Source organism: Uloborus diversus, chromosome 2 (genome assembly GCF_026930045.1).
Source record: "Uloborus diversus isolate 005 chromosome 2, Udiv.v.3.1, whole genome shotgun sequence".
Lineage (NCBI taxonomy): Eukaryota > Metazoa > Arthropoda > Arachnida > Araneae > Uloboridae > Uloborus > Uloborus diversus.
The window spans coordinates 217,533,400-217,605,488 of NC_072732.1; the positions used below are offsets into that span (position 1 = coordinate 217,533,400).

Consider the following 72,089-nt stretch of genomic DNA (forward strand, 5'->3'; position numbering starts at 1 on the left):
TTTAACGTTGTTTTATTTTTAAGTAAAGGTATGTTTATGCTTCTTATAATAATTTTGTTTGGCAAAAATCCATTTATGATATAAAAATTTCATATTTTCTATACTTACCTTTTTGTGTCCCATTTTTATAAATACATTTCATTAACTTTGGGAAATTAAAATAAAAGATTTACTCCATTGAAGCATAACAAACTTCATTATTCGCAAAATTTAAATTTGACTTCTAATGACTAGTATATTATATGCTTGCACTTTTTTATTAATTGTAAAATCTGCTTTGAACAATATTCAATTATTTGCAACTACTCGGGTATTGGCCAAGTACCTGATCAAAATTTGTCCGAGTACCGAGTAGTACCGATTACTCGGTACGTCTCTATTTCCTTTTCCCCTCCAGGAAAAGGGATTTTAATTTTTATCTCATTTTCATTTTATTTTGGTCTTCGGGCAAGAGCCATTTTCATTTTGTTTTCAAATTACACTGAGCATTGTAATTATCTTTTTTTCTTAGGTGTCATATATCGATATGTAACCAGTTAGCGGTAACCGTAACTGTTATCTTTGTGTGTGAAGTTTCAGTTCTGGTTCTGTTCGAGATGTATAGTTGTGTGTTCGTCATGTGAATAATGTGTAATAAAAGTAGTGTGCCGTATTAAATTATGCCTCGCCTCTGCTATGTGTAAATACACACATGCCCACTCCATCTCAAAGGATAAATACATCACATTAGGGTGAGGAAGATTTTGGTTTTGCTCTGGTTGCGATGCATAATGTAAGTAATTTACAAATACAAATACAAATGTGACGACCAGCAACAGGCTCTGGGCCCAGCTAGGCTGGTCCTAGTCAATTAATTAGTCCCAATGAAGATCAATGGCCCTCTTAAAGCTATCCACTCCCTTGCTCATTACCGCCTCTTCCGGTAAGCTATTCCAAGTGCCCACAACCCTGCTAAAGTAGTAGTTTTCCTGATTCCAAGTTAGCCTGAGATTTAAATAGCTTAAAACAATGACCCCTTGTTCTGCTTTTCCCGCAAAAATTTAATCCATTTACATCTTCATTGTGATAAATTTAATAACTGAATCATGTCCCCTCTGACTCTCCTTTGCTCCAGGCTATACATGTTAAGCCTATTAAGTCTGGTATCATAATCTAAATCTGAGAGTCCCCTTACTAATTTAGTTACCCTTCTTTGAACCCTTCCATACAAAAATATCTTCTTCAGATAAGGCGACCAAAACTGAACAGGCATACTCCAAATGAGGTCTTACTAAACTCCTATATAAAGGCAGAAGAACTTTCTTAGATTGTTTGAAATAGATCTATTGATAAACCCAAGCATTTGTTGGCTTTGTTACTAGCAATACTGCACTGTTGACTAAACTTGAAGGTCCTGATTAATAAGATACCCAGATCCATAACATTTTCTGCCTGATTTATGACTGAACCCTGTAAACGATCTCATACGTTTATTTCCATGACCTAAGTGTAGCACTTGACATTTCCCTACTTAACTGCCATACCCCATTTATCTGCCCACTTAGTAATATGATCTAAGTCCTCTTGCAGCTGTTTTACTTGTTCTTCATTTTCGACAATCCCCATAACTTTACATCGTCAGCAAAACAATTCATGCTTCCAGAAATATTTTCATTGATGTCATTCAAAAATATATAAACAAAAGAGGCCCTTACACTGATCCCTGAGGAACCCCACTTAAACATCACTCAATTAGACATGATTTCCTCTCACAACTACTCTTGCTTCCTACCAGTAAGCCAATTTCTAACCCAAAGTAAAGTTTTTCCTCCTATTCCTATGTCAGCTACTTGCTGAGAAGAGCAACATGCGGTACCTTGTCAAAAGCTTTTTGAAAATCAATATAAACAACATCCACACATTTGTTGTTATCTAAAGCTGAGGTAACCCTGAGTAGAAATGCAATAAATTAGTAGTACAGGACTTACCTTTCCTGAAACCATACTGCAAACTAGTCAACAGACTAGTTAGTCTCTAAGAACTTCATGATCTTAATTTTGATCAAAGTTTCGAAAATCTTACAAATCACGAAGTCAAACTACAGGTCTATAATTCCCAGCAATACCTTTAGACCCCTTCTTGAAGAGTGGCATTATGTTAGCCAGCTTCCAGTCCTCTGACACCGTCCCCGAGTTATAAGAAGCATTGAAATATTCCAAAATACATCCACTATTCCTCTGCACATTCAACTAAATTTTTGGATAAATATTATCTGGTCCCGGAGCTTTAGTGCTTTAATCTTTTTCAAATGAAATAAAACCTCCTCCCTGGAAAATACAAATCTTCAAGCTGTATAATAGCTTGTGTCGTGTTAGTGTCAATTGTTGAGATACAGTATCGTTAAACACACTGGAAAAAAAGTTATTTAGAACATTTGCAATATCCCTATCGTTTGGATTAAATTTCCATACTCATCACCAAAGGCCCAATTTGACTGTTCGAGCTTTCCCAGAATTAGCGTAAGCAAAAAACCTCTTAGGGTTCCCATCAATGTCATCTGCCAGCCTTTGCTCCATTCCCCTTTTCTGAATCCGTACCAAATACTTAAAATTTCGCCTTGCCTTACCATACTGGAGTCTCTCCGCACTCTGACCAGCATTTCTTATAAACTGACGAAAAGTGGCTTGCTTACAATTAAGAGCTTATCATCATCATTAAGAGCTTATTTCATCTCTTTCAGGGGATAGGATTTTAATTTTTTTAATAATTTTAATGTGTATGATTGCAATGTGTTGTTCTATTGAAATTTTTTTCTTTGAGCAAGGGAGATTTTCATTTTGTTCCAATTTTGGAGCACATTTCACTGGAGTTCTTTGGAGGGATTTTTTGAGTAAAAACTTTACTTTTTCAAAAATGGATTAAAAGCTGTTTTTTACTTTCACCCCTCACATTTTGTTCCTTTAAATAATAAATAATATTTTGGTCTTTGTCTAGTTAGTGGATATAATGTGAAATAGTCCCACCGATGGCTCCGCACGACGAGGACGTCCAAAAAACGGAGTTGCCGGGAGGGGCAAGCAGAAGCTGTTCCTCCTTCCGCTCCCTGCTCCGGAAGAGCCGCAGCAGCCGCTCCGCGGGAGAGGCGGCACGGGACCGACGCCACCCGCCCGACCGTGCCGGCGTCCAAATCCTGCGACGCACGTTTAACCGTCGCCGCGGAGAACTACGGACCGGCGCTCAAAGACGTACCTGCTCTGGAAGGCTGCTGCCACCCGCCCGGGAAAAAAGGGCGGTTTCCCGGTCTCCCCCGACGAGAGGATGCGGTTGAGGACGTCCTTCAGCTGCAGCGACGTGTGCGACGCCGGCACTCTAAAAGGTGCCGTGAGGGCGTCGGAGAGCACCGACGTCCTGGACCGGATCCGGGAGTGGGGGCCGGCCCGGTCGAACCGGTACCGCCTCTCCGGTCCGGGCGACCTCCTCTCGACCCCGGTGACCGAGGATTCTTGCTCGCTGCATCGGGTGATGTGCAAGTTGTGTCTGACGATGGTTCCTGCCTGCTGGATGTACACTCTCCAAGATTGTAGTTGTACTTTTTGTCTGACGGTAAGTACTGTTATCTTTTTAATAGTATCTTTACCCTATTTTTATCTTGTTGCTTACTACTTAAAGATTAGCATAAATGCTTAAGTATTAGATGATGTTAAGATATTGAGGGGAAATATTGCGATATGGTAGACTCTTGGCGACTTTTTCAACTGTCGCCAATATTTTTTGGCGCCAAAGCCTAGATGCTATTATTTTCGTTCTGCCGATGAGAAAAAAGGGAAAAGGTATATATTTTTTTTTACTAACCAACTGAAAAACGAATGAAATAGTATTTTTGAAAACAGAATACAAAAAGTAAACAGTAACTAATTTGAAAAATACTTCAATGCTCAAAAACACTAATTATCAACTGTAGAGACAGGTAATCCAGTTGTTAAAAGCGAACATTTATTGTAAATTGCAACAAAACACATTACCATTAAAAAGAAATAAATATAAATTAATCAGTTCCATCTCGGAATAATCTAACATTTACACAACACATCAATCCAGATACCGCGAGCTAGCCAACTCAGCTGGAGACTTTTAAATAAACTTTGCCAGATTTGCATGCGTTGTTTCTCTGAGTTTAGGCCGTTGCCACAGACTCCCTCACCAGTCTCACAAGACCATTGGGAGACGAAAACGTACTTTGCGGCCAAACCTTGTTGTAACTCCAGGAGTCCTTGGATTGGAATCTCCAGCAATTAAAAATGCTGGTTTTAAGCGATCGATGTGAACGATCTTTTCCTTGTCGTTCACCGAAATCAAAAAGTTCTTGTCCATTCTCTTTAGGACCTAAGGCCCTTCGTATGGCGGCTGCAATGATTTTTTTACAGCATCTAAGCGCACAAAAACATGTGTACAGTTTTGCAGATCTTTAGGGATATAAATCCGTTGTTGACCATGCCGAATAGGGGTAGATGGACTTAGCGAGCTAATCAGTCTTTGAAGACGTGCAACGTAGTCAGGCATATTAGATAAAGTTTTTTCTTCATACAACTGTCCAGGTAACCGTAGAGTTGACCCATAAGTCAGCTGTGCCGCGGACGCGCCCAAGGTCTTCACGTAACGTAGATCTTGATTAACTTACGATGTTTAAACGAAAAGCCGAAGGGCTAAATTTCGTAAGTCAGTCAACAATGTTACATGCTTATACAAGCAGAGATAATACCACACAGTGGAAGGTGCAGAAGTCAAATGTTAATGTGAAGAAATGAACATTGGAAACTTGTTAAAATCTTACCAAAAATTTATTGGTCCATAGTAACTAAAATAAATAAACTAACAAAAATAAGTTCTTAAGAATAAAACCCGGCCATAAGTGGAGGCGGAGTTCGCAACTCCCCAACACCTATCGGACCTAACTCACAAGAGGCTGACGAACACAAAAGAAGAGAGAGAGAACGATTGGAATCGTTCACTATTTATACTTGCCTCATTTGCATATGATTGGGCATCAAAGGATGCCAACCTAAAACTGAAACTTTACACGTGCCGAAAGAGTTGAGAAGTTAATCTAATTTGAATAAAGTTAATTTTTATATTACATTACATTAGGAATGAGAACGCGGATAAATATCGTTTATCCGATGTCTATCATATCCCCCCTTCTCATTCAGTAATGTTATTAAACTTTAAATTTTTATACAATTTTAATAGATTCAAAAATAACCCAAAAAAAAAATCCACAAAGGGCCAGGCTTAATCTTTTACAAAAATTTAACAATTCAACAATAAACAAATATGGATATATATATCCATCATAATACATCATCCATCAGCAGCTGCAGCTCAATACATCACCGCTTATTTGATTGAAGTCCTTTCTCAAAAAAGTCCTTCTTGCCTATTGATGATCCACAGTCCAAGGAAATAGTAAGTCCAAGATTAACATTTCCACTGCAAACTATCTTGTCAAACTGTAATTGACAAAAATACTCGAAACAGTATCTTTGAAATAGATGGGCACAATGATTTGTACAAAAAAAAAAAATTTTTTTTCTCTCACAATGACAAAATTATTTAAAACGCTTAGTTTCCAAAAATAAACTCTTGTCATTGAATCAAATTCCTCCATCTCAAAGATTAAACCAACGAGAAATTTGAAAAAGAATTTCAGTTGTTACAAAAATATTTATACTTTAATATCCCATTATATTTATTATACTAAACAATTTCATACCATTAAAAATTAACAAAATATTTGTTCCACAAAAACGATTCAGTTCAAAACGGGTCTGCGGCTTCGTAAAAATATCGGCCCTATTGGATTTACTACCTACATGTTTTACGGTAAAAATGTCCCGTTGAATCAAATCACGACACAAAAATAATTTTTACATCAATATGTTTTGTACGGTGATTTTGAAATCGGAGATTTAACAAAGTCAATGGCCGATTGATTATCAACGTACATTACCAGATTTAATTTTACTTTTTCTAAACAATTCCCCAGCGTAAACATTCGTTTAATACACGGTCAAACCACATAAGCTCTTTAGACACTTCACAAAGGGCCACAAACTCACTTTCCATAGTGGAAAGGCTAATACAACGTTCCTTGAAGGTTCGCCATTCAATCGGCGCATTATCCAACAAAATTAACTGCCCCCCCGAGTGAAGTTCGATCATCTCGATTAGCTGCATAATCGGCGTCAGAAAAAGCTATTAATTGGGTTCTATTACAATTTAATTTAAGTTTTAAATCTTTTGTTTAAAAAACATAACCCAGAAATTTTAAAAGACCGTTCCAATGAATGACACCCAGGGGTTGCTTTGAAATTGACTGAAGATATTTGACCGCATAACAAATGTCCGGTCTCGTTCTGCTCGCAATGAAAGAAAGACAAACCAACAAATTACGATAAGGAATCTTTGACATTTCAAATTTTTCATTTTCTGTATTAGGACAATTCGATTTCGAAAAAACAGTACCTTTACAAATCGGCAATGATGAAACCGGAAAATTAAAATGTTTGAACTTTTCAAAAACTTCAATGATATATTTCGTTTGGAACAAATTCAAACCATTTTCAGTTCTTTCAAATTCAACACCTAACAGTTTTTTCGTTTTTCCGAGAACTTTTAAGTCAAAATTTTTCCTAAGTAAATTTAAAACATGATTTAAATTCTTTTCTTTCCGTGCGAGCAAAACAATATCGTCAACATACAACAATAAAATAACACATGAATTATAAATATAAACACAATTACATTCTTCAAATTTCTGAAAACCAATTTTCAATAAAACAATGTTTATCTCAAAAAACCACATACGGCCACTCTGGTGCAAACCGTAAATTGCTTTATTAAGCTTACAAACTAGATTTTCTTTCCCTTCTATTGCAAAACCCGGTGGTTGTCTCATAAAGATGCATTCTTTTAGAGGTGCATATAAATAAGCATTTTTCACATCGCACTGCAAATCGAACCAACCTTCTGATATTTTCAAGGAAAAGAAAAATCGAACCAATGAAAAATGAATCGTCGGACTAAAAGTCTGATCGTACGATTCAGGGGATTGTGCATATCCCTGAGCAACAAGTCTCCCACGATACCTAACAATTTTTCCCGATTCATCTCTTTTAACATTGAAAACCCATCTTGATCCGATTGGTTTTTCATTTGCAGGCAAAGGTGTTAAATCCCACACTTTTCTAGAATGCATAACCTCTAATTCATCCCTCATTGAATCTAACCACTGGTCCTTTTGCTTAGATTTAAGAACCTGTTTGTAATTCTTAGGAATTACAATTTCATCATCTAGTCATAAGCTACATAAATTTAAATGAACAGTTTGATCAGAAATTTCACCTTGATATAAATTTTTACCATTAAAATCAAATAAATGTGGCTTAAACAAAATAGCATTTTTAGAACAATATTTTTCAACATCATTTAAAGAACGTAATCGTTTAGAAGAATGTTTCTCATAAAAATAAATATCAGTACGAGATTTATCTGACCTTGGGATTGCTTTCCTCACCCATTCTGTTTCACGCAGCTGGGCGCGTGGTGGGTTTTCCCCATTTTCACTCAAGTCAGAATTCGAATCTGATTCATCCCCGCTCGTCTCGCTTTCACTCTCATCAGAAGATAAGAATTTAGACGGCGTACTCGGGCTTTCACTTCCGTTATCCGATTCGGAATTCGATTCATTTTCTGAATTTTGAGAATCTGATTGAATATTTGACCATTTGAGACAGGGACCCAGCACAGCTCCACTAGAGTCACTCTCTGATATATTTTTAAAAGCTTCTTTGTAATAAACGTTTTCATTAAAATTTACATTTATACTTTCAAAAATTTTTCCGCTTTCGGGAATCCAGATACGAAAACCCTTAGTGTTAAATGCATAGCCCAAAAATATACCCTTTTTAGCTTTAACATCAAGTTTATGTCTTTGCTGACGGGGTGTTCCAAGATAACACAAAACACCGAAAGGTTTGACGTGCCTAGCACTTGGCTTACGTCCACCATATAACTCAAAAGGTGTTTTAGTTTGTCCTGAGTGACAAATCCTATTCCAAGTATAATTGAAATAAAGCATAGCATCCGGCCAAAATCTTTTACTTAGCCCGCTTTCTTCCAATAATACTGTTGCAGCATTAGCGGCTGAGCGATTGTACACTTCGGCCAAACCGTTCATCTCTGGACTGAAAATATTGGTTAACTCATGTTTTATACCGTTATCCAAACAATAATTGTCGAAGACTTTATTTACGAATTCTCCCCCGTTGTCAGTTCTAACAGCTTTTACTTTAAGATTTAAAAATCTTTCAGCACGCTTTATGTGCCTTATGAAAATTTCTGGTACTTTGCTCTTTTCACTAATTGGATACAAAGCAGATTTACGTGAAAAATCATCAATGATTGATAAATAAAAACGTTCCCCCTTATTTCCCTTAATATTACATGGACCCCACACATCAGCATGAAGTAATTCAAGGGGACATTTAGACCGTATTTTACCTATTGGTTTAAATGAAACACGTTTAAATTTACCAATTTTACAATTTTCACAATCTATTTTTATATTTTTGAATTTAGGCAGGCCATGGACACACTCAAATTCACCGCTCTTTCTGATACTATCGGTGTTAATATGTGCCAGCCTTCTATGCCACAATTCTAATTTTTCTACATTAGAGCATTCAATTTTCTCATTTTCGAAATGATCATTACTTTTATTTGGTTTTATACTTTCTTGATACGATTTATTATACAAAATTTGAGGTTTTACAAATAAATGCCATTTCTTAAAATTGCTCTAAATATAAATCCATTTCAACCAGATATCGCCACGGAGCCGTTTCCCCCTTCAAACTTAGCACCCCCCTTATCGAATTTAGTACCCGATAACAAGTTTTGACGCAGATTAGGAGAGTACATTACATCTTTTAAAACAATGATAGTATCATCAAACTTTAATTTCACAGTTCCCATCCCCAAAATGGGGAAAGTTTCATTTCTAACGGCTACAGCCATTTCTTTGTTTCGCAATGGTTTAAAGTCCTCAAACGCACTACGAATGTTGACGAAATGATGGGTGGAACCAGTGTCGAAAATAAATTCATCAGGGTCTTCTGATACTTCATTTAGATGTACTTCGGAAATGAAAAAGTTCTGGTACTTACATGCTTCCTTTCCCACTGATGGGGAACTGCACCTCGCAGTTTTCTTGTTCGTCTTCCTCTTATTCCGGATTGGTGATCTTGACTTTCTGTTTCGTTGTTCGAGGTCCTTGTCAAGCCTCTTATATTGACACACATTTCGCTTGTGGCCGGGTTTATTACAGTTAAAACAAATTAGTTTCCCTTTTACTCCTTTCTTGTCAAAATTACCCGGTTTCTTTACAAAGTTAGCCCTGCCGATAATTTTATCATCCTCATCTTTTAGTCGAATTCGCGATTCCTCGGCAATAAGTTCGCTGACTACTTTATTAAATGTGAATTCCTGTGCAGTAGTTCTAAGAATAACTTGACAAATATTGTCAAATTCTGAGGGCAAATGACGCAAAATTTGAAAAATCAAATAATTTTCAGAGAAATTCGCGTCTATAGCCTTAATTCTTTCGAAAATTTGCCGAGTACGGGCAGCGAAAAGATTTATCGACTCTTCCTCTTTTATACGACATTGGGATAACTCTGAAAACAATGTCATGTGCTGACAACGATTGTCAGGAAAAAAGTGATCTTTCAAAGCCTTCCAGGCATCAGCCGCGTTGACCTGATTTTCAATTATCTTTTTGAAATTTTTCTCCAAATTTAAATAAATTATGGATAGAGCCACATCCTGTCGATTTTGAAAATTACGAATCTCTTGCTCAGTAGCCTTTTTTTCATCATTAGAAAAAGGTTCCTTTTCAATGCCCCTTATAATATTCCATAGACCTCGTTCCATTAGGACAAATTTAATATCCGATGACCAACTCACATAGTTGTCAGACCTTAATTTTTCGATAGGAACACTCTGGGATGCCATGATTGATAAGAACACGAAAAACGCCAAGAAAAATAAAAAAAACCTAATTTCAAAAAAACAACCAACAAAATCTCAAAATATCCCCGAAAAAAAAAACCTAAATAGTGCAACTGTTACAGCTTCCCCCCTGGAACAAGTCCAGGTCTTCCGCTGAATTTAGCAGCCACTATTCTGCCTAACACCAAACCAACTATATCCCCCCATAAAATGCAAACGAAACGTCTGAGAAAAGTTTATACTACACATGGCTTAAAGATTCGATACAAATTTCCAAAAAGTAAAAGAAAAAACTTCTATTTTCACAGTTTTCATTCAATGCCGATGCGGGGAAAACAAATTGAAAAGATTTCCAAACACTTGTCATCTACCGATTCAGCAAAAAGACAAGTCAGTTACAACATTCCATTTCATCACAAAAACATGAAGTCTAATACTCTACTCTGCTGACAATTCGAAAACTTCTTAATACATTTATATTACTCATGATACTGAACACGTAATTATTATGATACAATTGGGTAGGGCTGGGCCCATAACCCTTATGATAACTTACGATGTTTAAACGAAAAGCCGAAGGGCTAAATTTCGTAAGTCAGTCAACAATGTTACATGCTTATACAAGCAGAGATAATACCACACAGTGGAAGGTGCAGAATCAAATGTTAATGTGAAGAAATGAACATTGGAAACTTGTTAAAATCTTACCAAAAATTTATTGGTCCATAGTAACTAAAATAAATAAACTAACAAAAATAAGTTCTTAAGAATAAAACCCGGCCATAAGTGGAGGCGGAGTTCGCAACTCCCCAACACCTATCGGACCTAACTCACAAGAGGCTGACGAACACAAAAGAAGAGAGAGAGAACGATTGGAATCGTTCACTATTTATACTTGCCTCATTTGCATATGATTGGGCATCAAAGGATGCCAACCTAAAACTGAAACTTTACACGTGCCGAAAGAGTTGAGAAATTAATCTAATTTGAATAAAGTTAATTTTATATTACATTACATTAGGAATGAGAACGCGGATAAATATCGTTTACCGATGTCTATCAGATCTGAGTCCCAACAGCACTAATGGAAGTGCTTCAATCCAATCGGATTTGTAACACATCAAAGCTTGCTTCAATGGTCGGTGCAGTCTTTCCACCAGACCGTTACTTTGGGGTCTGTACGGCGATGTCCTTGCTAATTTTATGCCAAGCATCTTTGATAGACTCGTAAAAAGTTCAGATTCAAACTGTCTGCCCCTGTCACATGTTATCCTTTGCGGAGTACCAAATCGAGAAACCCATGATTGTACGAAAGCACGAGCTACCGTTTCTGCTGTTATATCAGTAATTGGCACAACTTCAGGCCACCGCGTAAATCTATCCACTATAGTCAAGCAATACTTAAAATTTTGAACTTGTGTTAGTGGACCTATTATGTCTAAATGAATATGAGAAAATCTCTCATCCGGAACTAAAAATTGAACTAACGGGGATTTAGTATGCAAATGTACTTTAGTCTGCTGACACGGAACACAAGCTCTGCACCAAGCAGTTATATCTTTGTTTATAATTGGCCAGACATATTTGCTATCGATAAGACGTTTTGTAGCACGTATGCCGGGGTGAGACAAACCGTGCATTGTATCAAAAATTTTACGCCTTAGAATTTGCGGAACAAAGAATCTATTATAATTTCCTGATGTATCACAATATAGAGATTTATCGGTACCAGGCATAGGAACTTTAGCTAATTTACCACTGTACTTAATTCGTCCCTCTAAAACGTCCTGAAGTTCTTCATCCTCAGAGTGTGATTTTTCCCACATTTCTATATCATCTAGAGATGAAAATGTGATCTCCGATATTCGCGATAGGCTGTCCGCAACCAAATTTCCCTTACCAGGTAAATATCTGATATCCGTAGTAAATTGAGATATGAAATCCAACTGACGGATAGTTCGGGGGGAGGATTTTTCATGTTTCCGCCGAAATGCGAAAGTTAGAGGTTTGTGGTCTACATACAAAATAAATTTCCTTGCCTCTAACATGTATCGAAAATACTGAATTGCACTATATGCTGCCAACAATTCTCTATCATAAGTTGAATATTTACATTGAGTAGCCGATAGTTTCTTTGAAAAAAAACCTAAAGGCTTGGGACCTTCGGGGGATAATTCATGCAATACACCACCCATCGCAAAATCACTGCAATCAGTTGTTAAAGCAAGTTCTGCATTAGTAGAAGGGTGATAAAGCAAAGTCGCTTCCGCTAAAGCACTTTTAATTTTTTCAAAGCTTGTTTCTGAAGCAGCATCCCACGAAATTTCCCTCTTATCTCGTTTTTTTGCTTTAATTAAAAACTTATGAAGTGACGCTAAAATCACGGCGATATCTGGAATAAAGCGATGATAATAGTTTACCATACCCAAAAAACGTCTAAGTTCAGAAATAGTTTTGGGTTTAGGGAACTCTACCACTGCCTTCACCTTTTTTGGATCTGGCATACACCCCTTACTGTTTATCATATGTCCTAAAAAAATTATAGTTTCTTTCCCAAATTCACATTTTGATTCGTTTATAACGATCCCGTAGTTAAGGAAACGTTTAAAAATTTCTTCTAAATGCTTTTTATGCTGCTGGTGATTTTCACTCGCGATTAAAATGTCATCCAGGTATGGAAAACAGAAATTCAACCCTCTCAAAACCTCATCCAAAAAGCGTTGAAATGTTTGTGCTGCTGAACATAACCCGAAGTTTAGAAACGGAAATTCATATAACCCAAAAGGTGTTATTATAGCCGTTTTCGGAATATCAGGGGGGTTCACAGGAATCTGGTGATACGCCCTTATTAAGTCAACTTTCGAGAATATTTTTTTTCCGTGTAAAATGCTAACACAATCTTGAATGTGAGGAATTGGATATTTGTCCTGAACTGTTATACGATTTAGTGCTCTGTAATCGCCAGTTGGTCTCCAGTCATACTCGCCTTTTGGGACCATATGCAAAGGACTAGCCCAATTACTTTTTGACGGTCTACAAATCCCTTTGTCAAGCATATATTCAAATTCCTGTTTAGCTATTTGAAGTTGCGTTGGGTGTAACCGACGCGCTTTAGCTGAAACAGGGGGTCCCTCGGTCGGAATGAAATGAACTGTATTATGTTTCATTACCTTTCAGCGCCGATCCTAGCAGGTGTGCAGGGTGTGCGCCGCACAAGGGCGGCCAAAGCAAGGGGCGGCCGCAGGTCGCATCACATAGTTCTTATAATCAAGCAAAATTCCTCTAGAATTTCTCACAAGATAACTTATAATAAGTAGAATAAATATACTGATTTTTAAATGTTCTATTGTCAAAGTATGTGTCGATTTCCCGACAGCATAGCATAGTTTAAGAAAAATAGAAAGTTAGGGAACATTGTGTTGGTTGCAAAGTTTGTGACAGAACCGGTAATCAGGCATGGATGCAGGGGAGGGGAAAGGCCCCCTTCTGAAGCATGAAATGGTGACGTCTGAAAGGAGTTCCGAGGACGGCCACTAATGTTTACCCCCCAAGCTTTTATAGACCTAAACAATGAAGACATATTTTATTTATTAAAAAAAAGCTATACTGATTAGATACTCTCGCAAGCATTTCAAACAAACTATGTAACAAACTCTGTGGTTAACAATCGTGGATGCGTGGAGAAAAAGTGGACAATTAGGACTCCCTTGAGAATAACATATATGAATGATGAACTAAATTGTTGTACTCTTCTCCCTTTACGACAATTTTTCCGATTAAAATGTTGATTGAACTGCCAGGTTTCAGATCAGGTAGGAGGACAGCGTCCTTGCCCCGGGAAGCAAATTTAAATGTAGCTCCAAAACGAAGATCCAAAAGGATGCCACGACCTCCTTGACGAAACTAAAGAAGGCTTAAAATTGCGTTTCTAGGACTTTAATTTCGGAAAATTTCGCTGGTTGAACCATCTATCTTAAGGACCCAATTAAGTCTCTGATTCACCTCTTCCACCTTAACTTAATCAAACATAGCCTAAAATTGTTGACGCCAAAATCCAAAACGTGTTTTCAGACGACAGCCCATCCTATCATCAAACGTCATATAAAATTGCTTTGGCATTTTTCGAAATATTTGCAGTGGAGGACCCTGAAATCCATTCACAAACATTACTACCAAAGACAGTCTCAAATAACGTCTTTAGATAAGCCCCTAATTCCACCCCCTTTCACTTAACGTATTGAAAAACAAACTAAAATTGCGTTTTACAAACATCAGTTTCAAGAACTTTTGGGGAAAGACCCCGGATCCCCCTTTTCTCCAACGCAATCACTATACCTGAAAATTTCGTTTTTAGACGGTTCCGTGGAGCCACAGCTTCCTGCCTAAACTAGCCTGAAATTGACTTCAGTTTCAAAAACACAGTTCGTGAGGGCACACTGAACCCCCGCCCGCTCTTAGTCCCATCGTTATCAAACGATGCTTAAAATACGATTTTGAGACTTATATTTCTAAAGAATTCCGGAGGAGAACTGCTAGGTTTATGTAACTTTTCACGGCGCTAGGGCATATCCATCAATCGTCGAGGTGAGGTGGACAAAAGTCTATAGTTATATTTTTCAGGTATTAATGTTGAAAAATATCCGAAAGATCCGTAGAAGCTACCCAGTTTTGTTAACGTCACCAAAGATAATATAAAATTGCGATTTTAGAAATATCCGCTTAAGTGCCCCAAAATCCTTCCTCCCCAAAAATAGCCTGTAATGGATTTCAGTTCCGAAAAATACTTTGGTTCGGAATATTTTCACGTTTCCCCTATTGTTTTCAAATCTAGTCAAAAACGGGTTTTTGAAAAAATAGTGCCTGGAAATTGTCGGAGGATAGCCGCCAGATCCCCTACCGTCACCAAAGACGGCCTAAATTTGCGTTTTAAACTTATATTTCGAAATCTTCCGATGGGAGACGATTGAATCTCCCTCCCTCTTGCAACGTCAACAAAGGTAACCCAAAATTGCGGGTTTAAAATTTCAGTTTCGGAGATTTTTCGGGAAGAACGCCGATCCTTCCTAAGCTACGGTCTTAAAAAATAGCTTCAAATTGAATTCAATTTTGAAAGAATTTTAGGAAAGAACTGCAACATTACTTTCACCTAAAGTCTCGAAAAAGTTCCTAAAATTGCGATATTTGACGTCAATTTCGAAAATTTCTCCATGCACCTTGAATATACTTGACTCTTTTGTCCTAAAGATTAACTAAAAATATTTTTCATACGCCAATTTCGATAATTTTCTTGGAGGAATCCACCTCCCCTGAACCCCTGACACCTCCCCCCATGCTTCCCCTTCCTCCGTCCCTTCTCTGATGTCACCGAAGAAAGATTATAAAATGCGTTTTTACCACTAGTAAATTTTGGTATCTATTACTTTCTTCAAAGATATTAATTGTACCTAAGGAGTTTCTTACTATAAAAAATTTCTTCCTTTTTATAAGATCATTCTTCTGTTTCCCCCTCCCCCCTTTTTTAAATTCGAACTTGGCATAGAAATTTAAAGAAAGATTTATATAGACGTTAAAGATTAGTCAAAATATGCAAATTACTCTTGAGGGGCGGCACATTAGGTCTTTGCACACGGGCGGCCGACACCCTAGGATCGGCCCTGTTACCTTTTGTGAAAGAACATTAAGTTGTGTAATCTCAATATATTTCTTTAACAATTCTTGATATTCAGAATTCCCATAAATTGTTTTCACATTCGGAACCTCGCAAAATATCGATCGACCGCTTGCACTAAATTTAGTCACCGGATCTAAAATACGCCTTTTCTTTAAATCGACTAGCAATTCAAAATGCTGCAAAAAGTCCGCCCCTATTATAGGCTTTGTAACGTCAGCTATGATAAACGGCCATCTCAATCTGCGTCCTAACCCGAAATCTAAATTTAATAACTTAGTACCGTAAGTATCAATCCCAGATCCATTTGCAGCGTACAAAGTGAATTCTTTTTTTCCGCTGTCTAAATTCAAAAAGGATTTTGGGAAACAAGAAACATCACTACCTGTGTCAATTAGATAGCTCGTTTGAGTTAAAATATCAGTGATATACAGTCTGCGACTAAATCCTGTTTTAGTAAAAGTCATAGAAACTTCCGACGATTTTGAAAAATTTGAAAATTTCGCTTCAAAAGCGCATGGTTTTACACATTTGGTAGCTTTGTCTTTAAATTTAAAATGATACCAACATAACCAATTATTCCGCTTTTCAGCTCTCAAATTAAATTGTTTACGGCCCTGAGATCGATTTGGAGACCTTGAGCGACTGCGCGTTTTTACAATTTTAGTAAGTTCGTCGACTTTCAGTTGCAATTGTTCCAACTGAATTTCAGTACTAGCAGTTTGGTATTTAAAAGTTTGCTTATCAATTGAGTTTACAACCAACCCAGTATATTCGCAAATCTTGTCTGCCATTTCCGCTAACTTTTCAAAATTTTCAGAACTGACCGCTAAAATTGTTTGCACTGGTACCGGTAACCTACGAAGCCAAATATTTTTTAAAAAATCATCATCTACATGACTCTCACTTAATTCTTTCATTTTTCGTAATAACATAGATGGAGATTTGTCACCTAATTCTAAGTCTTCAATTAATGTCTTTACTTTACGACTCTGAGAAAATTCGAACTCCGCTAACAACCTTGTGTAAGTGCGGTGTATGGTTTTTCTGGCGGCTGACATAAAATATCGGTAGCATGAGACAAAGTTTCTGCATCTAGCGACGCAACCAAATGATCGAATTGCGTTTGTTCAACCGTAACGCCAGCTAACCTAAAACTAGCTTCAAGTTGTACAAAAAATAACTTCGCATTATTAGGCGAAAAATTAGGTACTTTTACAGAAACCCTATTGCAACTTAAGTTTTCAGCACTTACTTCCTTTTGAGTCAAATTTAAATTCTCTTTTGTTTCCATACTAACATGAAACAAATATTTACTGAATTTGTAACATGAACAACTAATAGCTTAGGTACAATGCTACACTCAAGAACCTCAAAGGACACATGCACAGAAAAGCAAGACAGTTGAAAAAAATTGAAGTTTTTCGTTGAAATAAATTACCTTCCGGCGAATTGCTGCGACCCATTCTTTCTTGAAATCATTTCGCTACCAACTGATAACTGCGTGTTCAGGTCACCAATGTAGAGACAGGTAATCCAGTTGTTAAAAGCGAACATTTATTGTAAATTGCAACAAAACACATTACCATTAAAAGAAATAAATATAAATTAATCAGTTCCATCTCGGAATAATCTAACATTTACACAACACATCAATCCAGATACCGCGAGCTAGCCAACTCAGCTGGAGACTTTTAAATAAACTTTGCCAGATTTGCATGCGTTGTTTCTCTGAGTTTAGGCCGTTGCCACACAACTAAGAAAATCCTCAAAATTACATTAAAATACTATCAAACTAGAACAATACTCAAAAAAACTCATTGGAACAGAGTAATTAATTTGAATAATTTAACTTTCAAAAACATTAATTATAAACAAATCTAAATAAACAAACCCTCAAAAGTACATCAAAACTACTAAAACTGGATAAATAAATTCAAAAAATCGGCATTAAAACAAATTAACGCATCATAGTAATAAATTCGAATAATTTAATACTCAAAAACACTAATTATAAACAAATCTAAATAAATAAACCTTCAAAAATACATTAGAATACTACTTAAACTAGATAAATAAAGTCTACAAAACACGATAAAATCGCAGTAAAGCAATTAATTAACTCATCAGAACAGAGTAATTATTTGAATCATTTAGTCATCAAAAACACTAATTATAAACAAATAAACCCTCAAAAATACATTTAAAAAGCTACTAAAACTAGAAGAAAAAAATACTAAAAAACACGACATGAAAGGCAATACAACAAATAATCAACCCATCAAAACGGGGTAATTAATGAAAAAATAAGCATTCAAAAACACCATTTTCAATGACACTAGGTTAGTAAAAAAGTTATTCGCTCTTTTTCATCGGTAGAACGAAAGTAATAACGTATAGGCTTTGAGGCCAAAAAATTTAGCAACAGTTGAAAAAAAGGAAAAAAAAACATAAAGTTACAATATTAAAAATATAAAACGGCATGGCTGCCAAATTACTGTCCCCGATGTGCGGAATAATCCAATAGCATCTGAGCCGCGAAAAATAAAAAAAACGATTTAAAAGCATAAATTTAGAATTCAATCAAATATTAGCCTTTATGAAATTCATTATTTTTATAAAATTATACAAAACAAGGGGCTCATGTAACATGAAAAACACTACTAACCATGCCGTTTTATGAGAAAAATTACATACAGAATGAAATAAATGAAACACTAAAAAGTGATACTCACAGCTTCCAGGGAATCCATAGATAGAGTGGGGATCTTGCGATCCCATACATTGAAATAAAATAATTAATAAAATGCATTAATGATTAAAAAGAAAATACCATGAGCGATGTTTCAACGTGGAGCGATTTCCGAGATGGGATAAGAGGGACGGAAGACCCCCGGCAGACCGGTTCGGAGAGGGTGAGTAAGGTTGCCGGTTAGAATTCCGAGGAGCAGAGCAGAGCAGGGTTGCCATCGGAAAATCTGTTATCGCCAAAACAGCTCGCGGAAGGGTTGAGTAGGGTTGCCGGTGGGAATCTGGAGGAGCAGGGTTGCAACTGAAAAATCGTTTATCGCCAAAATTTGGCAACGTCGCCAAGAGTCTATCAAATCGAAATGTTCCCATATTGAGTATTTACTTACGGCTTTCGGCCGCATATTATATCAATAGTTATCAGGTAAACATCCTCCATAAAAGTTAAAGCTTGAATACGGGCTCCCATGTTTTCGCCACTTGGTGGCGCCCTTGTCACAATCTCTCATTGGCGGGAAATTTGAAGAAGGTTCTAGAAATCGTCGCATTGCTCATGCTAGATATGCGTGGACCAATGAGCATTGAGCACGTGTCATGAACTTGTGTTCTTAAGGTGAATCGCTGTTACATTCGTGGCTATCGATCTCTCTATCCATCTGTCTAAGTATGTGATTGTGAAGCCATTGGAACAGTATGAAAACTGGTTTACTATTAATTCCGCAGTTGTATCAGCGCGAGTGCAGTATGGAAGAGTAATAGAATGATGTTACATTAAAGGGTAGTATTTTCGGCCTACTCTTGAGGTGTAGGGTATTAAGTTGAATTTCTCCATGATGGATTTCTAGAGGGTATATGATGTGGAACTTAGTCCACAGTCATTTTGCTTACTACTTGGAAAGTAGTACTCGCCATTGTATACAGGATTCGTTTTAGGTAGCTAATTGGAGGGTATAGTATAGTGCAATATTTAGACATCTTTCTTACTGTTTCTATTAGTGCAATACTTAGAATATCCAATGGCCCAGTTCATTCTTTATATTAACATGTATTTTACATAACACTTTTTGCCTCAATAAAGGCTTTTGTTATTTTATACAATCGAATCTTTCTTACAACTTTTGTCACATTTACACTCACAATTTTACATGAGTTTTCTTTCAACAATGTGACAAGTACGAGCCCAGATTTGAAATGAACTGCCGTCACTCAAAATAGTCACGTTAACACATGTATTAAACCATGGCCCCACTAAATACGCTTACAGGCCTTGACAATTTTCGACTTTTCTGTGTTAAACCGATGCAGCTCATGCATCATCCACCAATAAATGTCGACGTTTCAATGCAGCTCATGTATCCACCAATCATAATCAATGTTTCAAAGTTTTTTTATATTTTTGATTGGACGTCGCCCATTTTGACCGCAAGCAGCGCCACTGGGAACCCCTGCACCACAGGGCAAATCAATGGCAAAGTAATGGAAACAGGGGTGCCCTGTAGCGCCCTCTTTGTTGGCATGGGTTTCAGCGATTGTCATGGCCTGTAAGAATTAAGTGGCGCCATGATTGAACTAAACTCTGTGGCACAGCAAGCCCCAGGGTTGTAGTTTTGGCCGGACAAAGCCGATTTTGGTCATGCCACTGGCAAAAACCAGTTAAAACCATTCAAAATTGGATTTAACCACCATAGATCTGGACAAAACTGATTTTGTCCAAGCCAGTTTTAACCAGTTCTACCCATGGTTAAAACCACCACTGGCCAAAATTCTTACAACCCTGACAGAGGCCAGTGCCCATTTTGGTTTACGAGACGCTGGAGTGCAAAGCAGAACCCCCAGGGTTTAATTCCCAAGCACACTGAGTGCTCGTTTTATCAACCCACTCAAAACATGTATAAAGGAATCTAGTTTTAGGTATCCAGTTAGCTTAAAACCCAGAAATATCTCCTTAAATTTTTTTTGTTTTAATTTTTACAAACAAAAAATATTTTTGTAACTGAAAATATTCTTTTCAGTAAGATTGTTAGCATTCGGCTGTTATTGTTTGAAAACAGAGTTTATTTAGTTTTTTATGTTTCCTCAATGCCACTTTTCCTGCAGAATATTAGCATTTTTCTGTAATTGTGCAGCAATCTCCTAGCATGTGCTTTTGGTTTATGATGTTTCTTTTTATTTTCTTATTAGTATATAATTGAAAGCATATTGAGTGAAAACACAAAGTTATTTTTAGTACAAATATGATTCATTTATTGTATCAATCTGTATGGTAAATGGGCCATTTCACAGCATATTTTCCAAATGTAGAGTCCTCAATATGACACTTTTTTTGCCATAACCATTTAGTGTTTAGAATTAATTACGAATTTTCCCCTTAGAAATATTGTCTCTCAGTTCATATTCTCTCAATGATATTTCAGACTTGAGAGTAACCAATTAACGCTACTGTATAGGTTTCATTTTGTGATTTTTTTTTTTTTTTTTTGAATGAATAAATACTATAAGGGAAATTATGGACCTCATTTATGGAATATCCTCAGCCCAATACACACACAATTGTTTTAAAAGAACCCAGAAATTTATGTTGAAAATGATAATGGGTCATTCCGACGAAAATGGTACATTTCATGTCTGGCACTTTTGGATTTTTTACAGAAAATTTGATAGTCAATATGACTTAAACATATTTTTTTCTTTATTCTTCATGCAGTTTTGTATCATGAGGTATTTTTTGTTTTTAATATTTTGATTTAGGAATTTTTTAAAAAAAGATTATGTTAGTCAAAAGGGCAAAATCTTGATGTCCCAGCTTCAAAACAGTGACAGTTAAAAAGTGATTTAAGTAATTGCTTAGATGCAATAACAAAAAAAAAAAAAAAAAAAAAAAAAAAAATCCAATTACATTGCAACACCTTTATTGTAACAATTTAGACAATAAATTTTTTTTAGAAAAATATTTTTTTAATGAAAATGCAGGGAATTTACAATTGTCCCTACAGTTTACAAATTTTAAAATGTCCACTCTGTTACAGTCATTAAAAAATAAAAAAATATTTTTACAAAAAAACTAGCAATATTTTTGAGATGACCAGATGGTAAAAACTAAATGTTTAGCTAACCCTAGTGGATTCAACAGTCAACAAGCAAGGTACAAGATAGTAAACAAGTCTACTTATGCTATTGATGTTTTTTAAAAAGCTTAGCTTAACAAATTTATAGAAAAATTGAATGAAATACAAAATTTTATAAAATGAAACATTGTCTATATATTTTCTCTGCTTAAACATAAAGATTACTTCTATCTTCAATAATAGTGTTCACTCTGTTACACGTATGTCCACTCTGTTACAGGAATATTTTAACTGACTTGATTGTAATTTTTTTTTAAATATTTAATTTAAAGGTTATTTTGCATAGAACTACACAATTACTAACTAAAATAATCCAATTTCAATCTTTTTTCAAGTTTGTTTCATGCAGTGTTGGGCATCAACTAAAAAAATCAACTAAATTTGTAATTGATTGATTAGTTGACTAAAGTAATCTGACTCCCATTTAGTTCAGACTAATATTTTAAAAATTTAATTCAATTGCAGACGAAGATTAACGTTAGTTTAAACTAACTCGTTAGTTGACTAAAAAAACTAATTTAGTTCTGATTGATTTAGTTCAGATTAAGTTAATCAGATTGAATTTAATCAAACTAAAAGTAATCAGATTAAAAGTAATCAAATTGATTTGATTACTTTTTTAATTCAGATTAAATTCGTAAAATATAAATATCACATGAACAGAGGTACATTTGTATTTCTACGTGTATATATGAGCCGCTCAGAAGCCAATGCGGTTAAGTCCATTTTTTGATATTTTCTGATTTTTGGAAATTTTGATGAAATAAATAATAATCTTCTTAGTTAATAAAAGGATTTACTCATTGGTTACTTTTTTCTAGGTTAGACAGTCCTTTTTTTAATAGCTTCTGAATATATTGTATGATAATTTCAGAAGCCATTGTGAATAAGTCCACCTTTTATCAATATTTTTTTTTACATAAACCCTGAAATAAAAGTTAAATTATTCTTCTTCTTTCGATATTTGTTGGCAACACTGAAAAACAAGAAATTCATAGTAACTTTAATTGTCACCTTCTAATTAGAATTGTTTGAGTTTTATGCATGTGCGTCAGAACATAAAAATATTACGTTGAAGTGTTTGCGAAAATTATTGTGTTATCAAAAACATTAAATAAATTTTCTTTAATAACTGTAAAAATTCTGACTTTTTAAAATAATAAAATAGATTTATTGTAAGGGTATAAAAACTAAAAATGTCTATGGAAATAGAACACAGTGAAAGTGATGTGATATTTCATTCTAATTCAAGGAGAGTTGACCGTATTGATTCTGATACATCGTCAGATAACGAAGATACTTAAAATCATCAAAATAACAGAAAAGTTGGTAGAAAACACAGCAGAAATCCTGGGAAATGGTCGAGAAATGTTGAGAAACAAAAAAGGATACAAGGTAAACAATATAAAAATAGAAATAAAAGAAAAATTCCTGCAAAGAAATTTGATAATAAACCTTTTAACTGTTTACGACTTTGTAATCGCAAGATAACCTTTTATCAAAGAAAACAGGCGATGAAACATTTTTACAAGCTTATGATCATTATAAGCAAAATATATTTTTAAGTGGGTTAATTAGAGTCCATGTTATCAAAAGACAACGACCCAGGAATAACACCAATGGACCAAGATCTCAGTCTTTTGAATATTTTATTAGACTTAATGGCCAAGATGTTGGTGTTTGCAAAAAATATTTTATAGAAACATATCAAATAGGTAACGGGCAACTATATAATTGCTATTTAAAGGAAGATCTGAAGGCCCACCAGGAGCAACATATTCCAGGTAACAAAATAGATGATTCCCATGTCAGAAAACATATAAGTTCCTTTCCTGCTATTTCAAGCAATTATACAAGTCATAATCCCAGACGCAAATACTTAAATTCAGACCTTTCTATTGTAAAAGAAAGAACCCTTTCAGAGTTATAGAAATGAAATCCACAAGAATTTTTTCCGCAAAACCATTGGAAGAAGCTGTTACCAGCAGAAAAAAATCAACAAGTAGACGAACAGTCAATTGGCTTAATATGAGATGGATAAAATTGGAAAGGTCAAACCCAAGCAGCATTAAGTTCAAACATAATTTTGACGAGGTTGACACCTTTCATGTTATTTTATTATTTTTACATAAATTTCTTATCTTTTTCAGCTGCCAAAAGGTATAAGTCCTAAAATTTTTACGATGCTGTCATTATTTCAATAAATACTTACGTTTTTATTTATACATCCTGTACATATTTTGTTTTTTTGTAAAGTTTACACCTCGAAAAAAGACTGTATACACTTTTCCAATTAAATTAATAAACCAAGAATTTTAAAAACTAATGCATCAAAAAACATTACTTTTCTCAATTTTTGTGTTTTGGACTTGACCGCATTGGCTTCTGAGCGGCTCATATATATTTATGCAAGCATACACGAGTTAATGCGTGTACATACGACTACGTGCGGGTATATACGTATATAAACGTGTTATCCCGCGTATGTTCGTGTACGGAGGTATATTTGAAATTTTAAGTAAATATACATATTTATGTGTGCATACACCAGTAAATACGTGTATATACGAGTATGTACGTGTATATAAGAGTATGTACGTGTACACATGAGAATATGCGTCTAGATACATGTTACCTCGAGTATACTCGTGTAAAAAGGTACATTTGTATTTCTACGTCATATTCCAGCGTGCGTATACGAGAAAGTACGTGTATATACAAGTATGTTCGTGCACACACGAGAATATGCTTATAGATATGTGTTACCCCGAATATACTCGTGTAAAGAGGTACATTTCTATTTAAACGTGTATATACATATTTATGCAGGCATATACGAGAAAATACGTGTATATACGAGTAAGTACGTGCACACACGACAATAGGCTTATAGATACGTGTTTAACCCGAGTATACTCGTGTAAGATGGCACATTTGTATTTTTACGTGTATGTGCATATTTATGCGTTTATAAGCGAGTAAATACGTGTATATACGAGTATGTACGTGTACACACGATTATGCGTATAGATACGTGTTACCCCGAGTATACTCGTGTACAGAGGTAATTTTGCTTTTAATTGTGTATATACATATTTATGCGTACACACAAGCTAAGATACGTGTATATACGTGTACACATGAGAAAATGCGTATAGATACGTGTTACTCCGAGTATACTCGTGTAAAGAGGTACATTTGTATTTCTACGTTTATATACATATTTAAGCGTGCATATACGAGAAGGTACGTGTATATACAAGTATGTTCATGTACACAGGAGAATATACTTATATATACGTGTTACCCCGAGTATACTCATGTACAGAGGTAAATTTCTATTTAAACGTGTATTTACATATCGATGCATGCATATACGAGAAAACACGTGTATATACGAGTAAGTACGTGCACACATGATAATAGTCTTATAGATACTTCTTTAACCCGAGTATACTCGTGTAACATGGCACATTTGTATTTCTACGTGTATGTGCATATTTATGCGTTTATAAACGAGTAAATACGTGTATATACGAGTATGTACGTGTACACACGATTATGCGTATAGATACGTGTTACCCCGAGTATACTCGTGTATAGAGGTAAATTTGCTTTTAATTGTGTATATACATATTTATGCATGCACACAAGCGAAGATACGTGTATATACGTGTACACATGAGAATATGCGTATAGATATGTGTTACCCCCAGTATACTCGTGTAAAGAGCTACATTTGTATTTCTACGTTTATATACATATTTAAGCGTGCATATACGAGAAAGTACGTGTATATACAAGTATGTTCGAGTACACACGAGAATATGCATATAGATACGTGTTAACCCGAGTATACTCGTGCACAGAGGTGAATTCGTATTTAATCTAGTACATGCACTTTTATGCGTGCATATGCGAGAAAAGACAAGTATATACGAGTATGTTCATGTACGCACGAGAATATGCGTATAGATACGTGTTTAATCCGAGTATACTCGTGTACAGAGGTACATTTGTACTTGTATGTTAAAATGCATATTTATGCGTGCATACACGAGTTATACGTGTATATACGAGTAAGTACGTGTACATACGAGTATTTTTGTACATATACGTGTATATACGTGTTGACTCGACGATATTCGTGTATACAGGAATTTTGTATTTCTACGTGTATATACCTACAAGTACGTGTGAACACAAGTAAATATGTGTATATACGATACATATTTGTAAACACGAGTTTATACGTAAAAATACGTGTTATCCCGAGTATATTCGTTCACGGAGATATGTTTAATTTCTAAGTGTATGTACAAATTTATTTGTGCATACACGAGTAAATACATGTATACACGAGTATATACGTGTACACAAAGAAATATACGTATGGATACGTGTTAATCCGAGTATACTCGTGAACAGAGGTAAATTTGTATTTAAACGTATATATACATATTTATGCATGCATATACGAGAAAATACGTGTATAATCGAGTAAGTTCGTGTACAAGCGAGAATAGATGTCTAGGTTCTTTTTTTAGCCCGAGTATACTTGTGTACAATGGTACATTTGTATTTCTATGTGTATATGCATATTTGTGCGTTTATACATAAATAAATGCGTGTATAAACGAGTATGTACGTAAACACACGAGAGAATATGTGTATAGATACTTGTTAACCCGAATATACTCGTGTACAGAGAAATTTGCTTTGTATATACATATTTATGCGTGCATATAAGAGAATACGAGTATGCACGTATTCACACGAGTATATGCGTATAGATAAATGTTACACTGAGTATACTCGTGTGTAGAGGTCGTTGTATTTACACGAGAATATGCGTATAGATAAATGTTACACCGAGTATACTCGTGTGTAGAGGTATATTTGTATTTAAGATTGCATATACATTTTTATGCGTGCATACATGAGAAAATACAAGTATATACGAGTATGTACGTGCACACACAAGAATATGCGTATAGATACGTGTTTAACCCGAGTATACTCGAGTAGAGAGGTACATTTGTATTTTTGGTTAAAATACATATTTATGCGTGCATACACGAGTTAGTACGTGTATATACGAGTAAGTACGTGTATATACGAGTAAGTACGTGTATATACGAGTGTGTACGTGTATATACGGAGCTGTACGTGTTAACCTGAGTATATTCGTGTCTACAGGAATTTTGTATCTCTACGTGCAAACAGAAGTAAATATGTGTATATACGAGTTCGTAAGTGTAAACACGAAATTTTGCGTATAAATACGTATTTCCCGAGTCTATTAGTGCACGGATTTATATTCAAACTTCTAAGTGTACACAATGTTTATCAGTACAGCGTTTACAGATTTTCAGGGCAGATAGAGTACACCTAGACGGGGGGAAACACATAGCATTGCATGGTCGGAAACACTTTCCTGGCGCGGTAGTGACAACACCAATCACCAAAAAGACAAAACACGAATAAGAGAAGAGAACGTGGTCAGAATCTTTAGTACAGCAAAAAACTAAGGAAAAATAAAATTAAGGGGCCAACGATCATCATCAAAGAAGGTGTTCGAAATTACGACCCCGCCTGTAATATCGAAATCTAGCAAAAATACCGGGCGGGTCCCGGACTTCCTGGTGGAACAAAAACCACGTGTGCGCATGCACCGTCATCTGATGCTTCGGTTTACGTAGCAACATCTGTTGTATGCACCAGACAAATCTTAGCAGTATTTTTGCTGCATTAAAAATAATAAACATGTTTTCTCCTCTTAATCGTTCCCTGTCTCACGCTTTGTGTCGTCACTATCGCGTCTAGGTGCACTGTATCTGCCCTGAAGGTATGTAAACGCTGTACTGATACATCCTGTATACTTATTTATGTGTGCAAACACGAGTAAATACTTGTATATACGAGTATGTTCGTGTACATACTAGAATTTGTGTATGGATACGTGTTAACCCGACTAAATTCGCGTACAAAGGTAAATTTGTATTTAAACGTTTATATACATATTTATGCATGCATATACGAGAAAATACGTGTACAAACGAGTAAGTGCGATTCCACACGAAAAAAGACATAGATACGTGTTTAATCTGAGTATACTCGTGTACAATGGTACATTTGTATTTCTACGCGTATATGCATCTTTATGCATTTTTGCACGAGTAAATACGTGTATATACGAGTGTGTACTTGTACACACGAGAATATGCGTATAGATACGTGTTACCCCAAGTGTACTCGTGTACAGAGGTAAATTAGCTTTTAAACGTGTATATATATTCATGCGTGCATATAAGAAAAAATACTTGTATTTTCGAGTATGTACGTGTACAGACGAGAATATGCGTATAGATACTTGTTTGACCCGAGTATACTCGTGTACAGACGTACATTTGTATTTGTAAGTTAAAATACATATTTATGATGCATACACGAGTTAATGCGTGTATATACGAGTAAGTACGTGTATATACGAGTATGTGCGTGTATACACGTATGTAAACGTGTTAATCCGAGTAAATACGTTTACACACTAATTTTGTATTTGCCACGTGTATGTACATCAAAGTACGTCCAAACACAAGTAAATACGTGTATATACGAGTATATAAGTGTAACTTGTTATCCCGAGTATATTGGTGTACAGATGTATATTTTTATGTCCAAGTGTATGTCAATTGCAGATACAAAGAGGGGTCATGAAGGTCAGGACCCGCTACCCCCCCCCCCCCCCCCCACCCCGCGGGGAAAATTTTGAACGTTTGCTTGAAAAATACAAAAAAAAATATCGAAACCATGAGAAAATGTAATAATCTTTTTGAATTTTTTTTTTGGTGGGGGGGGGGGGGGGGGGGCATTACAGTAGAACCTCGATAATTTGAATTAATTGGAATCTGACCCAATCCGGAATATCGAAAATCCGGAGAATGAAAAAAACAAAACAAAATAAAACATACTCACTGAAAATCACCTTAAAAGGAAACACATAGAATTACAAATAAACAGTAAACATGTCTACTTTATTATTACAAAGTGTGTAATCTTCTCCTGTGACAGTTCAATTTTTCCCTGTCGAGTAAAACAAATTGATTCAAAAGTTGCATTGCGAAGAAAATGGAACTCAATCAACGACATAACACGGTCTTGCCCGTGAGAGGGTTAAATAAATATTTAATTATTATGGTATTTTGACGATCGCTCTTTAAATGTAAAGGGAAATCGGTCAAATCGATCGAGCCGGATTATCCGGTGATCCAGACTAGCGGGGTCCGTAGCGCCGACTTCAAATTTGTAAGGTTTGTTTTTGAAAAATTTTCGTGTTTTAATAGGTTTTCTGAAGGTGGGGGAGTCCCCCAGAATATGAGGGACTTTCTTATTTAAGGAGGGGTATCCCCTTACGTAAGTTACTCAGAAACAGACCATGCATCAGCCATCTGGATAAAAAAATTCAAGCATTTTATTCGAATAAGATCAGAAGTGGTGTGGCCTACAGGGGGGGGGGGGTTCGCGTTTTTAACCACCCCCCATAATTTGAGTGGAGTGAATTTCTTTTTCAGACGGGGGCATCCCTTCATATAAGTAACTGCAATAGGGAATAGGCATCGGCTATCTGGATATGAAAAAAATCAAGCCTTTCTTCCAGTACTAGTGGTACCCGCACGGCTTTGCCCGTAATAGAAAATTAAAAGGTCTTTTGGTCCGCCTGTATATTTACAAATAATGTATGGTGAATTTTATCGCCAATTGGCTTATGCCCATGTTATGGTTCCAGGTTATGGTAATCTCGTCCATCTTATGATAATTTTGTTCCTAAAATCGGAATAGAAAAAGAACTACATCGAATTTTCGAAAAATCGCTTCGAGGTGCACACCCCCATGATACAAAAACTTTGCCAAATTTCATGAAAATCGGCCGAACGGTCTAGGCGCTATGCGCGTCACAAAGATCCAGACACCCAGACATCCTCCGGACAGAGAGACTTTCAGCTTTATTATTATTAAAGATAGTGAAAAAGGGCTTAAAATTTTAATAGAAAATTAATACAATGGAATTTTCGAAAAATCGCTTCGAGGTGCACACCCCCATGCTTCAAACTAATTGTGTGTCAAATTTCATGAAAATCGGCTGAACGGTCTAGGCGCTATGCGCGTCACAGAGATCCAAACATCCATACAGAGAGACTTTCAGGTTTGTTATTTAAAAAGAAAGGAAAAGGAGAAACATAAAGAAGTAAAGAAAAGAAAGATAAAGAAAGATAATTTTCAGAACAAATTCTTTCCCATTTTATTAAATTTCTGTAAAAAATGGGCTTAAAATTGGAATAGAAAAAGAACAAAATCGAATTTTCGAAAAATCGCTTCAAGGTGCACACCACTATGCAACAAACTAACTGTGTGCCAAATTTCATGAAAATCGGCCGAACGGTCTAGGCGCTATGCGCGTCACAAAGATCCAGACACCCAGACATCCTCCGGACAGAGAGACTTTCAGCTTTATAAGATAGTGAAAAAGGGCTTAAAATTTTAATAGAAAATTAATACAATGGAATTTTCGAAAAATCGCTTCGAGGTGCACACCCCCATGCTTCAAACTAATTGTGTGTCAAATTTCATGAAAATCGGCTGAACGGTCTAGGCGCTATGCGCGTCACAGAGATCCAAACATCCATACAGAGAGACTTTCAGGTATGTTCTTTCAGAAAAGAAAGATAAAGAAAGATAATTTTCAGAACAAATTCTTTCCCATTTTATTAAATTTCTGTGAAAAATGGGCTTAAAATTGGAATAGAAAAAGAACAAAATCGAATTTTCGAAAAATCGCTTTGAGGTGCACACCACTATGCAACAAACTAACCGTGTGCCAAATTTCATGAAAATCGGCCGAACGGTCTAGGCGCTATGCGCGTCACAAAGATCCAGACATACAGATATCCTCCGGACAGAGAGACTTTCAGCTTTATTATTAGTAAAGATAAAGAAGATAAAAGATAAAGAAGACCAAAAGCAGTATTGTATACCAAATGGGGGCGGGGGGGGGGGGGTAGTGTGGGTCATGTTGCAAACTGCGTCACTCCAAAGGGGATGTTATTAAAAATTATTGATTTTTTAAGGTCTTAAATCGGTAAGGGGGGCAGCCCCCCAACCCCCAATGTCCCCCCCCCCGTAACACATTAGGAGCTACTTAATATTCATTGGGGGGTGGAGAAGAGAAAGGAACCCCTTAAAGAATCTAAACGCAATCTGTAGTTTTAACAGTGTAGATTTATTTCAATCTGATTAGATTTAGTATAAATTTTAATCTGACGAAATTTAATCTGATTACTTTAGTTGACTAAATCAATCTGATTAAATTCAATCTGATTAATTTAATCTGAACTAAATCAATCAGAACTAAATTAGTTTTTTTAGTCAACTAACGAGTTAGTTTAAACTAACGTTAATCTTCGTCGGCAATTGAATTAAATTTTTAAAATATTAGTCTGAACTAAATGGGAGTCAGATTACTTTAGTCGATAGAGGATTTAGTTGATTAATGCCCAACACTGGTTTCATGTAATAATCTAACTTTTGCAAATGATTTTTTAAAATTTTTGTATTTTTGAGTAAGATAAGTAGCAATAAAACTGAAATGTGCCTTTTACAATGACATTTTAAGCATTTGTATGAAAGATATGTTTCATTTCTTTATATTAAACAAAAAAAAATTAAAAAAAAAATTGAAAATTTTGAGTTTGTTGTTGTCTTTAAATGTGTAACAGAGTGGACAAAATCTTTCATTTCTGATAAAAGAACTGAGAAAATTGGATATTAATACCAAGTTGAGCTAATTAATTTTTATAGTTCAGCTAAATTTAAACCCTTTTGCCATTATTTGACATTAATTTTTGTTGGATTAGATGACTTCGAAAAAAAAAAAACTTTTGAAAACTGAAATGTACCATGTTCACCGGAATGACCCTAATACATTTGTGGGTTCATTTTCCTGTTGAGAATTTTTGATGTGACTTTTATTCATTTTCTCTTCCCCAGTGTCTCCAACAGTACCTGAGGATCAACATTAGGGAAGGGAACGTGACCGTCACTTGTCCCGATGCAGATTGTATCGTCACGGGAAAAATCTTAATTTCAGAAGTGAGTGTTTAATTTTTAATTCTTAAACTTATTTTCTTCTACAAATGCAAAAATATCCAGTGCTCAATGCATTAGACATAGACAACAACTAATGACTCTGTTGCAAGATTGTTGGGATTTCTAAATTGTATTATACATTCTTAAAGCCTATTTTATTAACATATGAAAAATAACATCTCGTTATTTTTGTCTTTTGTAAATTCCCGTCTTTGCCTTACAAATTCACAAATGAGGCTGTGAGAAGCAAATGAATGTTTGTGCCAAAACTGGAAATATCGAGATGTCCTAGTGCAAATGTTAGGAGAACCTGTTCTTTGTTTTGGGGCAAGAGATGGTACTAGTAGCTCTCATAGGAACTGTTATATAGCAGGATTTGGAAAAAAATGTAAGGAAAGTCTACTCAGGATCTGACGTGTTTTACTCAAAACTTAGTCTACTTACGTCCCTTTGCTTCTCACTGCCTCAAATGTTGATTTCATCATTGTGAAGTATTTCCCAATCTTCCCTGCTTCAAGTCATGTAAGTGTGAAGTTCCTTTAACATGCTATTGACTGTTGTTCTAACATAATGAAGATTTTAAAGTCTTGAATGTTGTCCCCCCCCCCCAGAGCCGGCCTTAGCGCATGCGGGGCCCGATTGGAGAATTCTAGAGGGGCCCTTTACAGAATAATTGTACAAATTGAACTGTGCCGTCGATTTTTCCGAGGCGGGCAAGGAATCGAAACTGCCGCAATTATCCGTCTTTTTTCAATTGTTTGATTTTTACTTATATGTTTTTCTTAAAAAAGAAATCAATGAATGCTCACAAAAATAAGTGAATTTTTAGAACGTAGTTAAGTAACTCTGAGGTTCTTTATACACAATCATAGGCGGCTGGTGCAAGAAAAAAGTGTGTATTGTGGAGGTGGGGGTTCAAAAAAAAGGGGGGCAAGCAGCGCCCCGATGCTAATTTTTTCCATTATTTTTGTGTAAAATCGGACTAGGTTATGGAATTTTAACATGCTAATTGAATAACTTCCAAAAAGAATGTGGAATGCAGGCTCCAAAATCCGGACGGATGACCAACGTAGACTTCCCTCTTCCAACCCAAAGTTCTATTTTCGTGAAATAACAAGAGAAAAGTCCATTTAGTTAGAATTTTTAGTCCTTATTTGTTTTCGTGAAATAAGTCAATGCACCCAGTAAAAATCTTTTTTCTGTCGATCATTATTGTTAGCAAGTCCCTTCACTCTTGGAAATAAGCGGGAAGTTGCCCCCCCCCCCCGTACGAGCATGGGCGGATTTATGGGGGGGCAGAGGGGGGCAATGCCCCCCAGTTTTGGGAGGACTTTATATAATAACAACACATCTTCCAAAAAAAATCTTTAAAAAACATTATTTTTTCTTTTTTGACTAGTTCATAAGGGCATGGGTGGACTTATAGGAGGGGGGGGCATAGGGGCAATGCCCCCAGTTTTGGGAGGACTTGAAATAGTAACAACACATCTTCCAAAATCTTAAAACAAAAAAAATGATTATTTTTTTCTTTTTTGAGTACATAATACAATGAAAATGAAGAGAATAGCGAATGTCCTTTCCTGATGGGAGAAAAGAAAAAAAAATAACATTAAATACAAATAGTACAGCTGTCACTGGGGTGCTGAAAATATGCCTAAATTCACTATTTTGGACTGAAAACCATTTGGACAAGTATATAAATGAAAATACAGGCTAAACGAGCTATTCATTCAGCTGCAACACTTATAATAATTGACGATTACTTTTAAATTAGAACCTAAAACAAAGGTAACCCGTTCTACTTGTTATGATTTGTTTTCTTTTTCTTCAGAATGTTTATTTTCAATTTGCGTGACTTCAAAAACTAGATATTTTGTGTTGTTACAGACGAAAGATTTTGAAGAACCTTCTGGATTCACAAGTTCAGATTGGTAAAATTGTAAAAATCCTTTAATCGTAAAAACTGACGAATTTTCGTAAAAATTACAAAAATCTGCAGGTAAGAGGGAATTACATATAGGTAGGTGCGGGTAATAAGGCCTACCTAAGGGAGATTTGGAATAAAATGGGAAGAAAAGGATCCGAATCAGCAAATTGCAAATTTAATTAAAGTACCATTCAATTACTACACGAAAATAACAAAAAACGGCCTTTCTTGCCGAAAACAAACATAAAATTAATTATTTTAAAAAACCTTGCAATTAGGCCTTATTATACTACGGTAGGGTAATAAGGCCTAATATTTTAACACTCGTAAATAATCAAAATAAGCTATTAACATTGGTAATTGAAATCATTTGTAATATCCTTAAGCATTACTCATGCTGAAAATCTTCAAAATAACAAAAAAAAAAATTGAAAAAATTAATTTAAATTTTTGGCATCTTGAATTCAAATTATGCTTTTCGCAATCACGAGCGTGTGTGTTTGTGTAGGCGCATGTGTGTGGGTGCGTAAGTGTATGTATGCATGTGTGTGAGTGAGTGTTGTGTACGTGCGTGTGCGTGTAGGAGTTCGTGTGTGTGTGTGTGTAGGCGTTCGTGTGTGTGTGTAGGCGTTTGTGTGTGTGTGTGTGTAGGCGTTCGTGTGTGTGTGTAGGCGTTCGTGTGTGTGGGACATGGACGCCACCGCCCAGCAAAGGTGGATTTCGGGGGACGAAATCCACCGCTGCTCAGGACCAGCCGCGCCGCCGCCGGTGGACGGTGGTGCTGCAGCCCTGGTCCAAGCTGAAAAAGGAACCACAACGCCAAAGACAGTCAAATGAAAGCAATAAGCAATCGTGATTGCTCAATAAAAAATAACAGCCGTCAGGGCACTCAAAAATATCTTCGTCATCGGCTGTCAAACCGACGCATTGTTCATGATACCACCTGTTGCATTTTGAACAGGGCCTCATGTCGATCATTTTATCCTCCTCACAAGCGTGACAGTACCAATTAGCATCTTTTTTTTTTTTTTGGTATTTTTTTTTATCGTCTTTCTTTGAAGGTTGACGTCATTTTTTGCTTTTTTCTCTTTTCTATATTCTTCAAACAGTTTCTTTGGTGACTTTTAATTCCTCGATAATTAATAGATTATCTTCTTTAAATTGATGTTTTTTCAGTATTTTTTACTGGAGTACGCATAAGCTCCTGAAATGCTTTTTTTTTTAGTTGGGCTAGTGGTACATTGTCTTCTTCATCGTCCGAACTAGAACCGTAAACCATGCCGTACGTCGTTCCAGGAAGTTTGTTTTTGGTACTATTAATTATTTCATCTTGTGCTGTCGATGTGGAAGGCCTTGGGGTTATTGGCGTGAGGGAGGTGCGAGGTTGCGAATTTTTTTCTTGAAATTTGTCAGCTTCGGGAGCTGGAATTTCTGTTAATACAGACGGAGCAAAAGCTGTTTCTGAAATAGCCTGTGGATTCAATGGATACAAACCAGTGGCTTTAAAGCCGCTTGTAATGTTACTATGTGTCATGCATTTAGACCAGACATTTGAAAGAATAACATTAAACGGTGCCTTGGTGAGCTTTTTGTTTGGGATTTGTTCTATAAATCATAAAACTTCTGCATCCCAGTGGTGTTCAAATGATCGATAGACGGCTTTATCAAGGGGTTGGAGTGTATGAGTGGTGTTCGAAGGTAAACCGTATAATGATATATCGAGAGAATCGGCGACTTCAACGATTGTTAAGTCTAGGTGGCAAGCCGCTCCATGAAATATTAAAAGGGACTTTCCTGCACTTTTAAATCTAGATAGGTGCTTTAGAAATTCTGTAAAAAGTTCATTAGTCATATAACCCTTTGTAGATTTTTCTACCAAAGAACCCGGTGGCAAATTGTCATATAATTCTGTCTTCAACCGTTTGCCTTTAAATATTATCATTGGTGGTATAGCAGTACCAAATGCATTTACACATCCAGCTATTGTGACACTTTCGGCGTGTTCCGAAGACTTTTTTGTTAAGCTTTTGAGTTCTGGCCGGGTTCATAAATTGAGCTTTTCGTCTAGATATTTCCGGGTGTCTTTTCATAAATGCTTTAAACCAATCTTTACCAGCAACTTTAGCAAGTTTATTAAAATTATGCTTTATGTTATTAAGCTCCCAAATTTATAAACCAAGCGTCGGAGAATATGTGGTGTCACAGGCAACCCTACTTCAGCAAACCTCAAAATTCTGATGACAAGATCAGCTTCCTGGTCATCACTGAGAATAGATTTTCTACCAAGTGTTTTTTTCAAACTTCCGGTCTGGAGATGGTTTCTAATGGTTCTCCTGGGAACATTATACCTCACAGCTGCTTTATATGAGCTCAGCATACCTCCTCTTACTGCTTGGACAGCCGACACTAAGTCATTATCAGACCACAGTGCTCGTTTGGGGGGCATCGTGATGTAGGCACTAAAATAAGATTGAACCAAGTCGTAAACAGCCGCAATTACTAATAAACACTCATACCATGTTGAGAAAGGTTCAAAATAAGATGCACAGCTGAAAAACTACGTTACAAAAAAAGGAGTATAATAAGGACTACGGTCAACTTTCGTAGGCCTTATTAGCCGCTGACGTCGAATTTAAAAAAATACAAAAAAGTACAATAATTCGATCATATTATTTCCCTCAGACATGAAATATCGATAGAAGCATTCACGACAGATAACTGTAGCGCAAAACTATGCATAAAAGTATGATATTACAAAAATTACTTACATTTCAATCTGATGATTTTTTATTATTCGTGTCTTACAAGCGTTCCGTGAAAATGAATCTGGGCTCGCTGGTCAAAACAACTGAGCATGGCGTTGCGACCAGTTTGAGGTGCCATCTGGGAGTGTAAACTATCTACGATAGCGTTTTTGAGCGGCCACAACCATTTTAAATTATATTTTCGCTGTTTAGGCCTTATTACCCGACAGGCCTTAATACCCGCACCTACCTTAGTGCCGGATTTGCCTATAAGATAAACAAGCTACAGCTTCGGACCACTGCTTTGAAGTGGGTCAGTATTTCGCAAAAAATTGCATGATTTGTTCCTTAAAAAATGGAAAGTGCTTGAAAAAACTAATCTCAACTTCAAGTGCTTGAAAACCGTGAATTTTTGGGAAACGTGTGGCTACAAACCTTAAATTTTAAAATTTCTAACAAATGGTAGGGGAAGGAGTGCCGAAATATGTCAAATTCAGCACCTTGCTACATCCTGCATCAAAAGTGTAAAAATCATGGTTCTTACGTTTTTAACATATTACTTGAAATAACTTTTTGTGACTCACATGTTTTATATCTTGCTATTTATTAAATCAATTTATGGAATTTATGGTATTTTGGAAATTCTTTTGTATTGATTGCTTTTATCTTGCTTCTACTGCATATTGTTCATCTGTTTAGCCCAGAAAAAAATGATACACTACCTCTATTCCTTTTTGTTTTCTGCACTGCTTATAATTAAAAAAAAAAAAAGGTTATTGTAATGAAAAAATTCTATAGTTAATTTTTTTCTTTTAAACTTAACTGTTTTTTTTTTTTTTGTTTTACAAAGTTTGAATAATACTGTGCAACTGTATAATCTAGTACTCAATTTCAGAGACTGGAAAGTGCAAATGAGGTGCCTTAAACCATTAAATATTCTAAAATCCTTGAAAAGAATTGGCGCAGCATAGCCTACTAGGGCTCTTTTGCTAAAACACCAAATGTAACCAACCAAATCTTGAAAATAATTAGACAAGTCTTTGAGACTCCTAAGCAAAGTGTGCTTCTATTTTATTTTTTATCAAGTGTATAAATTATGAATTGTTCTAATAAGTAGTATGTTACTCTCATGTTACATATTTTCTAAATCTGTACAGCATTTCTTTTAAAGTATTAACTTTCATCACAAAGTACATTTAAATCATAAAACTTTTTTAGAAAAGTTATTTGTCTATTTTTTTTCTGAGATTTTTGTCTATCCAATTAACCCTTATAATGCTTCAAAATGCAGAACTTCATATCCATTTTGCAAAATTTCTTCCCAGGGGAGGAACCCCCGGACCCCTAAAATTGGAGTTATTCTATATCCTACTTAAAAGGGAGTCTTGCGTCACTCTCTTGATACCAGTCACCTCTCTTAAGGTCAATTCAAAAATGACAGCATGAAAACACACTTTAATGAAAACAACACACACAAAAAAAAGTAAAGCATAGCCTTATGCATCACAGGAAAACAGACCAAAACATGGGGGGGGGGGCGGAACAATTTAAAATGTTGCTGGAAAAAAATCCTGCCCCCCCAGGAACTCAGTGTTAAATCCGCCTATGCGTACGAGTCGCCTATGTGCGCAATTTATAGTTTTAACGGAAAAGCAAAATGCACCAAAATTTACCAGTTCTAAAAAAGCAATTTTAGACAGTCTTTGTTATGTCAGAAGTACAAAGAACGGAGTTGTAGGGAACAGGGAGCTCTTAGAAATTTTTCGAAACTGAAGTTTAAGAAGGTAGTTTTGGTATGGACGTGAGGTTGGGGGGGGGGGGGACATTAGAGATCAGATAAACTGCGAACGGCTCCCGGAAGTTGTCGTCTGAAACCGCAAATTTCAGCAATTTTTTTTTGTTAAAACTAAGGGAAAGGGGGGAAGAGCCGGAGGTTCCCTTCCTACTATTTTTTGCTATGCCCTAAATTTTTTATGCCCTAATTTTTTCCGAAATTTTAATCCCAGTTAGGTGATGTTTGATGAAGATAGAGAATAAAGGGAGTTTGGTGATTCCCTACGAAAAACTTTCAAAATCAAAGGCTTTAATGCGCAATTTGTACTATCATCGTTCATCGATAACGTTAGGGGATTCGGTACTCTTCGAAAAATTTTCGATATTGAAGTCGAAAAACGCAATTTTAGACCCTGTTTGGGAACAACAGAGAAAAAGCGAAAGGATTCCTTCAGGAATTTTTTTTGAAACTGAAATCAATTTTATGCTACCCATGGGAAGGAAGGGTTCGAGGGCAGTATTTTCTAAAAGGGAAATTTTAGGCTGCCCTGATGCGAAGGAAATGGGTCATTAGTTAGGAAAAGGGATTCAGAGACCTTCCCCCCGAAATCTTTCGAAATTTAAATTTTCAAAATACTATTTTAGGCTACCTTTGGAGACATTAAAGGAGAAGGAGGGGAAGAGGGTTGTGTAACTTAAGAATCTTCCTTCCTTGAAAATGTTTTAAAATTGAAAACTTAATGATGTAATTTTTGTCAGTTTTTTGTGATAAAGTTGAGGTAAGGGAGGGCGTTCAAATAGGCGCTCGAGTAGCCTTCTCCTGATTTTTTTTTTTTTTTTTTGATTGAATTCTTAAAAACGTACATTCGGTCACGTTAGAAGAAATATCTGGATTTGGTAGCTGCCCCAAGAAATTTTTTGGCATTGAAGATTGAAAAACCTAATTCCAGGCTGTATGTATAAGCGTTAGGAGAAGAATGGAAGCTGTAGGCAATTTGTGTTCTTTAGAATTGTTATGGCCACTCAGGAATCTCGAATATGTTGTCTGGAGGAGTCTACCCTTGAGTCTAAAGGACTCACCAGGACAATTTGCAAAATACCAGGCGTGTCTGGGAGGTGTTTTAAATTGGCGATTGAGCTCCATTTTTGAAATTGTGGAGATCTCACTGAAAGTAAGATCTCCACAAGGGCTCACACCCTCCGCAGCAGCAGATCTAGCCAAAAAGTCAGCCCTTTCGTTACCCTCAACTCCAACGTGGGAAGGGATCCATTGAAAGTGAATTGTATGTCTTGATGAGAGAGTATGTAGTAGGCTCAGAATGTCCAGGCTGGTCTTGTCGCCCACATTAAGAGCTAATATTTATAAGCTCTTAGATTCTCTGGGAATATCAAGACTTTTCCGGAGTGTCACTGGTGCTCTGCCGGAGAGGTTTCACCTGAGCACATTCTATCTTGTTTGGGTTTTTCGAAGGATGAGGTCCTTAGTGACCCATTGCTGTTCTTGGATTTTTTGCAGATATTTGGATTCATGGGGGTTGTTTAGCATTGCTAAACATGCCCGAGATAAGTCAAAAAAAAAAAAAAGAATTGTTATGGAGATGTTTTACGCATATCAAGCATGCATTATTTGAGGTTTATTATTTATTCAATTATTTATTTATTTTTCGGAATTGCACCAATGTCAGTGTTAATTGTATATTAGAGAAATTGTCATTGCTGTTGAGTTTTAGCATTTTTATCAACACAAGCAAAGTAAAAAAAAAAAATAATAATAATAATAATAAATTTATAAATGAAATAGTAGATAGCTTTGGAAATTCCTAAAATTTCGGGGTCTCAAGGCAATTTCCGCATTGCCCATGAAGAGGAAGATCCTGGGATAGGGACCCTTGGCTATTATGTTATTGCTCATTGTATTAATTGCCGATAATCATAAAAAAATTGTACATTGGTTCTCCACTCTTAGTTCCTTTCTTTTGACCAGAAGTTATAGGGTACAGCGGGTGCGGCCTTGGATGTGAATTTTAAAATGTACAACTGACTATATATTTTCATTTTTTCTTCTAGAAATTTATTTGAAACCAGTAGTTTTGGAAATATATTTTGCTAACTTTAATAGAGATGCTAAAAGCTACAGGAAATTCCCCTACTCCCTTAATCGCACTGAAAGTAGCTCCATACTTCCAGATTAAATACCAATAATTAATATCAGTTAAGTTCATTTGAACTTTTTATTTAATTTTTTTCTCATTTATTTTCGTGAGGAATGAAAAAAAAAGGTTTTGTTAGTACGGGGCCCCTGCTGGCGCGGGGCCCAATTGGGTCCTTTTGCTCTAATCGGCTTAAGGCCGGCTCTGCCCCCCCCCATCCCCAAGAGCAAGGGTACACTTCCCCCAAATACTACAAACTCCCCCTCCAAATCCCCTTTCCTCCTTAAAAAAAAGTACCCTTTGAAACAATCCCCCTAAAAATTTCAATGGTGCAGTTTGCACCATGCTCCTTATCCCTCCCCAGGTGGGCACCCCTGTAATAATGTTCCCACAGATGATGTTTCCCCCCTCGTTTAAGTTACTGTTTCTTTAGTTTTTCGGCCAGCAGTGTAGACTGTTTGCGCTATGCTATCCAAAAGGCAATTTGAAACATAACTGAAATAGCCAACCGAATGCTAACTTTGATTTTTACTTGCTAAATGACTGTCAACACAAACTGTCCTATTGCAAAATGAATTTAAAGGCTATGCTAATGAAATGTTTTTTAAGCCTCGAGAGTAAATGAATTTAATTTATAATTTTAAATCATTTATTTGCTTATTTATGCATATTCTCCATGGACTTCATTTTGTACATAATCCCCAAGTATGAATTAAGTCAAGGTAATTTGAATTATTAGTATTTTTTTGTGTGCATATTCCTCCACCTACACTCTGCAACTACATTATAGGGCACTATTTAAACTAGATCTTGTTAGGCTTTGATAAGTTCTGCAAAGTTAACTCTCCCTTTGAGATAAAAATATTTTGTTTCAACATTTGTTGTATTAACAAAATACAGTAGTCTTCTTTTAAGTCAGCATTACATTCCACGAAAGTCCCTCGTAAATCAAAATCATGTAATAATAGTTGTTAGGTTCCATGGACAATATAGTACTTCATTCTAATGATGCACGAGTATTTAATAAGTTTAATGTGTAAGTATTTCGATACATATGCCCAATGTGCCTAAAGAAAGCATGAATAAACTTGTTGTTGATGCAAAAAGTTGGTTATGATAGTCTTTTGGCAGTCATTAACTATTTTTCTCTGTAGTTCTTTGTACGGCTTTAACACATTCATGATCACACACCCGGATCTTCCTTCACTAACAAATCAGAAAGATCTTTTGTCTTTGCCCTTTGCCAAATGGGCTCAAAATTTTCAACGTGAACGTTTTTGGTTGTGTGTCATCAATTTCGTTATCCTTGTTGATTCAGTCCTCCTTTGTCAGTTCTAAGAGCTTTTCTTTCAGTGAGCTCTGAAGTGTGTGAGTTTAATAACTTTGCATCTGGAAAAATATCCGGAATCAATCGAAACAAATGTTTCCAGTGACTCAAGCTCGCTTATTAGTTTGCCGAAATGCGGTTTACTGCATGTTATCTGCAATCTCAAGAGTTTGGATTTTGAAGAGGGGAAAATTTTATTTGTTCAATGCTGCATCCACGCAAAATCGAAACTTATCGGCGTAAAACAAAATGAAGATGCTAAATCTTTAAACTGTTTATAATCAAATCTTCAAAATAAGCCTGCCTAAATGAGGGTCTACCAAATATGCAATAATAAACAATCCTCCTAATATAATTAATCCCTAACACTCTTGCATTCGTGTTGAAAAATTTTTTTTCATTCTGAAGAGGTTATATTTTCTTATTTGTTTACTTTTTAAAAGAATTATTTAATTAGTGTATGCTGCTCATCTATAAAAATTAATTTCATTTATTTTTAAAAGTTTTTTTTTTCTTAAACGCATCAATTAAATAAAAATTGTGGTATATTTACAAGTTTTGTCTTTCCCCACAGATTCGTGAAATAGCCGGAGAGGATGCATACTACATGTTTGAGAGGTACAAACTAAATTTAGGTGAGTGATTAATTTACTGGAAACTCATTCTTGCTCTTTTCTTTTTCTTAATGCTGTTCAGATGACAAATTTTAAAATAAATTTGATTTCTTGTATTATTTTTTAATAGACTTTTTGTATTGTATAAAGCTTAGCTAAATAACATGAACTTCTTTAAGCAATGTTTAGTAAGCAAAATTTTAAGAAGTACATAGTTGATGTTATTTTTTAATTTGCATTCTTTTTCTTTTTTTTTACTGAATGGTCAGTGTATTAGTCTCTCAATGAATTTTTATTAGCTTAAGGGATTTTGTATAAAATGCTAGGTTTAATACTTTAAAAACCCTATTTAAGAGTACAATGTCATAAAATTAGCATAATAAGTTTTTTATCCCCTCTCAAATTTGGACATAGCGCTGCAAATTTTGTGCATTAAAACAACGTTGTATGCTTTTCTACACAATGGTATTTATTTCTTGTAGCACAACTAATTTTTTTGGTAGAAAGAAAGCTCCTAAAATGGCTAAATGATGATTAAGGAGAGCCTTGAAAACCTGTATTATTTGAGCAGTTGAGAGCGACAGTGATGTGAGTCAATAAAAGAAGATATTGAATTATTGAACTGCTTAGTAGCCACTTTTGCACAAATCACTGCTTCTGTTCTGTTTTACCATTACTGTCTATCGGCAAATGAATGAACCTAAAGTTACACGCTTTTCCATGAAGCAGAAAGATGTTGAACGGAATTTTTCAAGGTGTAAGCACAAATTATAAAAAAAAATTTACTCACACCATTTTGCTCTTTACAGCTCTAAAATCTGCAAATGAATGCTTGCTTAGGTTCAGCCTTGAAATTAAAGTGTAACTTTAATAATTATTAATTTTATAATTACTTCTAGCTGTCCCAGCAAATGTTGCTCTGCCATATAAATATTTTCTAGTGAATATTTTGGTTGTTAATTAAAAAATAACGAATGTATTGTAAGTATAAAGATGAGACCTTTGACAGAAAAAAAATGGAGCGCTGTAGACGATGATCACCGATTAAAAAAAAAAAAACACTCGTTACACACACAAATAGACAAATTTGGCATGCACTGCATTGTGATACAAAATAAATGCAGAATAAAATGTCAAAATGACGTGATACTCCAAAAAACATTGGAAAACTGTTAATGATTTTAAAAAAAAAATTGTTGCCATCTTCTGTTTGTCTACAAATAAAATGTTTAATTAATTTAACCAAGGGCTTTTACAATGATTTTCCACAATAGTTTTAACTATGGTTTCTACTATAATTCTCAACAATGGTTTCTACAATGAATTTCAACAATGCGTTTTACAATGGATTTCAACACTGATTTTCAAAAAAAAAAAAAGTTCTGGATAGGGACAACCCGATTACCTAGTGGTATGAAATATACTTTACGACTTATTCTCATACCTGCCAAATATACATAAAATTTCCATGGAAATCAGTTGAGCCATTTCAGAGGAGTTCAAACACTAACACAGTTACAGGAGATTTTTATATATTTAGATTACTCACTTTATTTTCAGTAATTATCAAAAAGTTGACCCATTTGCACACCTAAACCCCCAAGCTGATAAGACAGTGCGATATAAACAAGTATAAGGTGAAAAAATAGTTTTCAAATTGATGACTTGAAAGAGAAAGATAAATCAAGAGGCTACTATATTCGATCACTAAAGCAAAGTGACGATAAATTTCATAGTTATTTCTCACATTTATTAAAAACTCTTACTTTTGATATAAATGATTTCATTTTTGTTAAAAATGATTATTGATATGGAAAATGCTTATTAATTCAATATAATATATTATGTCATTTATTTCGAAGAGAGCTTCAACATCTTGTATTATCTGTAAAGTTTGTAAAGGTTACAAAAGTCCATTTTCCACAATTAGATGCTTGCTTAGATTCAGGCTTGAAATAAATTTATTAACACTCACATTTGTAGTTACTATTGTTTATTTTTGTTTTTGATAACGATAAAAAATCTTGTCCCAATTACCAACCAACCAACGACAGTGTAAGTATAATAAATGCTTTTAAACCATAAACTTTAAATGTTATGTACTGAAATTGAAACTTGAACAATTATTGAAATTTTCCCTTTCACCTCTGGTGTTTCTTCACTTTTAAGTCTTACAAAAACAAATGTGTTTTGATTTTTCAGATGTGGAACTGGATCCCAACCGCGTGTGGTGTCCTTCTGTGGGCTGTGAGACCATCTGCTCTTTCCGACCGTCCCCCGATCCCAACCTGGGAGTCTGTGTCTTCTGCATCTCGGTAAGTTGCCTTTTTTTTTTTTTTGCTACCTGTGGAAAATTGAAATGAAGTATATGCAGCGTTTTCAACTGCTTCAAAACATATGGAATAACTCTCCACATAGGAGATATTCTGTGACTCTTACAGTAAATTGATTATTCAAAATCTGCAACCCAGAGAAAGATTTTATATTTAAGTTATAAGTTTTTAAACACTTTAACTCAATTTCTTAAGTAACCGGTAGTGAGGTTATTAGTTCTTTACCATTCTCACCCTTATTCTAGTAAGGACTTCCTCTTAAATCAGACGTTAGATCCATTAGCATGAATTGTTTTGCTGATGATGTAAAAGTTATGGGGATTGTCGAAAATGAAGAACAAGTAAATCAGCTTCAAGAGGATTTTGATCATATTACGAAGTGGGCAGATAAATGGGGGATGGCAGTTAAGGTAGGGAAATGTCAAGTGCTACACTTAGGTCATGGAAATAAGCGTATGAGATATCGTTTACAGGGTTCAGTCATAAATCAGGCAGAAAATGTTATGGATCTGGGTGTCTTTATAAATCAGGACTTCAAGTTTAGTCAACAGTGCAGTATTGCTAGTAACAAAGCCAACAAAATGCTTGGGTTCATCAATAGATCTATTTCAAACAAATCTAAGAAAGTTCTTCTGCCTTTATATAGGAGTTTAGTAAGACCTCATTTGGAGTATGCTGTTCAGTTTTGGTCGCCTTATCTGAAGAAAGATATTTTTGTATTGGAAAGGGTTCAAAGAAGGGTAACTAAATTAGTAAGGGGACTCTCAGATTTAGATTATGATACCAGACTTAATAGGCTTAACATGTATAGCCTGGAGCAAAGGAGAGTCAGAGGGGACATGATTCAGTTATTTAAATTTATCAAAATGAAAGATGTAAATGGATTAAATTTTTGCGGGGAAAGCAGGACAAAGGGTCATTGTTTTAAGCTATTTAAATCTCAGGCTAACTTGGAAATCAGGAAAAACTACTACTTTAGCAGGGTCGAGGGCACTTGGAATAGCTTACCGGAAGTGACGGTAATGAGCAAGGGGGTGGATAGCTTTAAGAGGGCCATTGATCTTCATTGGGGACTAATTGATTGACTAGGACCAGCCTAGCTGGGCCCAGAGCCTGTTGCTGGTCGTCACATTTGTATTTGTATATTTGTATTTTCTCTCAGACCGCTGTCTTATGAACGAAAAATTAGCTTGGTAACTGTTTAGCTGTTTTTAAAATCACTAGAATCAAATCTTTTAACCATTTTGAAAATTATTATAAATACTTACATTAGTTACCAAGTTACTTTGACACATTTTGGGAGTTTGCTTAAAAATGTAAAAAAAAGAGCATGTATTTATTTATTTATTGTATTTAATTATTTATTTATCTTTATATACGCAGTTCAAAAGGGGCACAAGTTTTCACTTTTGCGCGGAGCGGTTGAAAGGCAAAACCAGCCTTGATAGCAGAAACATACATTGCATGAGAGGCATGAGTTCAATGTATTCTTCAAACATCCTCTGAACGATTGATTAGTTTACATAAGTAAACTTAACTTGTATAGTTTGTTTGTATGAGTAAATATAATAGATACGCATCTTTTTTAAATTTTAAATAAACCAAATGAGTGTTACTTTTGAAGGATGTATGTTTATTATAAATTCATTGGGACCTTTTTGCTGAAATTCTTACCTAATTTAGCATTTTAAAAAGTAGTGTATGAATGAACCACAGCTCATCTATTGTTGAAGAAAACCTAACCTGGCAGCATTGTGAAAACTACGTAGATCCATTATGATGCTGCCAGGTTAGGTTTGCCCCAACTATACTTAAGATTTAATTAGAAGTTGTAAGATCACTCTTCCTCTGCTAGTTTACCATTTTGTTTCAGATAGCTGTTCATTTTAATACATTAAAATAATTTTTATATTAAATAACATTGGAGCACACTTCTTTCTCTTAGGGTGAAATATAGTTTTTGGTGATCCCAGTTTTAACTGCATTTTCCTTATAATTTCATCTATACACAAATTAATAAGGGCTGGTAGTTAAAAATTTGTTGACCTAGTGAAAGTACTTGACTCGTGTGAAAGTACGTACTTGACTCAAAAGTACTTCGATCGTGACTCGCAAATTTTTTTGTACTTAGCAAAAACAATTTGGAAAGCAAAAATTTTTTTTCTAATTTATTTTTTAATTGGTATATTTTCAATGAAGTTTACCTGTCAAGTGTGGGACACACTTTTGGACATTAGCTTCCGAGTTCTTAATTCTAGCAATATATCCTTCAATTCTGTTGTTGAAAATTTATTACATATATACTTTGCTTTCCTGCTAATTACTTTCTTCTGGTAATTTTGAAAAGATACAAGTAGTGGGTCATTACACAGGAAATCAGATGTTTTGTCCCATGCGTGACAGCTCTATATTTTATGCCAAAAGCAATGTTTTAAAAATGTAACAAATAAAGATTTTTCGCCTAAGAAACCACACACACGCGTGTCATTTCTTAGGCCAAAAAATTTGGCTTATTACACATTTTAAACAAAATGTAGATATGTCACGTGTGGGACAAATGTCTGCTTTTTTGTGGAATGGCCCTTTTGCACACCTATAGTGCGACAGTTGGAAATCCTTGCACATAACCATTTTGTTGAAGCATTGGATGTCTTGCAAACAGGTGCATTTTAATATTTGTCTTGCAGTGTAGGACCAAGTTTTGCTCCCTCTGTAAGCTGGGCTATCATGGAGCGGCGAGTTGTGAAGATGCCAGGAAGAACTCGAATGAAGAAATCGAGTGAGTGATCTGGCATTTTTTTCCTCAAGGGGGGAAATATGCAAACCCTGCCCCATGATGTAGTACATTTTGAGCCGAATCTTTTGTAAACTTTAAACTTTCTCTGAATGTCATGAAATAACTTTTGTTATTCTTTATTTTAATTTTCTGAATGAAATTGATTGTGACCTTGATAGATAGTTGCAAATATTTTCAAGGAGTTTTCCATTTTGTTTGCAATTTAATTGAAAAACTGTCTTTTTTTTTTTTGTGTGTGACATTTTGACACATAAAACTATTAGACTTTTATACTGGTTTTAGGTATTCAAAAGCTTTTCAATCATTGAAATAGAAGGATTTTTAAAATTATTTTCATCAGTATAAAAAAAAAATAAATATTTTAGCTGTAAAGTCCATGTTTTAAATTTGCTAACGGAAATAATTTAAGAATAGGAGATCACACATGATTCTTTAGCCTAGTCAAACTGAAAGTTTTCATTGCAACCTATATTGAGTAGTATGTTCATATTTAGGCAGTGTATTTCACATATTGAGTGCACTCAGACAACAATTCAGTTATTGCTAGATATTGAATTGTGTGTTTTTTTTTTTTTTTATTATTATCAATCATTCTGAGCAGACTCAATATATAAATTACAGACTTTTTTTATTATCGAACACAAGACAATATCTGGCAATACCTGAATTTTTAGTTTCCAGTTTTAGCTGGGTGCAAGTGGTAATGTTTTTTTTTTGTCGATTCTGTACAATCTGTAGTACGTTGGTGAAGAAAAACTACTTTTAAAACTCAGCAAATCTCCATGTAATCAATGGCTTGCAGAGGGGCAGGGGAGGGGGCACCTGTTGGCCCAGGCCCAAGTCTGAAGGGGGCCCGAGATTTCTGAAATGAGGTGTGAAGTATATGAAGGGACATAGGGGGTAACCTGTAAAAGTCATTTGTGACGGGTCACAAAATTTCTGTGCACCCCCCTGCATGTAATTGATGAATTGGAGACTGTAATGTTAGAAGGAGTTTAAATGTTAAAATTGTCATCAAATTGCTTTTGCACAAAATGCGAAAAAAAGACATCTTATTTGAATCCACAGGTTTTCTGCGAGTGACGACGAGAGTCCAATCAAACGATGTCCCAATTGCCGGATCCCGATAGAAAAGGACGACGGTTGTGCCCAGATGATGTGCTACAGATGCAAGCACGTCTTCTGCTGGCACTGCCTCGCATCGTTAGATGTGAGTATTAGAGTGGTTGAAATTTTTTTTTCAAGCTTAAGTGCCAGGAATCCCCCTATTTTTTTTAGACTTACTAATAGTATTATGCTGTAAAAGTTTTAGCTTCTAAATTTTAAGAGGGTGCTCAATGACCCCTTAATTTTTAACATTAGCCGTAGTATCAAAAATGTTACAAGTTTAGAAATATTTTTTTAATTGAATGTATATGCATATTACTAATGTATATTTTATTATGTAACATTGTTTTTTCAGTTCAATGTATTTTTTTCACCCCCTCCCCCATTCGTATGAAGTTTGGGGGAGGGAGTTGAGCACCCTCTTTCAGTTGAAATAGGAAGCTAAAACGCTTCCAGTATATTACAATCCACAAGTCTAAAAATATTGAGAGGTGTCCCGTTACCTAGGAGAAACTTTTTTTTTAAACATGTATTTTTGAACAACCCTAGTGAGTATATGGAGCAAGGTTCTCTAATGCAGTTCACAGTTTTCGAAGTCATCAGAAATGAATTCCATACTTGAGTAATGGTTGGGACAAGCTTGGTACATTTCCATCATGAGTAGGGAATTTTATTAAAACTTCTGGCTATGTTGATGCCTGAGGGATAGCAGCAGGATTAAGGTAGTACATTAATGAGAGAAGAAAATCTTCTGCTGTTTATATGTATCCGTTTTTTTTTTTTTAAATAAATATTTAATTATTATTAATCTTTATTGATATGTATAAAATAGTTTTTGGAAGAAAAAATTGAAGTTACTCTCGTTCTTCACAGCATCCAATAAGGAAGAAAATTCTCAGAATGAAGGGATGCCTTTAGTGAAGGCTAAAATTTTTGAGTGGTAACTTTCATTTTGTTGATTGGTTGTTGTCACTATTATAAGTGCTGAGGCATTTAGGTTTAGTCTTTTTTTTTTTTTTTGAAACAAAACAAAAAGATAAAAAAATTATGTGAAAAAGAAAAGTGAATGTTTTGAATAATATGATGACATAGTGCACTTTGGTCAAGTTCAACTTTGAAACAAAACTTTGGGAGTTATGGGCAACATTATTTAGTTAGTCCAAAGGGCAAAACCCCATTCCTTGAAATGATGAAGGCGTTCTTTTTAAATCCAAAACACCTGTTTGCATTTTTCATCACAAATTCATGTCATATCCTGAATTATTTAATTCTGTAATTAGTAAAAGGGTAAGCATCGTAATTTAAAGCTGTGATCAAATCTTCATTTGAATTTTGAGAAAGTTAGCCTAATAAGTATTGATAATTGCAAAAATCTCTCTTTAATAGAAATTACATCTCATTTGATTATGCAGTGTAAGATAAACAACTGAATAACATCTGCCTTTCATGTATTCTGTTCCCATTTCCCACATCTTCAGCTTATTTATTTTCATCAAAGTAAATGTAATTAGATTAAATTTAAAACAATGGGTAGTTAATGACATTGATAACTGGTAAAATACTGTGTTGTAAGAAAAGTGCCCAGTTGTTAATGAAGTAAGTTTCTAAGTTTTGATTTTTGTTTTTAAAATAAAATCACTTTAAAATGTTTATTTGTAGACTAAATTAAAATGTAGAATAATTAATTTAAAAAATTTTAAATGTATATATTTATTCTGTTTTTTTGACCATGATTATGATTTGTTGCAGGACGATTTCCTGTTACGCCACTATGACAAGGGTCCGTGTCGAAACAAATTGGGCCATTCCAGAGCTTCCATGATATGGCACAGAACCCAGGTGTGTAGAGAAAAACTTCATATGAATGTACCTTTCAGTTCAGTAAAATTTGTGAAATGGGAGTTTGAGCTGTATACACTTGAAGTTGGTTCTCTGTGTAATGATGCGCTACTTAAGGACTTTCTCTTTTTAATGAATATTTTTCACAATGCTGGACCCTATACTGTAGTTTTAGAAAAATTCTTTTTAAAGACACATTCTACTTACAGACGTTTTTTTTTTTTTTTTTGTGGTCTTTTCAAAGTTGAAATAGAGAACCTACTGTATAATAACATACTTATTTACATAAATTGAACTGCATATAACTTACTTTTTGTGATCAGGGCAATAAGATGTCATACTAATGAGACAAATTCTTTTCAAATTATCTATGTGCAGTCAAACAAAAACTTTGTTCAATATCAGGAAAGCAGATAAACTGTTTCAACCAACAAGCTGGGGGAAAATTACAGTTCAGGAGTTGGTAATGAGATTCGAAAGTCACAATTGACAATAACATGGGTTCTGTAGGTATCTGCAAAGTTTACTACCATATACAGTCGACTCTCGACAACTCGAAGCCTTATAACTCGAATATTCCTTCATCTCAAAGTTTTTATTCGGTCTCAAAACAATCAAGTGTTTTCATGTTTTCAATGATATCGCTTATCTGCTTATAAGAGGGGGATTAGTGCTCCTTAATGCACAGTGTTGCAAGATTACACAAGAAGTAGCCGCTTGGACTGCTTTTTGCCGTGGTTGACATCCTAAAATTTTACTGCTGGATAACCTTTGAGAGAATTAAAATTTTAGTAAACATTGAAAAAAAAAATAGCTTTAATTTTCTAGTTGACTCAAATACTCTGATTTTAGAACAAAGAGATGCTTAAATGCAATACGAAGTGAAATCAAGAGGAACAAAATTGGGCCTACAACATACAAACTTAATGACGTTTTAGGATGTGATAAGAAATGTAAGCATTCAAAAATAGCTTTCTTTTTCAAAGTATTTTAATAAAAATAATTATCTGTAAAGATATTTTTGCGTAGTACAGATAATTAATTTTATCCAAACTATAAGTGTTATAATTATAAGTATATATCCATTATGCATTACTCCTGAAAAAGAAAATAAAAACTATTCTGAAGAAGGCTGGAAAAGGAACTCAAATTGATAAAAAACCTCAAATTGAAATCCGATAATTCAAATTGCCGATTACTCGGAAGGTTTTAGCCAGTGCCTTTGGACTTTGAGTTATAGAGAGTTGAAAGTACCTGATTTAATTCACCCTTTTTCTTAGCTTAATCATATTTGAAAGTTTTGGTTTTTCTCTTATTATAATTCAATTGCAATTTTCCTATACTGCATATAAAAACTGCACAAAAACTGTGTGTTCATTTATGGCCCCATTAGATGGCGCTTAACGGGCCTTGACAATTTATGACTTTTCTGTGTTAAATCGATGCAGCTCATGCATCCACAAATTAAAGGCAACGTAAAGGAAACAGGGGTTCCCAGTAGCGCCCTGTTTGTTGCCATGAGTTCTTGCATCTACCAATCAAAAGGCAGCGTAATGGAAACAGGAGTTCTTTGTTGCGTCCTCTTTGTTGCCATGAGTTTCAGCGATTGTCACGACATATAAGAAGTAAGTGGGGACATGGTTCATTCCAAAGGGGGGGAAGGTTAAAATGCGGAAGGGCAAAAGATGGGTTAATCGGCTTTTGCAAAGTGAAGAAGGGTCAGTAGGTCTGAACATGTTATGTTTTTGGATTTAATAATGTTTATTAGCACACTGAATTACAATCTCCTTTTGCAGGTGGTGGGCATCTTTGCCGGCTTCAGCTTCCTCCTCCTGATGGCCTCTCCCTTTCTGCTGCTGGCGGCACCCTGCTTCTTCTGCTGCCGATGCAAGAACAGGTTCTTCTACGAGGAGGCCACGCCCCTCTGAGGCTCGCTTCTAGTCGGTTCCATTTCCTGTCCTTTTTCTGTGATATCGCGATACGTGGGCCGTCTCTCGAAACGACGCGCATCGCTCGCCGATCCGAAGATCCATTCGATCGAAGTTTTAAATCAACGACAAAAGTTATTTTTCGAGCAGAAATGTTTGGCTGTTGTACTTCATGCGAGGTGAATATAGAGTTTGGTTACCTCAAGAAGCAAAGTGATGAAGGGCTACGAACGAAAGCAGGGTTGCTAGACAAACTGGGGGAGAAAAATTCTGCTCTGTAAGGCTTATTTTGGCAAAAGATTATGCTGTAGTGATGGTTTTTTTTTTTTGCAAAAAATTTTACATGTAGAAAAAGCAAGTTATTGCCGTAAAAAAAGTTCCAGGCTCCAAATGAAAAATTATGCTTAACGAGAAAATATTGCTTCACTGTACCTGGTGTTTAAAATTTGTAGTACAGTAGAACCTCGTTTAACAAAAGTTGGTTTTATTTTAAAATTTTATTTAAAGCAAATAAACAATGTCATGTCACCAGAGGCAGCAAGTCCAGCTGCAGGCACCATGTTATCCGTACATTTCTATCATTTACCTTTCTCGCTTACAAGTAAATTTTTGGAAGATTAATAATTTTATCTGTTAAAATGCTATTGAATTCCAAAGCGATTGAAACAGAAATTAGAGTTTTGTTTTATAAAGTAATGTTTGTAGGTTTAAAGTTAATTGTATTGTTAGCAGCACAATAATGATAAAGATTAATTTGTTGTTTCCAAATGCCCTGTGGATTTAAAGCTTTATATCTCTTCAAGGTCAATGAAGGTTAGAGCACGAATGTAACTATCTTGTCTCTTCTTCGCCAAAAATTGAATTAGTCTTCGTTACCTGCTATTTGTCGCCCTTTCTGTTGGATACGATCATACTTAGTAATGGATTTGTACCTGTGTGCATGTTAAAAAATCTAGAGTTGAAGTTTGTGTTGCTTCCTGACAGCCAATTTTAAATCTCCTCTTTTATCTGAAAATTTCAGTTAACCGAAGGGGGTCAATCATTTCGGAAATTCGAGGTTCTACTGTACCACCTGGTTTTCATTGCATTTTCAAGTTTAAATTAAAACTTGTAAAGCAACCCTGAAAAGATGATTTTCAAAGTTATTGTTACAAAGTTGAATGGTGCCAAAGTGTTACTGAAGATTAGAGTATGTTTTCGTTTTCAAGCAATATCATTCTGACTCAACATCTTCCAAGTTACTCAAGTATTTTTATTTGCATGAATTCAGAACATTTTCTGAGTGATATACTGTCAAAAAGCTTACAAGCAGTGGAAGAAGTACAGCCAAACCTTGTTAATGCGAAATCGCTTGATGTGAAATATTGTTTTAGATGAAATGGTCCCTTTTGTTAACAAGCACTTAATAACTTATCAAATTAGATGAAATCTAGTTAACATGAAGTATTCATCATGACCTTGTAAATTTTGTGTTAACAGGGTTTGACTGTATACACTAATGATGCTATTTTCAGGTGCACAACCGGATGTTTAAGGGTTAAATTTAGGGGTTTATTGCCCAGAACTTGTGCCTCGAGTCACGTTTAAATTAATTATCTGTAAAATTGACACTAAAATGAAGATTCTTCACATAACTTAACAAAATATTTTATTTGGCAAACATCTGAATCTATCGGAAATTTTTCAAACCAATTTGGCAACCTACACAATGTTTTTTAAGTCTGCTTATGAATAATGTTAATAATTAGCTTTACATAGGTATGATTATAAAATAATCCTGTATCAGCTTGTGTAATAATGAGGTGCAAGAGTTTTGCATTTTTATTAATTTTTTATACAATCAAAAGAAAAAAATAATTTATTATAAATAATTTTAATTAGAAGATCGTTTAATTTAGCACGATAAACTATGACTGCAACATCAAAAAAAAAAAAAAACTGGTTGTGCACCTCTGATTTGCTTTGTATCTCTGTCTCTGTTAATACATTGCATTTGTTTAATTTAAAAATTCACTCCAGACATTTTTCAGATTTTCACCAAATGTATTTTATATCGCTGAGTATACTTCAAGAGTGTGCTCAGTTGCTTCATCGTTATAAGATGTGACCATGGCCTCATTCCATCCCTTTTGTGCTGATTATGACTAGGGCTGCGGAGTCGGAACGAAAATGACAGACTCCAACCCCGGGATTTCAAAACGCCCGACTCCGATGGTTTTACTTATTTATTTCACTTTAATTTTTCAATTCACGCCTCCCTCCATGTGAAGAGGGAAAAGCCACTATACAGAGATTGAAATATTAATCCCTTTTTATGAAATTTAAGTGTTGTATTTTATTGTAAACCTAAGATGCATACAATGTCGGACGTTAAACTTGAAAACCAAATTTTTCCAATAATTATGATTTTAAAATGGAGATCACATAATCATTCCATTGTTTAAAATATTGAAAATGTTTAATTTGCTCCTCATTACAGTTCATCAAATAGATGTTGATCAAATCGTGTGCTTTTCATTTTTGAAAGTTGTAACTCGAGACAAAAAAACGCTTTTTTCTTGCTAAGTCAAAAAACCTTTCTTGAGTTGAGGCGGTCCGCCTCGGCTGAAACCATCTGGTGGGTGACACGCCAAGTTAATTTCAGAATTAATAAAAAAATAAACATATTTCAATTCTGAAAAAAATCCCCAATAAATCTGAAATTATATTTCATCTATAAAATTTCAAGGATAATAGGGTACTTACTATGTTTGCATTGCGGGAAGATATGGGGTACATGTACGACTAGAGTAAATTTTACAGAAAATGCAGCAGTATATAGCTTTGTATAAATGGCTATTTTTCCTATAATTCTTCTTTGCTAAATTTTTAATTTTAGCTTTATTGGCTGCTTTAGAATGAACCTTAATATGAAGATTTTAAGATAAACTGCAATTATTGAGTGTTGTAACCAAGAAATCATGTATTTATTTTATTTTGTACTTTTTAGTGAGAATCATGTTGTAGATATAGTCTTTAGATTGTAAAAAAACAGATATATTTTATCGGATCTTTTGGATTCCCGCTGTCGCACCAACACTTATTTGAATTTACAGAACACCCTAAGTTTCCTCCTGAGCTAAGGGCCCCGACTTGCTCAAGGGATACAATCCTTTTACAATTTTATAACTGAGATTGAAGTTAAAAAAAATATATTATTTTTGTTTAAAAGTGATTACTATAAAATGTTAGGTAGCAAAACCGTTTGCTAACAGTTGCTATTAGTTCGAGAATGTTAAAAACAAGCAAACCAGGGAACAGCATAGCTCGCTATTACAGAGAATTCAATAAACAATCAAGCCAGCTGGTTTCTAGGGTTGCCATTGGCAACTAAAAAGGCGACTTTTGCGACTATTTCTTACCTTAGGCGACTATGGCGACTTTTTTGGCAAAAAACAGGCTAAAAACGACTATTTAAAAAAAACGGCGACTTTTTGCAATAAAAAGCGACTATTTTTTCATCTTTTATGAAATTTATCGAAAAAGAAATAGGAAGAACGATTTTGAGCCAATCAGTTGCATTCCAACACACTATGGAGATTGCATCATACAGTTTTCAGCCAATAGCGTTTCGCCGCGGCGAACGTGTCGATCTAATGAAGTCGAATTCAAATGCAAAATTTTCGTTTTCTGTAATAAAATTGCATTATTAATAATGATCTCCAGTGCTTTGACTTAAGTTATCCTAATTTGTACGGCAAAAAACTAAAGCCGTTCTTGTTTGTTAACATTCTAGCGTCGAACACGTGCTTCGCCGAAAATTGCATGCCGTGTTCGAAATTGAAATCTTTTAGCATCCGGTTAGTGTTTGAACTATTTTAAAAGTTCTTAGATATTTTAAATTATGCAATCTTAGGGCAATTTATTTTGGTTTTTATTTCAATAATTTCTTAATTTTTTTAAAAACTTTGCTCTTATGTTGTTATTAGTTACGTATTTTCGTAAAAATACGAAAATTAAAACTAGCAAACTTCCTTACTTTTAAATTTATGTCCAAAATAAATATTTTCAAAGCTATTTGAACTTAAATTTCCTGTTTTTTGAAGTTCACATAGAAATGAAAATATAGAGAACAAACACTCAAGCGTCGAACACGTGCTTCGCCGAAAATTGCATGCCGTGTTCGAATTTTAAATCTTTTAGCATCCAGTCAGTGTTTTAATCCTAGTCAGTGTTTTATAATTCTTAGATATTTTAACTTATTCTATCTTAAAGCCATTTATTTTGATTTTTATTTCAATAATTTCTTACTTTTTTAAAACTTTGTTCTTAAGTTGTTATTAGTTACGTATTTTCGTACAAAAACGAAATTTCAAACTAGCAAACTTGTTTATCTTCAAATTTATTCCCAAAATAAATATTTTCAAAGTTACTCTAATTTAATTTTCTTGTTTTTTAAAGTTCACATGGAAATGAACGCAACTAAAAATTGAACTCTAGGAGAAATTCATATGAAAATGAAAATTTGGCTCCTTTTAGCTTTAAACTGCTTCAAGTGATCACTAATAGCACTAAAGTATAAAATGTAAAAAAATGAAATGAAAATTGATTTAACAATTAACAACAGTCATAAATTTACTTGAATGTTCATGTATTGGTTTGCAATAATTAAGTTTAACTTATTAGGTAATTTAAAATATGTTTTCACATGTAGAAGTCTGATAACATTACATTAGCATCTGCTAAAACAAAAAACCTGTCACTACAGGAACATAAACTGGGTCCTTGCCCTAAAAGTTAGGCTAAAAAGTAGAACTGGCCCTGCCATTATTTAAGAATTTTTTAAGATGTTTTGCTTGACGTTGTCATGGTGCCATGTTCACAACTGCCCCCCCTCCCCTATACTAGTTTGTTGTTTACTTTGCTTATTTCAGAAGTCATTTTACCTATTACATTAATTACTTTCCCTATATAGCTATTGCTTAATTATTACATTTAAATAGTAGTATGAAAAAACTGTCTCATTTTAGTTCACAGTTCTTAATTTTTAAAAAAGACTAGACTTTGAAATGCACAAATCAACGATCAGCATTGAAAAAAAAAGATCAACATTTAAATGTATTGACAATTTTAAATTTAAAATGCATGGGAAAATGTCAATACTGTCTCCCAACTTAAATACTTTGAAGACTCATAAATGTGTTTTACAAGTTCAAACTCAATTTATAATTCCTTAATCTTGACTTTAAAAAAAAAAATCTTCATTAAATTCTATTATTATTAGTACCATTAAAAAATGCTGAATGAACCAAGTTAATCTTGAAAAAAAAATATGTTTGGGAAAATAAGTTTTTATTTTCTTGTAGTTACTATAGGTAGAGTCATCTTTTGATTGTGTGACACAATGTATTTTTTGAATTTGTAAGTATTTAAAAAATATTTTAAATATCAACTTCATTACTATTCTGAGAGTTGCTTTTTTGAAGTAGTAGTTCCTGTAAAAAATATTGAATGATGTTAAAACACATGTTAGATCTCAGAAATTAAGTTTTGATTTTTTTTCTTTTTTTGCATTTACTATAAATAGCTATGTTTTAAGATTTTCTTTTGTGTGATTTTGTTACACTAAGTATTTTTTGAGTTAGTAAATAGTTAAAAGATATTGGAAAAAGCAACAAAATGGTTGAAAAAAGCAACTTAATCATTGTGCTGAGGAGACTATTTAGGCGACTTTTTTTTACAATTTAGGCTACTAAAGCAACTATTTTGAAGCAAAATTTGGATGGCAACCCTAGGTTTCTAATGATAGTTATTTTCTTATTAGTAGGCTTTTCTACATGTAATCGAACCAATTGGTAGTCAGTTTTTTTAAAAAAAACAAAGAGAACCAGTGAAAATTAAGGAAACAAAGAAGCCCGGAGTCGGTATGTTTTTTAACGACTCTGACGCTTTTACTCCAAAATCAGTCTGACTCCGACTCCACAGCCCTGGTTATGACAGTCGATGGAAAAGCAATGTTAACTGATGAAAAATTGGCCACTGAAAGTCTAGCTTTTATGGCAACACAATTATTTTACTTGGGGATGATTTTTCATTACTTAGAAAACATTGCCTCATTTAGATAGTCACCACACGGGTGATATAGTGTTTGAAAATGTTGGGTTATTGGGAATAGATTTAAAAAAGAATAAATGCAATTACTTCCTCAAAGATTGTTAATATTTTTTCCTTCAGAATACACTGCCCAGATGTTCTTAAACAAAGAGAAAATGTGCACTAGCCTATATTACATAAAAATGAAAATTGTGCATTGTAAGAAAAAAATAAATACTTTTGGGCAGAAAATTTGATCGTATAATACAAATTAAATGAAAAACTTAGTTTGTCTGAATTTTTTCCAGATGTGCTACTTTTGCAAGTGTCAATACTCATGTGTTTTCTGTCAGTTAAAAATTATCCGTTTAATGTTATCTGTTAATTTTAAAAAATAAATCATGTGGCAAAAAGTATAAAACAATTTAGGGCCACAAAAAATTTGCTGAATGAGCTTCTGTCTAAAACAGAATATATTTGAAATGAATGTTTCATAAATGTTTTGAGATTTATCTTAAGAACTGCAATTTTTTGAAAAACTGTCCTGATAAAAGGTATCTGGGTACCTAAAGGGCACTATATAAATTTTTGTCAGAAATTTTTTTTTGAAGCAGTGCTTCCTGGAGACACTCAGGAGGAAATAAGACATATGTTTTGACATTGGTTCTGGTTTGTACAACTGGCATAGAGATGGGTGGGGCCATGAATGCGACAAAAGTTCTTGGTTTTTTAGTTTAGGCTTGAAAGATGGGCAATGATTCTGATTTCATGTCTAGAAAGAAGAATACAAGGGTGAACAAAAAATTAACGATGCAATTTGCTTATCAAATGTATTTAACTGAAGAAAATGTTTGATGCCACTAAAATCTTGGTGATTTTTGAAGCGATAATTATATAAATAAAATGCTTTAGAATTTTTTTGCAAGTAGTCATTAGTGAAGAGTTGCTAAACAAAATAGGAAGAAAAATTCCTTGCTCTTTTTGTTTCAGCTAAAGCATTTTGTAACTAAAAAATTTCATTTGTATGGAAAACATCAGCCTTGATTTCCAGCAATTATTTTGTTGTTTTAATTGGTGCAGAAGATACATAATTTTCTATTTTCTTCCTAAATTTACATTAAAAAAATAGATGTCCAAGAAAGTTTTTTTTTGTGGCATCTTGTATAACTGTACAATTTTTAAACCAAAAAGATCATATTACAAGTGTTGTTTATACACTTCTTTTAATGAATTAACCATTGCCGGAGTTAGAATTTATCAAACTAGTGCAGAACAAGTGCAAGGCAATTCATTTTTTTTTTGGTAGCAGTACTTATCAAATACAATATCACAGCAAACGTACCAATAGCGTTTACAATAATATTAATGAATTTGTAGTTTTTTTTTCCCAAATTTCAAAGATGAATGAAGGTTGAAAAATATGTTTTGAAATAAAACCAATTATTGCAGATTGAAACATGCTACAATAGTTATTGTCAGCTGGAGGGCCCTCATTTCTGGACCACATTGTTGTGTTCAATGTTCCTTATTTTATTTTTAATGAAAGACTTTTTGTTTGAAAAAAGCCATTGTTGAAATTTTGGCACCAGTTATAAAATTGTATAAAATAAAGGTGTTTGCACAAGACTTTGTTTATTTACTTTTGCATAACTTCTAATACAAATTAGGTCAAAACCATATAGAAATAATTATCCAACAGTTAAGAGATGAAAATTCTAGAATTTGGTACGAGTCTGAAATTTCCTGTTTTGCAAGGCCTTATTTTTTATTTTCAAAATTAGCATCTGAAAGAAAAAAAAACTGATTAGAGGCCAATTTCTAGCGCAATCTGATTGCCAGTTGTTTTCTGGATTGGTACTGGCGAACAGAAAAAATATTTCCCCCAATCCTCAAAAGATTGTAAAAAGAATCCACAGAAAAACCCCCTGCTAAATTGAGAATAGATTTGGAATTTGCCGGAGAGATGCAGATTTTAGAATGAAAACTAAGTGTCTTATTTAAATAAAAATGTCTATATTTAAAATAAAAGAAAGTGTTTGCACTGCATATTTTATTAAATTATATTTTGTTTGCTAATAAGTTTTTCAACAAAAGAAATTCACCATTAAGTTTTAAAATGCGAGTAATTTACTAGCTAACGGTTTGAAGTACCTAGCATGGGCCCTGATTAAAGAACAAAATAAACTTACAATAGCTGCTGCTTCTTTAATAGTCAGTGTTGATATATATTTGGGAATAGTTTAAAATTCTGGAGTAATTTTGGAAAGCTATTAGGTTTTATCTTGCATTAACTAGACTAAATCAATTTTAACTATGCATTCTGCAAATTATTGTTCTATCATCAGCAATGTAGGTTTCTTTTCCAAAAAAAAAAAAAAAAAAAAAACACATGAATGTAGTGCTGCTACTTTCTATTTTCTTTCCCTATAAATACCTGGTATATTTAAATCCATATTTTAAAGAACTGCTTGGCCAATTTGTTTGAGTGAAACATTATAAAATAAGAAATAACAATATTTTTAATATGATACAATTATATACACAGGTTGTTTCTAAATAATTGAAGCATCAGAGAACAGCACTTCTGGTATAGTGCCCAACACAGAGGCAGTAGTTAATTTTTTCTTGTAATGTATCCCAAGCTTTCACTTTCCCAATTTCCTGAAGCAACGATACAAGCTTTTCTTCGGAAGCAACTACATCGCAATGAACCTGAAAAAAGATAATCAAATGTAAAACACACCAGCAGTAGACTATCATTACTATAGTTAGGGCTAACCTAACCTGGCAGCACTGTGAAGGCTACGCAGATCTTGATCACAGCATTACGATGCTATGGGTTAGGTTTACCCCAACTATATCAAACACTAAATTTGGGATCTAGATTAAGCAATGATTTGTCCAATTTTACTTGTATGCGATTATTTTGGGAAATTTTTAATTTTTTCTTTGAAGAGCCAGCGTCAAATTTAGTGCAATGAAAGAATAGACTTATTCAAAACTTGTATTTAACCTGAATTTTTGAGAACTTCACCAAAAATTGCATACAGTGTTTGAGATTTCAATTCTTTTGCATCTTTCAAATTTTACAATTATTTAAAATGTTGGAAGCTATTTTAACATATGCTACCTTAAATGTGCCCTTTTTACTTTCTTCTATATCTAATACATAGAAGAAAGTATTGGATTCGTGCAAATTTTCAAAATTGGAATTTTGACGAATTCGAACGTTTTGAGGTGTGCTGAGTCCATTTCGACCATTTTTGAAAAATGTCTGTCTGTCTGTGTGCGTGTGTGTCACGTATGTGTGTGACCAGTTTTTTGTGGCCGCTCTACAGCAAAAACTACATGAAATCGAACAAAATTTGGTACACATATGTGTAAACTTGTGCCCATTGGTTTTTGGTGCGAATTCCTCCAAAGGGAGTGGAGCAATGTGGCATTTTTTGAGTTATGCTTGCCTGCTATTCCCCAGGAAGTAACTGACGGAATCAAACAAAACTTGGTCCATATGTTGCCTCTAACAGGTACAGGTGCTGATTCAATTTTGGTGTCAATAGCTCAAACAGGGGTTGAGCTATAGAACGTTTTTTGTCGTCAATTGTGACTGCTGTATCTCAAGAAATAATGAACGGAATCAAACAAAAATTTATCGACAAATAGCCATTAGAGAGTATAAGAGCTGATTCTATTTTGGCGTCAATAGCTGAAAAGGGGGTGGCGCAATCGAATGTTCTTTGTTTTCCATTGTGAGTGCCACATCTCAAGTAATGCTATGTTCTGAATGAAATTTGGAATAAATGTCAATCCATATGTAAACAGGAGTTGGTTCAATTTTAGCGCCAATTGCACCATAGGGGGCTGATTTTTTTCTTTGTGAATAAAAATAGCTAACAATAAGAAAGATAAATCGTTATAAACTGTCCTCTGCGTAATTCGCGTGATTTTAATGGTTGGAAAACTACAAGAAAATCACGATTTAAACTATTTAACTGTTGCCATCTTGTGTTTGTTAACAAATAAATGTTTGTAATTATTTTAAGCAAGGCTTTTAAAATAATTATCAATTTTCATTCTTTGCTTTGCTTTTGAGATAAATCGAGACTTGGGATGGTCGTTAAGTTTTTACGTGTATAATTTTGTTTTTGTTGGGAATATTGCTTCCTCGTCAAACATGGGGAGGGATCATAATTATACGAAAGATATAGAAGAAAGTTTCGTGATGGCCACAACATACTAGTTTTTAATCTGCTTTTCAACAAACAAGTAGTAAAATTTTAAATTACATACAGTCGAGTCTCAAAAATGTGAGGTAATCGGGACTCACGTCACCTCGGATTACAGAAAACTCGGATTATCTGGAAAATTCTTTCAGATTAAAAATTTACACTATTTGTACAACATAAGGAGGAGACTTACTTTCTTGTGTCTAGAAAAAGAAGTATAATTTTCAGGAAAAATTTCACTCAGATTTCAATATAAATTTCCATTTGAATTACGTTGAAACAAATTTTGGCTTTAGATTTTCTGGATATCCGTACGTATTTATGTGTGAAAATTTGTAGGCAATTAAAACATGTATTTTGACTATGCCCGAGTCCATTTCGACGAGCTTTCCATGATGTTTGTATACATGTGCATGCTTTCTTATGTATCTTGGTTAACACAAAAACGATTAGTTTTGTATGGTTTAATATTCGTACATGCAACTCATGTGCATCAAGTTGTGCACTATTTTTTAATTGCAATCAAATCTTCCAAACGGCATATTAACATGGTTTTTGTGGCAAATCAATGCCAATTTTACATATCGAGTTATTTTCTCCAAGGCATTTCTTAATCCATATCTTGTAGATAAAGAATATTTCGTACCATTTAGGGCTAACGTTGTTGAAACAACTTCAGTCAATGTACCTACTTTAATTATGTATTTTTATTTTTACACTTAATGTAGCTAATAAGTTTTACTGTAACATAAAAATTCTGTTTTCATAAATTTTAATGAAAATCAGTCTTTTAGCTACTTAAAAAATTAACTTGAACTATAAATAAAGCACCTCGGATTAAGTGGAACCTCGAACGTTCGAGACTCTACTGTACTCACTTTTTTTTCAAGAAATGAGTGTTTGTATCGTAATATTTCAGATTAAACTCCCTTAATTCCCTTTTTTACACTGTGATGCATCACAGAGAAGTTCTTGCATCTTATGTAGATTTTATAACGATAATAATTAAATATTGAGATATCCATTAGTTTTATAAAACACAACAGAAAATCTATCGACATTAATATCATTTATAACCAGGGCTATAAATAAAAGAAAACATACTATGATGATCCAACTGCAAAGAAAAAAACTTATGGTATCACAATGCTATATCATATGAGGGTCAAAATTTTAAGACAGTTACCAACTTACCTGTAAAAATAGGGCTAAATAGGAGTGAACAAGTTCAAAATGGCTGTTCGTTTTCATAACCTCGTACATGGCTTTTAAAAAGCATTCCATGAGCTGTACGGAGCCCCCATTTTCGGGACTGAGGCATCTTATTTCGACGTCTATTTTGGAAGGCGCAAAAGTTTTCAAACTCTCCATGACAGGCATATCTATGACACAAAATTGAGTAATAAGATAAAAATATTTTGCATCAGTATTTATTACTCTGCATTTCTATGATGAGTGGCATTTTTGCAATGCTGATTTTGTTTTTAACTATTAGATTTGCAACAACAGAGGACATAATTTTCAGTTATACAGGGTGTTCCGTTTAACACTAGAAAGACGGCGTTTTGCGTATACCTAGAAAGACTAGCAGCGGTCACTTTGACCGCCATACTGAAAAGATTGGAAATTTCCTCCTTTCGGGATTTTTAACCATAGAAAAGATTTGTTTTAACATGTCAGAATTTGATTTAACAATTTAATCGTAATATAGTCTGCAAATAAGTCTTAGATAGCTTTTTTTTTAAATTTTATGTTTGATTAAGTCAAATACATGCTTTACACAATTCGCTTTGAGAAAGAGCAAATTTGTTCAAAAAAGAGGAAAATTTCTTAGCATGTAATAACTAACAAGTACTATAATCAACCATGCATGTGTTTGATGTAAAAAATATCTAAATAACGCAAGATACCGTACATTACTATCTTTTACAGTATTTCAAAATTCTTATGTTATCAGGTCACCTGTATATTAGCCATTCACAGTTTTTTTTTTTTTGGCAATCAGAACAAATGCTCGTAGATTTATTTCCGCATAGTTTAATTTGACACAATTTTAATCTTTTTCCTGAGGTAGATACTTATTTACATGCAGCAAAATTGATCAGTGGAGGTGACTTGGAGGAAATTAAAGAAATATTTAATTTTTACGTTTTTGAAAATTTCCCCTTTTTTTTCGGCGTAGGCCCTTTTCCCCTTTTCTTTCACTGCTTTTTATATATTGATCATCAGTTTTTATTAGTGAAGTTTCTTCTGATTCTAACTCAGAAGAACAATCCTTTTCTGCAAATCTAGGCTCTGAAAAATATTCGCAGTAATCTCATGAAAGCTAACTATTTTCATCGCTAGGAATAGGTTTCTCTTCAGATAAGTCAGACTGTTCATTCAAACCATTATCTGTTTTAGATACATCTGCAACAGTTTCAGCAATTAATGTTCCTATAAGTTTTGCTTGTCAACGGTTCTTGACATCATAAAGATAATTATGTGACTGAACACTTCATTATCATCTAAGAAAACAAACGTCAATGTTTCTAGCAAAGCACATGTTTTGGTGCACAAAAGAATTCCAGCAAACATTTTTGGAATTTACCTGTTTATATTTACTTCTTTTTAGACCCAAAGTAATTTCACGTATCCAGTCACATGCTTTTCAAATTTACCATTCTCAACTTTGCCCCCTGTGCAGATAGCAGAAAACTGAAACCATGCAACCAGCAGGTGTTTCGCATTTTCCTAACAGTTCAAAAAATTAAACCTGACCAGCAGGTACTACTCAAGCTCAAAAGAACATTACTCACCCTGACAACAAACAATAGTCCATAGTACACACAACTGATAAGAGAAAAAAGAAGAAAACGGATGCATAAAGAAAGGTTCACTAAGCGGTCAAAATGACCGCAGTCAGTCTTTCTAGGTATAAACATTTATAGCGACTATAATAATAATCCTAAAGAAAAAAAATTACTGATGTAAGATCTTAATAAATAGTTAGGAAAAGTCAATGAAGGAAACTGAGTTTGAAAATTAAACGCAGCAAATATGAGCATTTGAAAAGCGTTTGCGGTCAAAATGACCGCTTCCGTCTTTCTAGTGTTAAACCTGCAAAACTTTTTTTTTTTGCAACCGTTAGTCCTAGATGTATACTTGCAGTCGCAAAAATGTTCGAAATCAGATGCAGAATTAAGATATTGAAAGTTTGAAGTAAAAATAAAAATGAGTCACAAAATACAAAATTTAACTTTTTATATGGGCTCTAGATCCCCTAACTAACATTAAAGAAATAATTTACATTGAAAATGAATACTAACACAAAAAACTCGACATTTGTGCGACCAAAACTCAAGGAGATATTTCAGTTCAAAGTTTTATGGGACCATAAAGAAGATGAGATTGGAACATATTGCCCTTTCAGAAGAATGACAGGTTGTCAAAGTAAGAAAAACAAAGTATTTATATTTTTCATTGTTATTCAAAAATAAATACAAATGTTACGCTATGATATGCAAAAACACATTACAAAACCTCGAACAATTTTAAAAACCACACTCTAGGGACGCATATAATTTTAAACACTTGTTAACGCTATATTTTCCCCTTAAAGGTGTTATTGACAGTGAGTGAAAAGTGGTATAAGTCACAAAATGCTGTGTTTCATTTCTCCGTGAATATTGGTCGGACTAATTTCAAACATTTTGTGTTGGAATTGTTTTTCAATGGAGATTACTTCCCTGAATATAAGTAAGGGGACCTGGGGCCCGTATAAAACGTTAAATTTTGTATTTTTGAGCAATCACGATTGCTTATTGTTCTCATTTGACTGTTTTTGACGTTCCTATCATTTTATTTTCCCACCCCCACCCTCTGCAGCACCACCGTCGACCGGGTCCTCACAATGCTGCACCTCTAGCGAAAGCCGTCTCCAGGTTGCATCCATGTCCTACACACACGCGCATACATACACAACTACACACACATAAACACAATAGACACATACACATACGAATACACACAACCACACACGCCCTATTTGCGAAAAACATAATTTGAATTCAAGATGTCAAAATTCAAATTAATTTTTTTTTACTTATTTTTATTTCACGCTTTCAATATCTTAACTCTGCATCTGATTTTGAACATTTTTGCAACTGGAAGTATACATCTAGGACTAATGGTTGCGAAAACAAAGGTTTGCCGGTTAAAACGGAACACCTTGCATGTACCAGGTAAAAAGGTCATTATCTGCAGTTTATTTTTCCTATCAAAATCTTAAAGGTAGAGAGATAAAACAATGAGATGAAAGAAAGTAATTAGAAAGTTAAATACTTCAGCAAGTAAATTAACTTATAAAAAGATGAACCAAACCAAGGTAATTAGAAGGAAAGGAAAAATGCTAGCTTTTACTTCACTAACATTAAACTCAGATATTAACATAAATAATTTAAAAAATGGCAGGCCATTCGCATGGCCATTTTGCCAGAAAAGTTAATTTAAAGGTTCCTCAGTTCTTTAAACAAATGAGAGTTTAATCATTTTTTAACCTCTAATGATACAATGACCCTCACAATAACTGATAAAAAACTTGACAACATGTTTCAGAGTTTAATTTTTGCCCCATGCTGCATTGTACTGTTGCCGAAAACTAATCTCGTAAAATTCACAGTAATAATTAGTTTTGGAGTTTTCTATTTTTATTTTCTTTTGTATTCATAGTTGAATTCAGCATGATTTTAATGAACATCTCCCTTTTTCAAAAGTTGCTTGTAAAAATATTTTATAAGGGAATTCAGGAATTAATCAAGAAAGGTACCAATTAAAAGTTATAACCTACCCCATTTTATAAAACACAAAATATTATGCAACTAATTTGAATCCTCAGAAACTATTACTTCTTTGCATTTTTGGAAGTTAAGTTAATGACTGCTCGTCAAGTTTTTTTTTTCAAATCAGTAACATCAAGAAAAATGATAAAATTACACATAAAAATTTTTTTCTAGTACAGAACCCATCAACTAATTTGTATCTTTGAATCAAAATCTTGTATTAATGTTACAAAATATTTTAAAATATAATAATAACTTACATTTTTCAGTTCGAGCACTCTCTTCTAGAATCCTAAAAAATTCTGAGCCATGTTGCATCACCTGAAGCACTTTCGATTTGTCACTCTAAACAGCAATAAATTTGTGACCATCAGAAAAAGTTGGTACATAATTGAAACAGCATGCAGAACAATATACAGAAGCGATTGTTTGCAGATTAGCCTAAAACAATTACGCTACTACTAGATAATGCATATTGTGAAACAGAATCATTATTTTGCGAGATGCATTATGTTTTCCGTCTTAAGGAGGGAAACCAGTTTAGGAGGCCGAAATTTTAGTATTTTTCGTGATTTTTTTTTAACAGGGAAGAAATAATCAGAATTTTTTTTTTACTTGGAAGATATTTTATTCATTTTTTGAAGTCATTTCCATTAGAATGAATGGAGTTAGAAGCTGCTGTTCATGAGCGGTCGGAATCAGAGCTGGTTGCTGGTGTGCATTGTTGAAGCCACAATTTTTGCCTGTAATCATTACAATTTTTTTTCTTGTAAACAGCATATTTTCCTAATGTAATAAAAAAAATTGAAAATTGCATGTTTTTAAGTTACAATGTTATGTTTTTCTACCATTTTTTTCACATTTCTTGCATTAAAAAAATATATATATATTAATAATAGCAAAGAGTTAGGTTCATATAGATTATAATTAAATAAAGAATATTCGCACAAATTTTCAGAACGATTGGTCAAAAATTCTTTGAGCTAGAATGTACACCAGTTGTAAAAAACGCTGTTTCAAGAAAAACGCATTTGAAAAAAAAAACAAAACAAAAAATGCTGTGATGTTTATGAATCTCCAGTCACTTTAAGTGTTCATAGTATCGAAACTAATCAGAATTTTTCACTCAAATTTTGGCAACATTTTCTTAAATAGTTTTACAAACATTTTATGACATTAAAAAAAAAAAAAAAAAGAGGATTTTGGATAACTATCGGTTCTTACCAAAGGTGCTCATATGGAGGGGGGGGGGGGGGCTCAAGCCCCCCTTTGAAATTAGAATTTACATGTGTAAAAATGTATGTTTTCTCTATCAATTAATGAATAAGTTATTAAAAATGTCAAAATTTTAATAACTCTAATCAGTACTGAAATTGGTTTCTATGGGGGAAAATAAAAAGTCCTGTTAAACCATGGGGAAAATATCTGAGCCCCCCTCCCCCCATATGGGCGCCCTTGGTTCCTACTGTTTTTTAAATAATACTCAAGCATTAATTCCATTTTTAATAGAATAGAATGGAAGAAAAGAATTAGTATTTGTAAGATTTTTTGCTATTATGTAAACATGTAAAAAAATTTGCAAAAATTTAAATAATTTGATTTTTTAAACATTTTTTAAAAGACATTATCAAAACAATTCAGTGGCACTTTCTTTAGAAATTACTGCAAATACAAAGAAATTCCAGTTAAAAATAGCCAAAGAGTGCAATTTACATTTGGTGCTGTAACAAAATTGAAAAAGTTAATTAAAAATTTAATTTTCACAGTAAATGCTCATTTTGATTATTCTTATTAGTGTTAGTTCCAAAAATTTAGTAAGTTTTGATATTTTGTAGAAAAACACTTCATTTTTCACCTCTAGAAAGTAGTCTTAAATGAATTTCTTGCTCTTTTAAGAATTTTTTTAATTCAAAATATCTTTATTTTTAGACAATCAATAGATTTAAAAATAATGTAAACAATTTCTATGGCAAATGTTACATAAATTTATTTTCAATTTTGAAACTAATTGTTATTTTCAAATCTGAATAAATAATGATAATAAATAAATAAATAAATAAAAAGAAATGAAAAATCATATGTTTTATGAATTTCAGGAACTTAATTCAATATTAACTGAATCACTATTGCCCCAAAGAATGAAACTTGAATTCTTATAACAGTAAAAAATTTGTTCCGCTTTTTGACCTTTTCCAATTCAGTCCGTTTAGTTAATGCTGTTTCTTCATTTTTATAAATTTTAAACAATTTGAACTATTTTTCTAATAGAAACAACAATAAATGGAGATTTCTTTGTTTAATTCTGCAGCATTTCAAAGCCTACCCCAACAAGATCATTTTTATAAAATTTGTTTATCTTGAAACGAATACAGTTGGCTCTCTGTTTAACGATGCTCTATTTAACGACTTTCTCTATTTAACGATGACTTTTCACGGTCCCAAGTAGTGTGGTCCACCGCAGTGTTAAAAGCATTCTATTTAAGGATGCTTTCTACTTAAGGACGATTTTTTGTGGTCACTTGACAGTCGTTAAAGAGAGAGCCAACTGTAATAATAAACAAAGTAAAAAATATTAAATAAAAGATATCCATTTCTTGTAGACAGGGTGGCGACAGGAACTGTGAAAGAAAGTTCCCTGACTTTTCCCTTATTTCCCTGATTAAGTTCACCAAATTTCCCTGATTTACGTTACCAATGATAATGGTTTTCTTTCTTTGCTCTACTTGAAATCCATTGTATGTTTGTATAAAACGCAGTATTTTAAACGTTTTAAGTTGTGTAAAGTTGGTGAACTAAAGGTATATTTTAAAAAGATGCTAATTTTTTTATTTAAATGGTTAAAAAAACATATCAAGTCAATTTTTTTGGGGGAAAAAACCTACAAAATAGTATATTAAATTTTTCTGCATGGAAAAATATGAGAATTGAAAAAAAAAACTTAACTTCAGAAACCACTTAGCATAAGAATTTTAAGAAACTTTTAAAATCACTCTTAAAAACGTGTGTGCATTTATGATAGAACTAAAAAGTAATTGAAATTATTTTGAACTAAATTTTCAAAAAGTATAATAATTGTTGCAAGAATAACAAGTAATAGTGAAAGAATAGAAGTAATGTAGTTATTCTTATAGAACTAATTGACATATTTATGCAAAAGATGAAACCATTTGACATCCATTCATAAGGAGCATTTCTCTAATCAAGAATAGATTTTAATGAATGAATACAGCATTTTAACAATAAAAAAATAAAGATATTTACTTAAGTACACAAGTTAACTCTATTTCAAATGATTTCAGAATGTAATGAAAAAAAAATCTTACATTGCTTTTGTAACAAACAACTTTGAAAGTCAAGGGAAAAAAAAAAAAGAAATAAAAAAGCAATTATTTAATTTCAAAATATATAAAAGAAACAACTTGGTTATAAAATAAAAGAATCACTTAAGTCCGAAGAAAAGAAAACCTTTATAATCTGCGGTGACGACAAATAATATAACGACAAAAAACAAAGTTTTTTTTATTGAAAGTTCAATTTTATCAATCAAATTAAAAACGAGAAGAAGTAGTAACTTTTAAGCTTTTATAGTATTAATTCAAAAACCAAAGATTTCTTCTTGAAATTGTGATTACAGTATGCTAATTACTTCGAGACAATGGTATAAAGGCAAAGGAGCTAAGGCATTAAAGAAGGCTTCCTCTTTGCCTGTATAGTTGTTTATTTTACGTAACATTGAAAGCGTAAAAGGAAATTTCAAGCTAGGTAAAATAAACAACCTAACAGACACAGAAGCAATCTTAAGAAGTTCATCCTGTGGGGAATAAGTAAGATTCAATACTTTGACGTTGAGGAAAAAAGATGCACAAATATGCGGCAGTGTATAATCACACCTCAGTAATTTTACTTTTTTTTGAGCAGATAATTGGCAGAAAATGCGTAGGGAATTAAAGTACTTAATTTTGTAAAGCAAAAAAAAAATTTTTTTTTTCTTCATAAAATCAATTTTCCCTGATTTTTTATTATTTTTTCAAAATTCCCTGATATTTCCCTGACTTTTCCCTGATTAATAAAGTTCCCTGACTTTTCCCTGATCTCCCTGATCTGTCGCCACCCTGGTAGAGCATGCACCCATGATTTCACACAACAAAGAACATACAGTCGAACCTTGATATCTCGAACCTCCTTATCTCGAAACCCTTGACGTCTCGAAAAAACATTTTTCCCCTGCATTTTCTATAAAAACCCCTATGTATTTTCCATAGCTATCTCGAAATTTATTTTTCGAAACCCTTGATATGTCGAAATTTTTGCACAGAAGCAAGTTTCAGTTGTCGTTTTTCTCAGGCAATTTTTGTAGTAAAACCAGTTCCAGGACCAGTTTTCATCTCTCTTCTTGGAAACTTTGCGATTAGGGGAGCGAAGCAAGATAATAGGGAAGTGTTGGTATGAAAGGGGTGCTGTGTTTTCACCAGAGTTAAGAATCTTTGTGCATTTCTCTCGAATATGTTGTCCACTTTGAGGAAAGGGGGTTGATTTTTCGCCAGTCAGATTTCAAGTGAAAACGGAAAATGCGTTCCTCATTCTCATCATTCTGCTTTTTAACTCCTACAAAATGGCTACTGAAAACTTTTTTGAATGTGGGGAGCTACTGGTTGAAAATAAGAATTTTTAAATTTTTAGGTGAAAAACCAAGTTGAA

At 34.1% G+C, this 72,089-nt stretch overlaps 2 protein-coding genes across 2 annotated transcripts in view; one reads left to right on the plus strand and one right to left on the minus strand.

The window, feature by feature from the left end:
• The first annotated feature begins 18,549 nt into the window (after positions 1-18,549).
• LOC129216813 (probable E3 ubiquitin-protein ligase RNF144A-A) lies at positions 18,550-52,352 on the plus strand. The gene is made up of 8 exons (XM_054851029.1): positions 18,550-18,630; positions 31,636-31,737; positions 42,230-42,290; positions 44,472-44,584; positions 47,290-47,381; positions 48,468-48,609; positions 50,256-50,345; positions 52,142-52,352. The coding sequence occupies exons 1-8, from the start codon at positions 18,550-18,552 to the stop codon at positions 52,271-52,273; spliced, it is 813 nt and encodes a 270-aa protein (XP_054707004.1). The 3' UTR covers positions 52,274-52,352.
• An 8,561-nt stretch (positions 52,353-60,913) lies between these two features.
• The window catches only part of LOC129216814 (WD repeat-containing protein 36-like), a 58,203-nt gene continuing 47,027 nt past the window's right edge, over positions 60,914-72,089 (minus strand). The window contains exons 18-20 of the mRNA XM_054851031.1: positions 67,652-67,736; positions 63,766-63,953; positions 60,914-61,057 (exon numbers count right to left, since the gene is read on the minus strand). Of these exons, the coding sequence (XP_054707006.1) occupies positions 60,914-61,057; positions 63,766-63,953; positions 67,652-67,736 (417 nt within the window). The remainder of the gene's footprint in view (positions 61,058-63,765; positions 63,954-67,651; positions 67,737-72,089) is intronic.

Coding starts and splice junctions, on each gene's coding strand:
- LOC129216813 (XM_054851029.1), top strand. CDS start 18,550: ATGAGCGATGTTTCAACGTGGAGCGATTTCCGAGATGGGATAAGAGGG. Junction 18,631..31,635: donor GGCAGACCGGTTCGGAGAGG/GTGAGTAAGGTT, acceptor TCTCTTCCCCAG/TGTCTCCAACAGTACCTGAG. Junction 31,738..42,229: donor GAAAAATCTTAATTTCAGAA/GTGAGTGTTTAA, acceptor CTTTCCCCACAG/ATTCGTGAAATAGCCGGAGA.